Source organism: Dreissena polymorpha, chromosome 1 (genome assembly GCF_020536995.1).
Source record: "Dreissena polymorpha isolate Duluth1 chromosome 1, UMN_Dpol_1.0, whole genome shotgun sequence".
NCBI lineage: Eukaryota > Metazoa > Mollusca > Bivalvia > Myida > Dreissenidae > Dreissena > Dreissena polymorpha.
The window spans coordinates 160,518,909-160,590,997 of NC_068355.1; the positions used below are offsets into that span (position 1 = coordinate 160,518,909).

At 32.7% G+C, this 72,089-nt stretch overlaps 1 protein-coding gene and 4 long non-coding RNA genes across 6 annotated transcripts; 2 read left to right on the forward strand and 3 right to left on the reverse strand.

Annotated features, from left to right (window-relative positions):
- The first annotated feature begins 11,673 nt into the window (after positions 1–11,673).
- On the forward strand, positions 11,674–15,776 carry LOC127858543 (uncharacterized). Its single transcript, XR_008038962.1, has 4 exons — positions 11,674–11,730; positions 12,972–13,051; positions 13,471–13,692; positions 14,127–15,776. It is a non-coding gene; the product is annotated as an uncharacterized LOC127858543 (long non-coding RNA).
- A 1,549-nt stretch (positions 15,777–17,325) lies between these two features.
- On the forward strand, positions 17,326–21,974 carry LOC127858549 (uncharacterized). The gene is made up of 3 exons (XR_008038963.1): positions 17,326–18,547; positions 19,018–19,207; positions 20,026–21,974. It is a non-coding gene; the product is annotated as an uncharacterized LOC127858549 (long non-coding RNA).
- LOC127858538 (uncharacterized) lies at positions 20,490–25,128 on the reverse strand. The gene is made up of 4 exons (XR_008038961.1): positions 25,072–25,128; positions 23,751–23,830; positions 23,110–23,331; positions 20,490–22,675 (listed from the first exon to the last, which is right to left on the reverse strand). It is a non-coding gene; the product is annotated as an uncharacterized LOC127858538 (long non-coding RNA).
- Positions 25,129–33,573: 8,445 nt separating this feature from the next.
- Positions 33,574–35,076, reverse strand: LOC127858595 (uncharacterized). Its single transcript, XR_008038983.1, has 3 exons — positions 35,005–35,076; positions 34,436–34,541; positions 33,574–33,730 (listed from the first exon to the last, which is right to left on the reverse strand). It is a non-coding gene; the product is annotated as an uncharacterized LOC127858595 (long non-coding RNA).
- A 17,396-nt stretch (positions 35,077–52,472) lies between these two features.
- LOC127858343 (uncharacterized) lies at positions 52,473–61,546 on the reverse strand. 2 transcript variants are annotated; one of them, XM_052395402.1, is made up of 6 exons: positions 61,368–61,546; positions 56,907–56,990; positions 56,260–56,382; positions 55,732–55,845; positions 55,003–55,087; positions 52,473–53,234 (listed from the first exon to the last, which is right to left on the reverse strand). In XM_052395402.1, the coding sequence occupies exons 1-6, from the start codon at positions 61,399–61,401 to the stop codon at positions 52,793–52,795; spliced, it is 882 nt and encodes a 293-aa protein (XP_052251362.1). In that variant the 5' UTR covers positions 61,402–61,546; the 3' UTR covers positions 52,473–52,792. The 2 variants fall into 2 exon arrangements, with proteins under 2 accessions (XP_052251362.1, XP_052251370.1); XM_052395410.1 differs by lacking the exon at positions 56,260–56,382.
- Between the last annotated feature and the right edge of the window lie 10,543 nt (positions 61,547–72,089).

Consider the following 72,089-nt stretch of genomic DNA (forward strand, 5'->3'; position numbering starts at 1 on the left):
TATAAAACTATAAACAATATTTTTTTTCAATTTTATTGACCCAATTGTGATGTGATGCACAATCAATGACAAATCACTAATGAATTGCAATGTTTATATTCTGGAAGGGACGAAGGAATATAAACAGATATTTTTACACAGCCGCTAAATGTACAAGACATCCTCGAAATATGTGCATGCTCTCTCACCTAGTGATGTCTCCAGACTTTCATACTACGGTAGTGCTTTATGTTAGCGCTTTTTCATAAAGCATGATTTGCAACAAATGTTGCTAAGATATTTCATTTGTAAACACAACACGGACTTCCTGAAGAAGATGTTTTAAAACAGATTTATTCGTATAAACCTGTGCATTTTCACAAGAAGGCTGCTTTCAACCATATAGCATGCAAAACGACAAAACCCGCGAGAAACACGACGACGTGTAAAAGTTATGTAAAAGTTATAATCGTCATTTCGAGCCTCTTTGTTTCGCTCTGGCGGAAATGGTGTTTTAGTTATTTTTCGGCTTTTTGCACTACAAACCATGTAACACAAAAAAGCAAAATGGTCGTATCATATACACTTCTTTATGAAAGTACGCATTTTATATACGTTTTATCAAGTTGCAATCTCTTGTTACGATGCTGCGACTCTACGTAAATGTGCTACAGTGTAGCGCCACGTTTAGTTCAGTTCCAACTGTTACATTTAGTGCCACAATTGTAGTCGTGGTCTTAATCGTGAATTGTGATGTCAATAGTAGTATCAATTTGCGCTAGTGTAATTGATTTTTCATTAAAGATTGAAAGTGCAAAAGGTCAATTAAACTAACAATATAGGTAAGCAGTAAAAAGTGAACTAAAAGATAATAGTTTAATGTGATGTGCATTTTTCTTTGTCATTCGATTACTAAAATGATAAATATCACTTAAGCGTGTTAATTGCAGTCGTTGCTACGATCCAAGAATATAAGCGTCCAACGAATGTAAGCTCAGAAAGCTTTTTATTTGCATTCGAATGTTTATCCTCGGAAGTTTTATAGGATGCAAAACTTCGCAAACACAATAAAATTGATGTGTTCGTTGCATTTACCGTTACAATTTAGAGTAAGTTTATAATTTAAAAAAGTAACCATTCATAGGATGTGCATCCCGTATCGATTGTGCATCCTGTATTGAAAGATCAGTAACAAAGCATTCAATTTCTTGCGAGTGATATTGTAATCTTTGTAATCTACACACTCCAGACGAGGCTAATGAAAATAACATTTGACTGGCATTCGACATAAATAATTCATCTGCCTATGCAATAACGGTGATTAATAAAGATACTTTTTTATTAAAGGGATCTTTTCACGCTTTGGTAAATTGACAAAATTGAAAAAAGTTGTTTCAGATTCGTAAGTTTTCGTTTTAGTTATGATATTTGTGAGGAAACAGTAATACTGAACATTAACCATGCTCTAATATAGTCATTATATGCATCTTTTGACGATTTTAAAACCTAAAAATTATAAAGCGTTGCAACGCGAAACGATTGAATAATTTGGAGAGTTCTGTTTTTGTCGTTAAATTTTGTGAAACTACGAAGATTGCTTATATAAGGTATAAAATACGTCAGAAATGTGTAGTCGGCGGAATAGCTCAGTAGGCTAAACTGTTTTTACTTCAGGACTCTGGCAGGACTCCAGGGGTCACTGGTTCGAAACCTGCTCCGGGCAATGTTCTTTTCCTGTTTTATTTTTTTTCTTGATTTTTTACTGGAGCTTTTACGATCCAATGTTTACATTTATCAATATAAATCATTTAATGAATAAGTTAAAAAAAATGCCAAAATCTGTGAAAAGGCCCCTTTAAGGCGAGATAATGTAAAGATAACAATTGCCATGTCGCAAAAAGACTTTGAAATATTTATTGGTACTTAGTTATCCTTGACATTTAGTGTTCAAGATATTTCCTACATACTAATATTGATGTTTTTACAATATGCAATAAATGTAATAAAATTCTTCTTCTTCTGTGCCTTTACTGCAATTGAGAAGACTCTTACGGCAATGTCATGAACTTCAATGAATAAAGTAATTACAACAATATTATGGTAATAAATTGACATTTTACGTTTGTATTAAATATATATACGAGGCGCGTCGTGAGAAAACCAGGCCAAATGACATTGATGACGTTATTGGGAAAACCCGCTTTAACCGACGTCATTGTTTTACCCGGTAAATATTTTAGTGTTTGGTTTAAAAATAGTTTTTTTACCGAAGTGTTGTGATTTTCGGAATAACATGATGGATGAAGAAATGTAGGTAAGTATTTGGTTGTTTATCATTGTTGTATTATGAACATTTCTGTTTGAAATATGTTAATTTCTATTGCTTTAATAACATGAACCGTCTGAAGTGAAAGTAAAACTAAATGTTATGCACAGTTTGGCTCAATAGCATTTTATGTAGCTGAAGAAAAAATGACAGCTTCAGACTCGCTCAGAAATCACATTCTTTTAGCACAAAAGGTAATAATGTTTGACAATAAGCATTTAGTAAATAGGAAATAATTATAGGCTTTACAAAAAAAAATAAGTTCGTCGTGTCCAAACGTGTTCTAAACAAAATACATCTGATACATTTGTATTATCATATGTGTCAAAATAATTGCTTCATAAATTGTATTATTCTTATTAAATCGTTTACTTTGCAGTCGTTGTTCAGTTGTTCAACGTATGAAAGATGATTGTAATTTTTCAGGAAAGAGATGTATTTAACGATTGCATCAGGAAAAATAAGGAGGCGAATAAAGGTCCAGACAGATATGTCCATTTCACGTTTGATTTTAGCCAGAACGTGAGTCTACTTCACTATTCCCGCCAGATAGGACCGCTATATTTCCGCACTTAAAGGAAGGTCCAGATCTTTGGCATTCGAGTGGACAGTATTCCCCGCCAGCTGAACTTCCTGATTGACGAGGACTAAACGATTGGCATGGACGGAAAGACTTCACATGGCCCGGACGCTGTCCTTTCAATACTTAATTGGGCCCTGCAGAATAACGAGTCTGATGCTGACACGTGTTCCAATCATGCAGACAATTGCCCCGGTATGTACATTATATATAAGAACGTATGTGTGTGAATGTATAAAGTGTGCATGTTTTTGTGCGCGCGCGGTTGTCTTGCTGTTTCGCTTGCACACGAGTATTTTTAAAGTGAATCATTTAACAGCTTTTTCACTTGTTTCCACATGTATGTTATATAAGCAGTGCAATTATAAAAAATTTCACACAGCGTTTTACATTGCAGGGCAGAAAAAGAACCGATACGTCCTAGGTTATTTCATGTGGCGAGTGATTACCGGTCAACATCGCTTGATTGAGTATCACATGCAAGTTCCTGGTATGTATAAACATAATATTACGGAAAAATTATTTATTGTAGTGTCGAATAACTTTCTTAAAAGGAATTTTTTACCATTTTTCAACTCCATGCCTTTATTATTTTCTGAAGTGGTAATACGCGCCGAAATATTCAAAAACACTTACAATTATGTTCTATCGCACTTTAATAATTAGACGAATGATTTGTTTACATCATTTAACATTTTATTAAGACATTTCAAATGTATCATTATCAGTACAATTATATCACAACATTTTTGTTTCTGTCAAAGGGCATGCAAAGTGTTTGGTGGATTCAGGATTTGCGCACATAAACAACAGATACCGGAACTAACAACTAACGGCGATTGTTGACCAGTCGTCTGTTACCAACACGGCAGTCTCGTACCCGACCTGGACATGGCGGCAATGGAAGCCTATCCTGGAATTGTACTTCAACCCTGTTACAGGAATTATGTAAGTACGTGTAACAGACTTGAATGTTTAAATGTTAAGTAAACTTTAACAATTGATGTCGTTACGGTAACTAACCCAGCACTTTTCGTCGACATTATTTTTTTTACATTATTTTATCATGCTAAATATTTGCATAAATTAATGTATTTGTTAACCCTTTCAGGCAGTACCAATATTTTAGATTTGACAAAAGTAAGCCGGGTATTGTGACTGCACAAATCCAACACGACGGAGAGAGAAACAATTGCAGATCCTGAAAAACCCGACATTTCGGTTCCAGAACGTGGAGCGTCCACACCCAGTTCCCTCTGCTGGATTGAGTGCAGATCGCCGTCAATACTTGCGCCGATCCTTGAGCCGATATGTCCGACCAGCGTCGAAGGATTATTTCTTTGGAAATTGATTCTTGTGAAGAAGACGTGCATATTGTTAATGTATTAAATGAACGTCACGCAACTGTAGGTGCCAGAAACATATATGACTTACTGTCCTGAATATTGTTTACTATTATGATACAAATGTCATAAACTAAAGCATTCGTTGTTTTATAATGTAATAATTATAATATATAATTATATATAAGCCCTTTGAAGAATTATGCACTAAAGGAACAATGAAAGTAAAACAAAACAAACCCTACAATCTGCCCTCGACGTCAAGTGAAAATCGCAAATTTAAGAGTTTTTGAAGATAGCTCTATATTTGGTTTTGTCGTAAAATGAACTTGATATATTTATTTATAATTATGTCGGTAAGATTTTACAAATTATGACTGGTTTCGGATCAATATTGGCCACAGGCCGTCTAAAATCGCGACACGTCACGCTTGTCTCATCGCCGACTTTCTATCTTTGCAAGAAAACAAAATGTAGTTACGAATGATGAAAATATAAAATAAACTTATTTTGATCATATTGTTGAAAGTTGTTACCGATTAAGTGATTAAAAAGTATCAATTAATATTGAAAGAAATGTGATACAAGAAAATTACTCGACGTTATAAATATAACGTCATAACGTAAGCAAATAAAAAAAGAATTATGTGCCGTCATTAAATGCCCATTATTCCGCCGTTTCGCATCGGATACTTAAAACAAACATACCGTTACCATACCGTTACGCTCAGAAAGGACTGCACTTTTAGAAACTATAAAAATCCCAAATTCGAAAATTTTATCATTAAGCCCGGTTTTCTCACTACGCTCCACAATTATATATATATATATATATAGAGAGAGAGAGAGAGAGAGAGAGAGAGAGAGAGAGAGAGAAAGAGAGAGAGAGAGAGAGAGAGAGAGAGAGAGAGAGAGAGAGAGAGAGAGAGAGAGAGAGAGAGAGAGACAGAGACAGAGACAGAGACAGAGACAGACAGACAGAGAGAGAGAGAGCAAGAGAGAGAGAGAGAGAGAGAGAGACAGAGACAGAGACAGAGACAGACAGAGAGAGAGAGAGAGAGAGGGAGATTAAAGAGAGAGAGAGAGAGAGATTTATATATATATATATATATATATATATATATATATATATATATATATATATATATATATAGTTATATAAGTAAAATGTAATAATCCAGATTGTGAATATTATATAATAAAAGTAAAAACACGTGTCTGGGATTTTAAATATATATTGATTTAGCCAACGCGTTTCGCATAGCTCATCAGGGCATAATACAATATATTACAACGTCAAAATGTCATGGAGATAACGTCATATCAATTATGACGTCATAACGTCAATAAATATTAAATGAAATTTAATTTGGGTTTAAATACATGTATAAAATGTTATGTATAATATATGTATATATATTTATATATCCGTAGTCATTTGTCAATGAGATACACATACAATGCGAATGGTTTTTATATGTTATGTAATGTACACGCTTATATCATTTTTAAATATTACAAAAAAAAAAAAAATGTTGACACTGTTGCCACTCATTATTGCTGATTGTTTTTAATTATGAAAGTATGAAACATTATTGCTAAAGTAAACAATCTTCTTTTAAAGTTCATTTAAAGTTCATATATTTATATTCGATGTAAATATCTTAAATTAGCAATATATTCAATAAATACATGTTTAAATACTTTAATAAAATTAATAGAAAATCGACACAATCAACTAAATAAATGCACATTTAAATACGTATTTAATTTTTAAAAAACTCACAGTGTTTAAACGTTTATATGACAAACTTGTATTTTACTGATGGACAACTTGCAAATCTGAAGTATATGGAAGTGATATATAATATAATAAACCTTTGAAATTGATGGTGTGCCCATAACATTTCAGAGTGACCTTATAATGGTATTTTTTTTTTAAGTCCCGAAAGATAAGTATGAACATGTATTTCAAAATATTATTTCCACACATTAATCTATCTAACGTATGCATGATGTTTCTTAAATGTTAAATATGTAACAGGGATACACGACATAGATAGATTGTGAATTAATATTTATAAATATTTGCTTTCGTGATCTTAATTATATAAGGAGTAAAATACAACAAGAAGGCATACGGTCTAAGGTCGCCCAAGATCCCAGTTGCTTAGCTGATTTGATCTCATTCTGTGTTGTCTTATGAACGGTTTAGAACTTGGGCAAGTTATCATAAGAACACATATACTGAGCAGGTTTCATGATGTGTTAAACACTGTTGAAAACAAAAATGTTCGCAAACGCGTAGGTCATTTCATCCAGTGACCTAGATTTTGATTTCTCGGGGCGAAGTTTAATTTAGACCTTACAATACATTGTACATCTATTTTTCACAAGATTGTTCTTAAATTTGACTAAATCACCTAGTTTCGATACCAACGTGACCCAGACTCAGAAACGAGTGATATATAATTGGGGCAAATGTTAGGACCAAGCTGAGGAATGGGCAACACATATGGCCTCTTGAGTGTATACAAAGCTGAATGTTGATGAAACATGAAGGAAGAAGATAAAACAATGTCAGTCCAAATTGAATCCAAAAAGTTCACAATGTGCATGTTGCGCGAAGAAATTAACAGAAAACGTCAAGAAAAGTGTCCAATCCACCAATCCCATTTAAGAGAACTGATGAAATCTTTTGGATGACCTTAAACAAATAAAACAAATAATACAGTTAGTTTCAATATGTTATATGTAAATATGTTATTATGTTAATTAGGCAAACATGAAACCAACTAAAATATTATCCATACGAAGTTTAGGGTCTATACAAACACATTGGAAAGTACGTTAAAACAGAAACAAACTACTTTATGAACCCATTATGCTGTGAATTAAGTGCTTTTAATTTGATGAATAAATTTTAAGTAAAATAATACCAATGGCAATAATACACACAAATAATAAAATCAATAAAATAAACATTCATTTAAAACTCGTCTTGCAAAGCAAGGTTATATACAATCTAACACTTTCGTTTACAGCCTTCACCTTTTCTGTTCAGACCACCAACAGCACTGACGTCTTTAAATTAAGAAATATATAGTGTTTGAAATATAACTTGTGTGAGCAGTAGCATAATACAAAGACAGTACGTAGATAAAAATATGTCACGTAGATTGTTTTCAAGTATGTACTGTTGTTGCCGTCGAATCGCATACGTTTGAGAGAACGTACTCGAATATACGTCTTATCGCATACGTTTGAGAGAACGAACTCGAATATATCAGTTAATACATGCCAATTTGCAGTCTTCTACTTGCCTGACAACATTATTGAAAACTAGTATATACTTGCTTTATTTTCAATGAACTTTAACAAGGCTTCCGTGTTTTCGGTTAGGTGAGTTATCGTGAATAATTTCGATGTACATTAATATATTGATACCATTCAGCGTGGTTTTCACGATTAGGCATGACGATTCAGTTTTTTAACTACCTTTTAAAGATCAGTTAAATTAATAAGTTCATAAACTACCTAAGTATCTGAAATGACATAATTATCTTTAGTCGCATATCTACATAATTTGAATTAATATTTTGCAATTAATTATACGATGTTCAAAACATAATGGTCCGCATAAGACTCCCGGTATGTTAGTACCCGTCTCAAGCACCTAGTACACTCGTCAATGGATGAACGTCCCTTAGGAAATACTTCGTAGGTTATGGTTAAGCGGGAATTGTTATGCGACCCTTGATAAAAGAGCAATACAACTTGTTTTGAGCTCAAAATACAGTGTCCTCCAAGTCAATTGTGTTTACAAACAATCAATTTATTTACATCGCTGTTTACTCAATCATGTCGAGCGATCCCAAGCCGGTTTTCCGATAACACATTTTGATTGGTCGGCACTAGACATTGTGTATCACGTGAAAAGTCGCAATTACAATCAAGGCATAAATGAAATCAAGAAAATGAAACATATATTAAAGCAAGTATGCATGATGCAATTCCATGTAAAACTAAATATTGTACAACACAAATATATCTTACCGAACTAATGTTCTCTTTCTTTGTTTACAAGGATATTGTGTTGTTTGTAGTATGTCATCAATCTATGCGTATTTTACGAAACAATCCGAGGAACATCGGAGAAAGCGAAATTGTACGGAAATTGCAAAGTTGTAAACATTTCTTCTACTTATGAAACGGGTATATTTTCCATAATTCTTGACAACGTTGCACCTTAGCTGCGTTATTATCATTTTTTATGCAAGAGTAACTGAAATCCGGTAAAAATGAGACCAGTTTATATGCATAATAATTGGATTTGTCACCTTTTACGAGCCTTTAAGATTCTCTCTTATTTGGTTAATGAATGATTGCGTTGTGGTTCAATCTGAAATATGACACAAATGATGTTTAATATAACACTTCAGTACCCGATTGGGTAGAGTAAGTTTATTTTTGTATTACCTACCGACCATTATGTTTGTTGCAATCACTGTCTAGTGATTAAAATACAAAGTAGGATAATAAAGAAATGTTGTTAAAAGATCTGTGCCTTTACATGGAAAACCAGCGAAACCATTTGTTGAGTTTAAATCTCGATATTAGTTAAGCTGTCGTGCACCTGTATAAATGGTAGTTTTAGCTCAGGGATTATTTCTATGTTATAGAACGTCAATTAATGATGTTTTGAATAGATTTACTGAAACCATTCGCAGTGCTGCGGACGCGTTATTTTGTAAAACACGTGTTTATAATACTAACCCTAGTTTCAATGTAAATTAATGTTTAAAGAATGCAGAAAGGTTTGATAGCGAGTGCGATACTGCACGAAATGTGTACCACGACGCTTTACGTATTTTAACTCAAGTAAAACTGATATAAACAGAGAACGCTTATGTACTAGGAAGAGATTTTATAAGGACTTAATCCACAAGAAGAAAGCCTGTTGTTATGGGCAAAAAATGCTGGAGATTTAAATTTAAGAAAACACAAACCAATGCACTTTTGGCGATTTTTCAAATAAAAAATAGCGTCATTAAAAATAAAATATCTTTAAAAGAATTTACAACCTTAGTAGTAATATGTCTGTTTTGTGTAATACTGAAGCAGACGATTTCTGTTTAAATAATGATTTTAATTTTGAAAATTCTGTATTTCCTGAACTTGACGTGCCTATATCTGTTGAAGAATTTAAGTATGCAATAAAACATTTAAAACGAAATAAGTCATCGGGTAGCGATTGTATATTGAATTTTCAGTTCTGTGCGTTAACAAAACAGGTATATGTGCGGTTCGTTCATGCGTGTGGTTGTCACGTGAGTGATGGTCACTCAGGTGGACATAGGCGGGAATTTGCACGGGGTGTTCATTGTTTGGTCAGTTCTACGCTAGACTTCGATCAGTAAACTTGTGTTCGTCTACAAATATTACATCGTGTTGTCGACTTTAGCAGAACACAGGGTGTCCATGCTGCAAGATTTGGAACGCATCATAGAAAAGATAAGTGCTAAAAGAAATGTAAATCTGTTAAATCCCTTATACTGAATCTCGAGCATAATATCGAGTGTTACGAAGTAGTAACAGAGTTGAAACGATGTATATTTCAAGTAACAATTTCAGCACTAGAGAAAGCCGAGCAATTTACAAATAGAAATATTGATGGCACGTGACCGAAAATTCACAGGTCATTAATGGTAGAACACGACAAAAGCTTTCGAACTTACTGGGGAATAAATTGCTATTCTTTGTGGTGTTGTATACATTCTATATGTATATGTGTAAATGTTTTACGAGTCTGATGACGTAATGTTATTTGTAGAAAAATACAAGGTAGAGGCGATGGCATATAAAAAGGCGGAAACATAACGCCACGCGGCGCTCTTGACGGGTCATATCAGAAGCCGGAAGCTTCATCTAACATCACAACACAAGGGGCTGAAACTTAATTACCATTGAGACGCACAGGACTATGTTTCGAATATGGCGAACAGGGTCATCGGAAAGGAGCAGCTGGATGTTCAGCAAACAGCTCGACCAATAAGTTAAGTTAATTATGTATAGAACCCCGTTATCAGAAAATGGGTAGTTTCGTGTTCGTCGTAAAACGTAACGTACAGAAAGTTCCTAAAATTCGAACGTGATCAAAAGGATCCAAGTATAGTTCGCCGGTAAGTTGAAGGAAGGCCCACGCGGTTAAGCAGGAGACTACTGATAGTCAGTACATTTTCAATGTAGTAAATGGCGGTTATAAGTATATTTTTTCCAATGCAAAACGTGTTGTGTTTTGTGCTTAGTTGTGTGAAGACTGACTATTTTCTTGAATGCAGCGATATTTTGTCTTTCATGTTTGTGATGGGTTTAACGGTATTTGTATCGGGCTTTTTTCCCGATAAATGGACAGAAGGGGTTATAACCCCTTTGCATAAAAAAGGTGCAGTTAATGATGTAAATATCTATAGAGGGATTACCTTAGTCAGCTGCTTCGCAAAAAAATTACCACGATTTTAAATCAACGCATTGAAACATTTTGCAATACAAACACTATTATTTCGGATGCGCAGTTCGGATTTAGGAAAGGTTATTCAACTGTTGATGCTATTTTTATACTGATGTCAATTGTTCAAAATTATTTAAATGAAAATAAACGTGTGTATGTTATTAACGTCGATATGTTAAAATGTTTTGATAGTATATACCGCAATGGATTATGGTTAAAAATGTTTAAGTCTGCTATACAAGGAAAATTGCTTAGAATAGTGAAGGCTTTGTATGCAAACGTTAAGTCACGTTCAAGTTATTCAGATTAATATAGTTATGCTGTTGCACTGAGGCAAGGGGGGTAATGTCGCCGATGTTTTCATTTTATTTGTTGAAGACCTTGAACTTTTCCTTCAAGATAACATTAACTCTGGTTTGAATATAGATGATATTGTGTTGATTTTACTATAATTTGCTGATGACATGGCTATTTTAGGCAAGTCACCTGCTTTACAATGTTAATTATATTAAAGTTGTTGACAACTTTAACTGTTTAGGCACTGTGTCGAATTATAATGGAAGTTTCAAACTTAACCAGGAACATATGGTTGGTAAAGCCCTTAAGGCCATGAATACATTATTGTCTAAATCCAATGAATTTGACATAAAACCGAAAATACTTTGCCAGTTGTTTGACTCTTTTGTAGGTTCTATATTAAAGGGGCTTGTTCACACTTAAATTGCATTTTTTTGAAGTTTTTCATTTAATGCTTTAAATTGATAAATTTAAACATCGCAAACAACGTGCTCCAGTATAAAACAAAAATAAAATTAAAATAAGAAAGAAAAAGTAAGCCGCACCAAGGCTCGAACCACTGACCCTTGGATCGGTTTTTTCCCCGACTAAATATAGATTTTAAATATAAATTTAAATATAACACGCATTGTGACAGCAACAACAACAACAACAAATATGGCGGAATCTGTATTGTCAAACACGGAAGAAGAAGGTAAAATATGTTTTTTTATTGTAAAACTCAATAGTGCGTATGATTTTTTTTTATAAAAGTAGATTAAAATAGTATAACTGATCAAATGATTCGTTTTCGTTACATAAGTATATGCATATACATCACAGAACGCGTAAATACTGATTCTCTCGTTTACACTTATGTTACAGATAGAGACTAAAATTAAAAGCCAAGTTGAATACAGAATTAACTTTAGTATTCGCGCAAATAAATTAAATTTATCATTAGCCTTGGAGTACTGAGATCATTTAAACATTACAGTATCTTTTTCTTTCCTCATAACTGACAGTGACAACATTATTTGTTGGCAGGCAATTCAAGATGCTGTGCATTTATTGACATATTCATTATTGTGTGTTATATGACAATGAAATTTATTATTAACTAAAATGCATTTGAATGGTACTGGTAGTTTATTAATTTAAACCAAAACTCATAGTTAACCCTTTAAGCGCTGGAACCGAATTTTGAAGGCCTTTGCAAACAGTTTGGATCTAGATGAGACGCCACAAAACGTGGCGTCTCATCAGGATCCAAACTGTTTGCTATTCTGATAGTATTCTTTGAAACAAATCAAAGAAATGGCTAATTTTAGAAATTCAGCGGATGACATTTTAGCAGATGACAAATTTCCCAGCATGCAAAGGGTTAAAATGTATTTATATCAGTTTCTTCTGCACAGCTTTTTTATAAATAAACTGAATAACCAAAATATTTTTGAAAATAGTAACACAGTTTAGTAATTCATGGCATCAAATGCATGTAGCTGGCGCCAGACAACTCGCCCCAATACCAACTTGCCCCAAAACAAACTCGCATCAAACATATGGTCACTCGCTCCAACCAAGAGACAACTCGCCCCAATTTTTTTCGTGCATCTGATTGTTTCTTTATTTAAAGTATTGTATCTTTATATTCTTTGTTAATTTAGCAAAGCACGTATATATTTTGATAAATGTGTATTTCAACAGTACATTGTATTTTGAATAAATCAAATACAGGTCATCTGAAATGCATGTATCATTATATTTGTAAAAGCCAAGAATATTCTGGATATTCCTCTTTTTTCAATTGTTTTGAATATCCTCAAGATTTGATTTCCTGAATGTTGATGAACACTTATTAGATAATAATACGACATATTTACAACTCACTTTTTTAATAGAGACCATAAATAGTTTTAAAAAGTGGTTTAAATTGTGTATTTACTTTTTCAATAGGATACAACCATAATTAAACCAAGAAGTTTATGAAGAAGGGATCACTGGATTTTGTCACTTTGGTACAAGAAACAGAAAAGGTATACTTATTTAGCTGCATTTTTTCTGTTGATTTCATTTGAGAATATTGAAATAATTTGTAGATAATGTTTTCAGATATTCAGGCAAGTTGAGATTTCATTGAAAAAAATATATGTCATTTCACAATATTCTTGAATGGAAACAGAAAAAAACACAGTTCAACGCACTTATTGTTGATATATAAAACAAAGTCTTTGTATGTAAAACTGTGTTGCTACATGAGCAAACAATTTTAAAAAAGATCCTACACTACACTAGGTGAATATTGAAATTTTACAAAAATAACTGACAGGAATGTTTAAAAAATGTGTCATGAAAAATAAAAAATTCTATATGTACATGTAGCTACATCTTGTGTCAAAATTGTTATCTTTATGTTCAAAACATTTATTGTTAAATGCAGAAATGTCTTTTCAAGGATATCATAGACCACCTTACTTATACGGAAGCATAGGAGCTGTTGAAGGAAATTGCTGCCAGACAGTCAGCAGTTATCACTGACAGCCTGTCCTGGCCCAGCTTGGACCATCCTCAAGCTTACCATGATGGTGTGTTTGCAAGAATTGTCCATTTGGTAGACCATGATGAAGACCAGCTTTGTTGTGGCATGGCCTGACAATACTGTACAAGCCAGAGACCAGTATGTTTACTGTTGTTGAATAAGACCCATTTTTCATGTTTATTTTTCTGTGGGCCTGTTTAACAGAATTAATAATGCACTTTATCTATTTCAAATATGTTATTTTTCTGTGGACTTTTTAACGGAATTATTAATGCATTTTATCTATATCAAATATTTTACTTGTCTGTGGGCCTGTTTAACGGAATTAGTAATGCATTTTATCTTTATCAAATATTGTTGCTTGTAATATTAATATAGAACACGTTAAACTACTCATGTAATTGTCTCAGCTTAAAATCAAAAGTGTAGAAAATTTAACTCATTTACTGTCGAAACAGTGGCCATTATGTTCCTGCATCTTAAAAGTTGGACAATAACAGCTAATATATATAAATATATATAGATATATTTAGCAAGGGGTTTTTAGTTTTTTATGTGTTCATATTTTTCAGAAAAAGGGTTTAGTGGTGACTGATCCTCTCACCCTCCTTATCCAGGAAACATTTCGGAACAACGTGTTGGCACTGAAGATGTGGAGGACACAGATTGATCACAGTACATCCTTTGGATACATGGACACCTTCAACGTGACGACAACAAAACTGTACCTGCCTTTTTTTGAAAGGAAGTAGTTAATAAAATTATTGTTAACAGCTTTTTTAGTCTTGTTGTTTAAGAATGCTTGCAACATTTAAGTCGATAAACGGTTGTTTTAAATTTGAATCTTCAGTAATGCATTCTTTATTAAATGATGTAATCTTATTTCTTTCAATATAGTGTAAATAATAAGAACATAATTATCCTTTGTATACAAAATGAAAACCAAGTTTACTGTTCTATTAATCATTATTTATTTATCTTGTTCTTTTGTCAGAAATATTACAGGGGCATACATACAGTATTCCTTAAATAAAAGGGGCAGTTCTTAGAAAATTAACATGTATTTTAGCAATGCATATTCAAACTTTTTCCACATTTATAACCAGCAACAATATGTAAGTAGTATAATGTAACACAAATTAATACTATAAATTTACTACTGATTTTGCCGTGCCTGTCATCAAACATGTTTGACTGAAAGTTTCTTAAAAGATGTTATGTGGAAGACTAAATCAATCATTTAATAAATATTTGAGCCACGCTCTGGGAAAAGGGGGTTTAATGCATGTACTTAAGGTTGTCCAAGATTAGGCTGTGCAGACTGCACAGGCTAATCAGGGGCAACACTTTCCGCCTTATCTGGATTTTCTCTAAGAGACTCCATTTCAACAAAAAATACAATAAAGCAGCAATTGTCTGCCTGATTGGTATTATCAGCACATGTTAATCTCGTACGACAATTTACGCAGATGAATTAAGCCCCATTTTCCCAGGGCAAGGCTCACCTATTTAGGTTTTAGCTGTCTATATGCTCTTTAACTTTTGAATCATGATGCAGTTTCATATAATAATGTATTATGAGTTGTTTTAAATTGATGCATATTCTTTTGTTCAGTGTTGAACTCAACATGTATTATAATAAGGTGTTCACTTAACATTCTTGCAGTAATGTTTTGCTGTGTAATATACATGTAATAATAAATCAAAATTGAACAACTAGCTTCTTATTTCTTCATGTTATTTATTAAAACATTTTAAACCAAAACAACAAAATCCATCACATAATGAACACAAAACATAATACTTTATATTCATGAAACAAAACTATAATTGATAACATTTTGAATAAATGTTTCCAACTTTCAACATTTGACAGATCAAATTATTTCTGAATTCCACCAATTTTTTATTTATGGATAAACAGCACTTTATCATCTTTATGACAGTTTATGTAAGGCTTTTACAATAAATGGTTGTTTATAGACTGATAAACAATGGAAAACAATACATAATCTATATAAAGCATTGTGCTTTGATGTCATTGTTAATGGAACATAAACAAATGTGGTGTGCAGCACACACTCAACATTGACTATGGTAGCTTATACCTAAAAGAGTCAATAATTCCTGTTCATAGTCTTTACTTGTGACAAAAAATCAGGAAAACGCTGAGCCCAGTGTTTATTTAGCTATTTGCCAAACAAGGTTTTCACAAATTCTTCTGTTTCAGAGTGACCTATATCAAATACTTTGGATCCTCTATTGTAATAACAAAACAATTAATTCACCATGTTTGATCATGGGTTTCCCATAAAAAACTTAACACAAATCATGAAACTTCCGCTTGGGACAAACCAAAACATAATTTTTCGCGACCTTAATGTACAGGTTACACTATACTAAGTTTTACGCCTAGTTACAAATATTAAACATATTTAGATTTACTTCCGCGTCTTCGATTATTTTTTGTAAGATTAAGAGTCTCTGCACATCCTTTGAGAATCCAAACTGGAAGATATGCCCAAAATAACATACCACCAATTGAACGTTATTGTTTATGTTGTAATGACTTGGATTTAGAAGATGAATACCATTTTATAAGTATATGCCGATGTTACACTGATTGAAGGAAACAAATTATAAGCCGTTAATTTTATATAAACCCTTCTGTATATAAATTCCACAAGTTATTTGTTTTGTGTGACAACTCAGTTATTTATAAAGTATGTCAATATATCAAAGAAGCTCTTGTTATAAGAAATGCCATTCTTAATAAAACTCTTAAATAATTTCATTGCCGATTTTATAGTGTGTTAGTATGTGTATTCTAAAGTGTCTGTTTTAAGTTATGTAATGTTATTTTGTAATACCTAGTTACGTGCCAGAAAATAATATGTATAATATAGTATGAAGACGATGTACTTGTGTATAAATCTGAATAAAGTATCTGTCTGTCTGTGTGTCTGTCTGTGTGTCTGTCTGTGTGTCTGTCTGTGTGTCTGTGTGTCTGTCTGTGTGTCTGTGTGTCTGTGTGTCTGTGTGTCTGTGTGTCTGTGTGTCTGTGTGTCTGTGTGTCTGTCTGTGTGTCTGTCTGTGTGTCTGTCTGTGTGTCTGTGTGTCTGTGTGTCTGTGTGTCACAGACACACAGACACACAGACACACAGACAGACACACAGACAGACAGATACTTTATTCAGATTTATACACAAGTACATCGTCTTCATACTATATTATACATATTATTTTCTGGCACGTAACTAGGTATTACAAAATAACATTACATAACTTAAAACAGACACTTTAGAATACACATACTAACACACTATAAAATCGGCAATGAAATTATTTAAGAGTTTTATTAAGAATGGCATTTCTTATAACAAGAGCTTCTTTGATATATTGACATACTTTATAAATAACTGAGTTGTCACACAAAACAAATAACTTGTGGAATTTATATACAGAAGGGTTTATATAAAATTAACGGCTTATAATTTGTTTCCTTCAATCAGTGTAACATCGGCATATACTTATAAAATGGTATTCATCTTCTAAATCCAAGTCATTACAACATAAACAATAACGTTCAATTGGTGGTATGTTATTTTGGGCATATCTTCCAGTTTGGATTCTCAAAGGATGTGCAGAGACTCTTAATCTTACAAAAAATAATCGAAGACGCGGAAGTAAATCTAAATATGTTTAATATTTGTAACTAGGCGTAAAACTTAGTATAGTGTAACCTGTACATTAAGGTCGCGAAAAATTATGTTTTGGTTTGTCCCAAGCGGAAGTCATTCGCTTGTCATTTTTTCATAGAACGTATTTGGAGAAAGAAACAGAAATCCAGTTAGTTTTATACATTAATAGGAATCAGTAAATTATAACTAGCAGAACTAACCCCACCAGCCATATATAGAAACAGAAGGTCGTGAATAACACATATTCAGACGTCATCTTCTACTACTATACAAAAGCTATAAGAATAATGATTGTATTCATAGAATAAAATAAACTGTAACTTGCTTGTTACGAGTAAAAGTTATTAAAAATACCCCGCGTGACAGGAGGTTACATATTCAAAACAGCTTTTAAATTGTTTATACATTATCTTATACAGTACTATTATTCATTTTACCGTACCACTCTTGTTAAAATTGTCAACAAGTCTGCATTTGAACTCTCTAATAAAACTATTGACTAGTACAACGTTTGGTTTTTCAAATACATAACCAAATCCAAAATTATTTAACATATTCTTGACATTTGAGACCCAGTTTGTATAATATTTATTACACTCATTCAAGGCTTGTTTGTGCACAGTGTGCATAATAATATTTTTTTTGTTCAGAACTTTTGACCAATATTTGATAATTTTACCAAACCTATTTACATACAATGGATATCTACCCAATGCTCCATAAACAGCAACACTACATGTTTTTATTTTCACTTGTAGCAAGCGTTTGCAACATTTTAAATGTATTCGTTCTATATCATCGGACATCGTGAAACCCCATACTTCTGGAGTATAATTTAAAGGGGCTTGTTCACACTTTGATAAATTGACAAAATTTAAAAAAATTGTTTCGGATTTGCAAATTTTCATTGTAGTTATGATATTTTCTTTAAAAAAAAATACCAAATTGTTTCCATGCTCTAAAATTTTCATTAAATGCAACTTTTGACGATTTGAAAACCTGAAAATTATAAAGCGTCTCAAACGCGAAATGAGTTATTTTTAGTCAGAAATTGTGAATGGGATCCCAACTAGTATACCAGAATGCAGCATGCCCATGCGCGCTGCGCTTATCCGCTTTGGGTTTACAAACAATGCATCTCATTTCTGTGATCGAAAAAAGAGAAACAAAAGCCGGAGCCAGCGACATCGCTCGAATTTATTCAATCTTGGCGACAAGACTAAGTGTTTGCAGAACCATAGGAGGATCGTTGGAAGAGACGAAGACAGGGTAATGGCTTAAACACACGAAATGTAAGTCATATTTTAGAAGCTACGTTTAGTTTTTGGCAAGTGTTGCCTGTTTACAAAGGAATTTTAGCAAAAGTTTGGATAGGTATTTAGTTTTATTGTCTGCAACGAAACCAGATACGCACTGATAACATAATTTGTTCATTGCGCGTTTTAAAATAAGCCTTTATGTCCCTATGCCAAGATGTTCGTATCAACTTAATGAATTCGTTATAACTTACAAGGAACACTGTCTCCAACACGAGTCAAATGAAGCATGAAATTAATGATAAATGATGAATGATTAATTTATTCGGTATATATTACATTATAAAATATACTGGTATGCAAATGTATGTTATATTATGTAATCAATTATCATGAAATGATAATATGATTACACAGTTTATTCCCTGATTTTAATATCAATTTTGTTGTTTTTTTAAATTGATATGTGATCAATTTTATGCTCTAAAACAAACCTTCTTTTTAAGGTATTTAGGAAGACGTGCATTCCAAACTATTGCAAGTTTGACTGTTCAGCATAATGTTAGATCAACAAACTCTTCACCTATGCACGATCATCAGCCCCAGCCAGGTCCTGGCCTGTCATTTGTGTCACAAGGAAGTACCACACCTGGTCATGTGTCAGATATTTGAGAGATAACTAACATCTTACTTAGAGTATGCAAACAACCCTGTCTTAGCATATTTTAATTGATAAAATAAAATATTTATATTCAATAAGATTCTATGTGCTTCCTAAAGTTCCTTGGTAATATAATTGCTTTTTTTACAAGAAACTTTATATGTTATGAAAACCAGAGGATATCCGATAGCTGGTTTGTTTTCTGAACCGTTCAGATAACTTGCATGTTGATTGGTCATGAAATTATTTCAATGCCATTCTCCTCCAATCTCTAGTAGTACAGTAATTGGCAGTTAGTGACTCAAGTATGATAACTTCATCATATAATAAGCTCATAGTCATACTGGTGAATCAAGAAGCCAAGAAAAGTATTGGTAGGTTAATAAGTTAATACTGGTGAATCAAGTAGCCCAGAAAAGTATTGGTTGGTTCATAAGTTAATACTGGTGAATCAAGAAGCCCAGAAAAGTATTGGTAGGTTCATAAGTTAATACTGGTGAATCAAGTAGCCCAGAAAAGTATTGGTAGGTTCATAAGTTAATACTGGTGAATCAAGTAGCCCAGAAAAGTATTGGTAGGTTCATAAGTTAATACTGGTGAATCAAGTAGCCCAGAAAAGTATTGGTAGGTTTATAAGTTAATACTGGTGAATCAAGTAGCCCAGAAAAGTATTGGTAGGTTCATAAGTTAATACTGGTGAATCAAGTAGCCCAGAAAAGTATTGGTATGTTACCTGATTGGCATGATATGAATAAAATAATGTTTAAAATAGCAAACAACTTTCATACATAGTTTTTATGATAAGTTTTAGTGTACATTTCAAAATTACAAATATGCTTATATGTTATTTCAGAGTAAATTGAAGGCAGCCAACAATTGGACGGTGGTGCCAATCAATGAAAAGAAGGGATACACGTACATGCACTGAGTACACAGAGATCATCAAGGAAAAAAGCCTTCGATCAAAGTTCCTTTTTGATTCAGCTTATCCAAAGCTGATTGCCTCTACAATTGCCCCTTATATATCCACCTGCGGCTAATGAGGAGCTGCAATATCCAATAGGTCAAGGGCAAGCAACCCGGAAACAATATGAAGATTTACTCATACAAATTGGTACATGGTGTATGTAACTATGTTGTTTTAACTAACTTCAACATACCATTATTATGAATTAAAAAAATGACAAAGCTGAAATCAATGATAACCGACTATGGGTAGGAACATGTTGTGTGAATTTGGCAGCATGGTTTTATAGGACGTATACCTTTGAGTATGAAAGTGCATGTGTGACCCTGGCTGTGTTTTCAGTCAGTAGATGACTTTAGTGTTTGAAATGATGCTTGAATTTATTTGTGTAATATGAAGGCGTGACCAAATGTGTGGCATTATGGTCGACTGTCCTGTCATCATCATGGTGATAAAATGTGATTTTAATAAGTGAACTGCTTATAAACATAGGGCAGAAATATCATTGATAAAATACTGATGAACATAGCATACAAGTGCCCTTAAATGCCATGAGAATATGTAGTTGAGTTTTAAGTGTGTAAGGTATTGTGAATTTTGTTAATTGTTTTGTTATAAAAATATAGGATCCAAAGTATACAATCATAGATTACTCTGAAAAAGAAGAATAAGTCTGGCAAATAACTACATAAATAATGGGCCAAGTTCCAGATTTTTTTTTTCATAAGTCAAGACTATTAACAGGAATTGTTGACTCTTATAGGTGTTATGTTTCATGATTTGTGTTAAGTTTTTTATGGGAAACCCATGATCAAACATGGTGAATTAATTGTTTTGTTATTACAATAGAGGATCCAAAGTATTTGATATAGGTCACTCTGAAACAGAAGAATTTGTGAAAACCTTGTTTGGCAAATAGCTAAATAAACACTGGGCTCAGCGTTTTCCTGATTTTTTGTCACAAGTAAAGACTATGAACAGGAATTATTGACTCTTTTAGGTATAAGCTACCATAGTCAATGTTGAGTGTGTGCTGCACACCACATTTGTTTATGTTCCATTAACAATGACATCAAAGCACAATGCTTTATATAGATTATGTATTGTTTTCCATTGTTTATCAGTCTATAAACAACCATTTATTGTAAAAGCCTTACATAAACTGTCATAAAGATGATAAAGTGCTGTTTATCCATAAATAAAAAATTGGTGGAATTCAGAAATAATTTGATCTGTCAAATGTTGAAAGTTGGAAACATTTATTCAAAATGTTATCAATTATAGTTTTGTTTCATGAATATAAAGTATTATGTTTTGTGTTCATTATGTGATGGATTTTGTTGTTTTGGTTTAAAATGTTTTAATAAATAACATGAAGAAATAAGAAGCTAGTTGTTCAATTTTGATTTATTATTACATGTATATTACACAGCAAAACATTACTGCAAGAATGTTAAGTGAACACCTTATTATAATACATGTTGAGTTCAACACTGAACAAAAGAATATGCATCAATTTAAAACAACTCATAATACATTATTATATGAAACTGCATCATGATTCAAAAGTTAAAGAGCATATAGACAGCTAAAACCTAAATAGGTGAGCCTTGCCCTGGGAAAATGGGGCTTAATTCATCTGCGTAAATTGTCGTACGAGATTAACATGTGCTGATAATACCAATCAGGCAGACAATTGCTGCTTTATTGTATTTTTTGTTGAAATGGAGTCTCTTAGAGAAAATCCAGATAAGGCGGAAAGTGTTGCCCCTGATTAGCCTGTGCAGTCTGCACAGCCTAATCTTGGACAACCTTAAGTACATGCATTAAACCCCCTTTTCCCAGAGCGTGGCTCAAATATTTATTAAATGATTGATTTAGTCTTCCACATAACATCTTTTAAGAAACTTTCAGTCAAACATGTTTGATGACAGGCACGGCAAAATCAGTAGTAAATTTATAGTATTAATTTGTGTTACATTATACTACTTACATATTGTTGCTGGTTATAAATGTGGAAAAAGTTTGAATATGCATTGCTAAAATACATGTTAATTTTCTAAGAACTGCCCCTTTTATTTAAGGAATACTGTATGTATGCCCCTGTAATATTTCTGACAAAAGAACAAGATAAATAAATAATGATTAATAGAACAGTAAACTTGGTTTTCATTTTGTATACAAAGGATAATTATGTTCTTATTATTTACACTATATTGAAAGAAATAAGATTACATCATTTAATAAAGAATGCATTACTGAAGATTCAAATTTAAAACAACCGTTTATCGACTTAAATGTTGCAAGCATTCTTAAACAACAAGACTAAAAAAGCTGTTAACAATAATTTTATTAACTACTTCCTTTCAAAAAAAGGCAGGTACAGTTTTGTTGTCGTCACGTTGAAGGTGTCCATGTATCCAAAGGATGTACTGTGATCAATCTGTGTCCTCCACATCTTCAGTGCCAACACGTTGTTCCGAAATGTTTCCTGGATAAGGAGGGTGAGAGGATCAGTCACCACTAAACCCTTTTTCTGAAAAATATGAACACATAAAAAACTAAAAACCCCTTGCTAAATATATCTATATATATTTATATATATTAGCTGTTATTGTCCAACTTTTAAGATGCAGGAACATAATGGCCACTGTTTCGACAGTAAATGAGTTAAATTTTCTACACTTTTGATTTTAAGCTGAGACAATTACATGAGTAGTTTAACGTGTTCTATATTAATATTACAAGCAACAATATTTGATAAAGATAAAATGCATTACTAATTCCGTTAAACAGGCCCACAGACAAGTAAAATATTTGATATAGATAAAATGCATTAATAATTCCGTTAAAAAGTCCACAGAAAAATAACATATTTGAAATAGATAAAGTGCATTATTAATTCTGTTAAACAGGCCCACAGAAAAATAAACATGAAAAATGGGTCTTATTCAACAACAGTAAACATACTGGTCTCTGGCTTGTACAGTATTGTCAGGCCATGCCACAACAAAGCTGGTCTTCATCATGGTCTACCAAATGGACAATTCTTGCAAACACACCATCATGGTAAGCTTGAGGATGGTCCAAGCTGGGCCAGGACAGGCTGTCAGTGATAACTGCTGACTGTCTGGCAGCAATTTCCTTCAACAGCTCCTATGCTTCCGTATAAGTAAGGTGGTCTATGATATCCTTGAAAAGACATTTCTGCATTTAACAATAAATGTTTTGAACATAAAGATAAAAATTTTGACACAAGATGTAGCTACATGTACATATAGAATTTTTTATTTTTCATGACACATTTTTTAAACATTCCTGTCAGTTATTTTTGTAAAATTTCAATATTCACCTAGTGTAGTGTAGGATCTTTTTTAAAATTGTTTGCTCATGTAGCAACACAGTTTTACATACAAAGACTTTGTTTTATATATCAACAATAAGTGCGTTGAACTGTGTTTTTTTCTGTTTCCATTCAAGAATATTGTGAAATGACATATATTTTTTTCAATGAAATCTCAACTTGCCTGAATATCTGAAAACATTATCTACAAATTATTTCAATATTCTCAAATGAAATCAACAGAAAAAATGCAGCTAAATAAGTATACCTTTTCTGTTTCTTGTACCAAAGTGACAAAATCCAGTGATCCCTTCTTCATAAACTTCTTGGTTTAATTATGGTTGTATCCTATTGAAAAAGTAAATACACAATTTAAACCACTTTTTAAAACTATTTATGGTCTCTATTAAAAAAGTGAGTTGTAAATATGTCGTATTATTATCTAATAAGTGTTCATCAACATTCAGGAAATCAAATCTTGAGGATATTCAAAACAATTGAAAAAAGAGGAATATCCAGAATATTCTTGGCTTTTACAAATATAATGATACATGCATTTCAGATGACCTGTATTTGATTTATTCAAAATACAATGTACTGTTGAAATACACATTTATCAAAATATATACGTGCTTTGCTAAATTAACAAAGAATATAAAGATAAAATACTTTAAATAAAGAAACAATCAGATGCACGAAAAAAATTGGGGCGAGTTGTCTCTTGGTTGGAGCGAGTGACCATATGTTTGATGCGAGTTTGTTTTGGGGCAAGTTGGTATTGGGGCGAGTTGTCTGGCGCCAGCTACATGCATTTGATGCCATGAATTACTAAACTGTGTTACTATTTTCAAAAATATTTTGGTTATTCAGTTTATTTATAAAAAAGCTGTGCAGAAGAAACTGATATAAATACATTTTAACCCTTTGCATGCTGGGAAATTTGTCATCTGCTAAAATGTCATCCGCTGAATTTCTAAAATTAGCCATTTCTTTGATTTGTTTCAAAGAATACTATCAGAATAGCAAACAGTTTGGATCCTGATGAGACGCCACGTTTTGTGGCGTCTCATCTAGATCCAAACTGTTTGCAAAGGCCTTCAAAATTCGGTTCCAGCGCTTAAAGGGTTAACTATGAGTTTTGGTTTAAATTAATAAACTACCAGTACCATTCAAATGCATTTTAGTTAATAATAAATTTCATTGTCATATAACACACAATAATGAATATGTCAATAAATGCACAGCATCTTGAATTGCCTGCCAACAAATAATGTTGTCACTGTCAGTTATGAGGAAAGAAAAAGATACTGTAATGTTTAAATGATCTCAGTACTCCAAGGCTAATGATAAATTTAATTTATTTGCGCGAATACTAAAGTTAATTCTGTATTCAACTTGGCTTTTAATTTTAGTCTCTATCTGTAACATAAGTGTAAACGAGAGAATCAGTATTTACGCGTTCTGTGATGTATATGCATATACTTATGTAACGAAAACGAATCATTTGATCAGTTATACTATTTTAATCTACTTTTATAAAAAAAAATCATACGCACTATTGAGTTTTACAATAAAAAAACATATTTTACCTTCTTCTTCCGTGTTTGACAATACAGATTCCGCCATATTTGTTGTTGTTGTTGTTGCTGTCACAATGCGTGTTATATTTAAATTTATATTTAAAATCTATATTTAGTCGGGGAAAAAACCGATCCAAGGGTCAGTGGTTCGAGCCTTGGTGCGGCTTACTTTTTCTTTCTTATTTTAATTTTATTTTTGTTTTATACTGGAGCACGTTGTTTGCGATGTTTAAATTTATCAATTTAAAGCATTAAATGAAAAACTTCAAAAAAATGCAATTTAAGTGTGAACAAGCCCCTTTAATATAGAACCTACAAAAGAGTCAAACAACTGGCAAAGTATTTTCGGTTTTATGTCAAATTCATTGGATTTAGACAATAATGTATTCATGGCCTTAAGGGCTTTACCAACCATATGTTCCTGGTTAAGTTTGAAACTTCCATTATAATTCGACACAGTGCCTAAACAGTTAAAGTTGTCAACAACTTTAATATAATTAACATTGTAAAGCAGGTGACTTGCCTAAAATAGCCATGTCATCAGCAAATTATAGTAAAATCAACACAATATCATCTATATTCAAACCAGAGTTAATGTTATCTTGAAGGAAAAGTTCAAGGTCTTCAACAAATAAAATGAAAACATCGGCGACATTACCCCCCTTGCCTCAGTGCAACAGCATAACTATATTAATCTGAATAACTTGAACGTGACTTAACGTTTGCATACAAAGCCTTCACTATTCTAAGCAATTTTCCTTGTATAGCAGACTTAAACATTTTTAACCATAATCCATTGCGGTATATACTATCAAAACATTTTAACATATCGACGTTAATAACATACACACGTTTATTTTCATTTAAATAATTTTGAACAATTGACATCAGTATAAAAATAGCATCAACAGTTGAATAACCTTTCCTAAATCCGAACTGCGCATCCGAAATAATAGTGTTTGTATTGCAAAATGTTTCAATGCGTTGATTTAAAATCGTGGTAATTTTTTTGCGAAGCAGCTGACTAAGGTAATCCCTCTATAGATATTTACATCATTAACTGCACCTTTTTTATGCAAAGGGGTTATAACCCCTTCTGTCCATTTATCGGGAAAAAAGCCCGATACAAATACCGTTTAACCCATCACAAACATGAAAGACAAAATATCGCTGCATTCAAGAAAATAGTCAGTCTTCACACAACTAAGCACAAAACACAACACGTTTTGCATTGGAAAAAATATACTTATAACCGCCATTTACTACATTGAAAATGTACTGACTATCAGTAGTCTCCTGCTTAACCGCGTGGGCCTTCCTTCAACTTACCGGCGAACTATACTTGGATCCTTTTGATCACGTTCGAATTTTAGGAACTTTCTGTACGTTACGTTTTACGACGAACACGAAACTACCCATTTTCTGATAACGGGGTTCTATACATAATTAACTTAACTTATTGGTCGAGCTGTTTGCTGAACATCCAGCTGCTCCTTTCCGATGACCCTGTTCGCCATATTCGAAACATAGTCCTGTGCGTCTCAATGGTAATTAAGTTTCAGCCCCTTGTGTTGTGATGTTAGATGAAGCTTCCGGCTTCTGATATGACCCGTCAAGAGCGCCGCGTGGCGTTATGTTTCCGCCTTTTTATATGCCATCGCCTCTACCTTGTATTTTTCTACAAATAACATTACGTCATCAGACTCGTAAAACATTTACACATATACATATAGAATGTATACAACACCACAAAGAATAGCAATTTATTCCCCAGTAAGTTCGAAAGCTTTTGTCGTGTTCTACCATTAATGACCTGTGAATTTTCGGTCACGTGCCATCAATATTTCTATTTGTAAATTGCTCGGCTTTCTCTAGTGCTGAAATTGTTACTTGAAATATACATCGTTTCAACTCTGTTACTACTTCGTAACACTCGATATTATGCTCGAGATTCAGTATAAGGGATTTAACAGATTTACATTTCTTTTAGCACTTATCTTTTCTATGATGCGTTCCAAATCTTGCAGCATGGACACCCTGTGTTCTGCTAAAGTCGACAACACGATGTAATATTTGTAGACGAACACAAGTTTACTGATCGAAGTCTAGCGTAGAACTGACCAAACAATGAACACCCCGTGCAAATTCCCGCCTATGTCCACCTGAGTGACCATCACTCACGTGACAACCACACGCATGAACGAACCGCACATATACCTGTTTTGTTAACGCACAGAACTGAAAATTCAATATACAATCGCTACCCGATGACTTATTTCGTTTTAAATGTTTTATTGCATACTTAAATTCTTCAACAGATATAGGCACGTCAAGTTCAGGAAATACAGAATTTTCAAAATTAAAATCATTATTTAAACAGAAATCGTCTGCTTCAGTATTACACAAAACAGACATATTACTACTAAGGTTGTAAATTCTTTTAAAGATATTTTATTTTTAATGACGCTATTTTTTATTTGAAAAATCGCCAAAAGTGCATTGGTTTGTGTTTTCTTAAATTTAAATCTCCAGCATTTTTTGCCCATAACAACAGGCTTTCTTCTTGTGGATTAAGTCCTTATAAAATCTCTTCCTAGTACATAAGCGTTCTCTGTTTATATCAGTTTTACTTGAGTTAAAATACGTAAAGCGTCGTGGTACACATTTCGTGCAGTATCGCACTCGCTATCAAACCTTTCTGCATTCTTTAAACATTAATTTACATTGAAACTAGGGTTAGTATTATAAACACGTGTTTTACAAAATAACGCGTCCGCAGCACTGCGAATGGTTTCAGTAAATCTATTCAAAACATCATTAATTGACGTTCTATAACATAGAAATAATCCCTGAGCTAAAACTACCATTTATACAGGTGCACGACAGCTTAACTAATATCGAGATTTAAACTCAACAAATGGTTTCGCTGGTTTTCCATGTAAAGGCACAGATCTTTTAACAACATTTCTTTATTATCCTACTTTGTATTTTAATCACTAGACAGTGATTGCAACAAACATAATGGTCGGTAGGTAATACAAAAATAAACTTACTCTACCCAATCGGGTACTGAAGTGTTATATTAAACATCATTTGTGTCATATTTCAGATTGAACCACAACGCAATCATTCATTAACCAAATAAGAGAGAATCTTAAAGGCTCGTAAAAGGTGACAAATCCAATTATTATGCATATAAACTGGTCTCATTTTTACCGGATTTCAGTTACTCTTGCATAAAAAATGATAATAACGCAGCTAAGGTGCAACGTTGTCAAGAATTATGGAAAATATACCCGTTTCATAAGTAGAAGAAATGTTTACAACTTTGCAATTTCCGTACAATTTCGCTTTCTCCGATGTTCCTCGGATTGTTTCGTAAAATACGCATAGATTGATGACATACTACAAACAACACAATATCCTTGTAAACAAAGAAAGAGAACATTAGTTCGGTAAGATATATTTGTGTTGTACAATATTTAGTTTTACATATGTTTTTGGGGTAAAGATCCAAACGCAATTATCATCGATTACACGTTTTGTTGAATAAAGCTTGAACACACTTGAAACCAATTTAATAGTTGTTATTAATTTACTACATCTTAAAATATTTTTAAAAGCCAAATTATGGACATCATAACATCACTTCACTACATCATTAATTAAGAAGATTCAATAATTCAATAAAATGTAAATACACTGCAAAATGAATAAAATATATGGTATGCACTGATGCAGTTACAGTACTGATTTACATTAGCATCTTTCTAATGACGATTTGCTATATTGCAGCATCAACTACACGGACATATATAATAATATTCTCTACGGAATGCACTCAGTACATTATTTCCTAATGCTGTATATTCAAATGAATTGCAGATTGAATAAATAAGCACATTCATTTTCCACATGCTTGTCCTTTCTGTAGTATCACCATATTCTAGTTTGAATATTGACATTGCAACTTTCATAAAATTAAGATGACAGAATGCGAAACAGGATCTGAAGAAAAACTAGGATCACGAAAACGTATTGAAATAAGGTACAAAGAATGCTGCAGAGCTTCATGTTTGAAAATGGTTCATGGCAAATGACAAATGCGTTAAATGGTATATGCACATTATTTTAACAATGCTGTAATGACAGGTCAACAGGAACTTTTTTATCATGACGATACCTTTTTGGAAAAAATACAGTTATTTAACACCAATTGCTTTATTCAAATCATATTTTCTGCATAGTATCTTCTGTAAATGCCTAACTTGTTGAGTGCTCTTCTAGAGTATCAATATTTTCCTTTACGCATCAGCGTTTAACCTCTGCAATAAACAGTTGAGAATAGTTATGTACATAAGAAACGATCTTTCTTAGTGGCAAAATACCAAAATCAGCAAATAATTGCAAAAGCCACAAAACGAAAGTTAGCAGCGCAGTGTAGGGATACATCGATTTTATTTGTTAATCGGCCAATGTTGTAAATCTGAAAGTGGGAGTAAACCGGCTGACGAGGCAAATAGGTTAATGGAATAATTTGGTAATTCGGTCGATGATTAAAATCGTTTGATGAGCCATATCGGTTAAATGAGAAAGATATCAGTGAACTTGAAAATTCAATGGAGCGTTATCAGTTAATGGAGGTATATTGAATAATGGGGATAAATGGTTTAAAAAAGTAAATTGATCAATGGCGTAAATCAATGACGAAAATTTCCTTCCGAGAGCTCGATCCTTATTGTTGAATGGATTTACTTACAATTTTTTAAACATTTTGTCTTATACATTTTAATCCTGTATCATCGAACATTATATCAATTGACAATACACATAAACACTAACCACATCATTACGTAGTGCGTTCGTCAGGATACTGATTTACAAACAAATTATACACACATACATATTATTTGGATAAGGTATCCGATTCACACACCACTTCTCCACAAATGTAGACAAATGAATCAAAGTCAAACATTGTTTACGTTGATTATGATTGCCAGGTTTATGTATTATTGACTGATTTAAAACTCACGCAAATTTGAAACGGTACATGTTTGAATAGATTTTTCAATCGGCCCCACCAACCGGGTAAAAATGCGCCGTATAAACGCGTAGCGTGGACAACACTTGCATTAAAAGTATAAATAAACTGAAACACCATAAACAATATCTGGTGAGCCTGCCAGCCATCGCTACCCAGTCTAACCTTTGTTTAAGGCAATCGAAAATTTACCTTGAAAACAAAGGCCCATCTTTTTACAGAAAATATTAAACATACAAATGATACTTCTTGGTGTTACCAAATTAATAAAGGAAAACATAGTTTATATCAGGTGAATGTTTACACTATAATGTATAATAACTTTCTTAATAACTGCCCATATTATGGTGTTTGTGTTATTAGTTGTATACAAAACTAAGGCATATACAAACAACACGCTACAGAACAAACCATTATGAAGACTTTTCTTAAGAGCTTTGAAAATACGATTCTTAAAATATTCTATGCTCAATATGGTCACTAGAACCACATTAAACGTTACTTGTTTTTTTTTAAATAAACCTTATGTTTTACATCATATTGAACATTATTTTTCTAAAATGAAATACGACATAACAGCACTCACGTTTTTGTAGCAGGAATGATTATTTTTACATTACGAAGTCTATTTTTGCAATTAAGTATCCAGTCTAATTGTACTCTTTTTAAATGTCATCTTGTAACCAATATTTTTTGCCTACTTACTTTGTTGACCATTTATTCCTCATTGACTGCATGGTGTTTAAGTTGTATACATGGAGGCCCATATATATTTCTGTTTATGTAGAGTCTAGCGTATTAAACAATGTATTTTTGTCACTTTGTTTTTCAAGTTAAGGCAAGACCTGTATGGTGTAAGGGGCTTTTTCTCACGAACACTAAAAGCAGCTCCTGCCCACGTTAAAGACGAAAAGTAAGTAAGACATATTTTATGTTATTGTTTCATATTTTAATTTTAGTCAGTACTATAGTTCTGAAAAGTCAGTTAAAAACATTCTGGTATATTAGTGTATTTTCTAATATTTAGTAAGTTCTATTAACCCATTAGTCAGTTAAAAACATTTAATATGTGTGTGTGTTCTTTTATTTATTATTTGAGTTGTACTTTCAAATAAACTGCGTGTAATTGATTTGTATAATGCTGTATTATATGACTAGTTTTGTTTAACCCGGGTTTACAGGTAGTAACAGAAAACAAACCAATAAGCCTGTTGCACTTACATGTACTCAGAAGTAAATAAGAACCTGGTGTGAACCGAACAAATTACAGAATGCTGCCACAAACAGGGCCCCAATAATACAATGAATATTTATGTAATTAGTTCGTTGCATTATAAGATGACCTATTTGCTAATATATCCACCGTTTTTCGAAATATTTGTAAGTTTAAAATGCCAAAACTGTTATAAAACATTTTTATTTTCATACTATTTATAAAATATATGAAAGGAGTGGTCTGCTTTACTGTTAAAGTGATTTTAGAAAAACATGGTAACTTGGTATCTCATGATTTTGTATAATTTTACATGCTAAAAAAGCAAATCCAGTATGAGTTGTATGGAAATGTTTAGCAAGAATTGTAAAAATCAACAACTTAATACATTCGATGAAATACTCGCATGTTTCTTAATAAATTATTTGGTAAGGGAATGACAAATGACAAGCTCAAAGAAAATGTCATGCTGTTGGAAAAGCAAGTTGAACAAAACCGTGAACAAGACATGCACACTACTATAAGCCTTCAAGAACATGTCGAGAGTTACTCTGGACTACTCAATACTGTAGAACAATAGTGTCAAAGGATTAATGTTCCTAGTATTCAGTATACCAGAAGAATTAAAAAAAGTTAAAAATTAATATAAAAATAAACTACAAAAAAGCAAGTAGTAGCACAATCAAACAAGAAAACTTAAGTGTTAAATCTTCATGCCGGCGACAGTGATATTTCGCACATACTGGGCTAGGTCAAGGACGGGTTTACAAGGCCGACCATTGTCAACTTTGTGTTGAGGCATACACGGAATATTGTTATTTCCAATAGAAAGCAGTTTAAAAGGTTTACATGAATGATAATCTAATAAAATCAAAAGGTATTGATAACAATTAAAAGGACATTGCCTGAAAATGAAGCCGTTTTATCGTGGGTGTAGTCAGGCTAATTGCCTAAAAAGAGTACAAGCAAAGGATGGAAGCAGACCTGCCGACGCTCATTAACGACCGTTTAAGCATGAAATAGATACTGATTTACTTTCATTGAACAATATCCCGAGAACGCTAACGATTCCTCGTGTTTTTGAACCTTCATCAACACAGTGTTTTCTTAACACTTGTATGTATATTGTTTTCTGGAAACAATTTGGATTTGAAATCCATAGCGTGTTTGGTACCACTGTGTGTACGATTTGTTGTTTTGCATTCGGAACGATGTTTATTTTGCATATCCAACCTGTTGATTAACATTATGATTTGCTACAATCACGTCCGTGTATTAACACGGTGTCAGTAATTCATTAAATAATAAGGCACATAGACGATCATATGTTATAAACGTGATATATACCACGTTGTTAAGTCAATCGTGTATATTTATTGCTTAAAAAAGATTTAAACTTTATTGTGTATCAAATTAAATATTACTGTTTAACGATTGAATAGGCATGCATCATCATTACACATGCTACTAAAAGATATATTGTGTTATAAGAGGTTATGTATCTTGTATTTGTGTATTCTGCTACTTATTTAGATAAATTGTAACAGTATATATAGTTGTTTTCAATAATATATAAATTAATAATGTATAGGCAATTGTATACTTCTGACAACAACACATGTTCAACCATTAAACATACACCAAACTGCATAAAACATTTAAACATAAAACACAACATTTAATTTAGCGGTATATGTGCGTTGGGACGACGGTATAATTATCATGATCAAAACAGACCCACGTGCATACATTAATAGTTGCATTGTAGAATAAGCGGTATCTTTTACTTTGGAATCTGTATTACGGTATGTGTATCATTGATCGAGACAGACCCAAGGGCATATAACAAGTACAAGGTGTTAACAGTGTTCATGTGTCGAAAAATAAATAATTATCTACATGTTATTGTCTTTGATAATAATAATTCTATTAATTCTTGCCGTGTACTTGAAGCTATTTATAATTTTGTTTTTGACGATGGTATGGGTAGTATTAATTAAAATTGACTTACACATTTTCAACATGTATTGCTGTTTGTTTTGTGTTATAAAAAACAATTTTGTAAATATGTATTTATTGTGGAGATAATATTTACTGTGTAAAGCGCTATTCATATTATTGCACAAACATTATTAATACATCATGTTGATATATTGAAACTAACTCGCGTACATGCCAAGCACTGTTGTTTTTTTAATTGGAAACGTAAGCCATTCATATAAATAGGTAAACGACAATGCGAAAATGTTCAGTGGAAATTCTTTATTAAGAAAAAGCCTTGAATACAAAAAAATATGTGTACTATAACTATAGCTTTTTCATATTTTCTTCTGTGAAGGCTTATATTGTTGACTGCTCATCCCCCATATCCTTCGTATTTACAGGCCCCTTTATAAGCCAGCCTTACACCTCTGCAAATAAACGGTTAAGATTTATATAAGTGTGGAAGACAAAACTGACATTTACTTCATAACGACCTTAATAGAACAAAACCAACAAAGCATTTCAAAAACAACACACTTACACAAAATAGACGTTATTACATACACTAAGCGATTATGCTTGTTTTGGGGGAGGGACTAATTGATAAGTTATGTTAGTCGGTAAATGTGGGTAATCTGTAAAAAGGGGAAATCAATGAGGCAAAGCTGTTACTGACATGGGGGTAAATGGGGTGATTGTGAATATCGTTAAATGGGGCTTGTTCGGTGAATTTGTGGAAAAGGTTGATGGAATAAATCGATTTTGTGGGGGTACATCGGTTAATGGAAGAACTATATCAGTTGACAGGGATACATAAATAACGGAGCTTAATAGGTTAAATGGAGTTAAATATGTTGATGGTAAAATTCGAAAAAAATGTTCATCACTTTAAAATGTTAAACTCGATTAATTATTTATATAGGATTTAGAGCTCTAGGCTCTAGAGCTCTAAAGTTGCATGCATTTTATTATTTATATTTATTTTTATGATTTTATAGCATGTATTATATTATAATGTTGTTAATAATACTGATTTACTTACCAATTACACATGCATAATTTAATTTACAGACATTGCAAACACTGTTACGTTGTTTATGATCGGCGGATGTATATTGACTTAAAACACTCACGCGCATCGGAGAGCGCACATGTTCCCGTATGTTTTGCCATCAACCCCACACACCGGGTTATACTCCGTCGTACACACGCATGGCCTTCTATCATAGCCGATAACACCTGAATCATAACACCTGAATCAATAGTATATAACAGCTGAAACTCATCGCACAGTATCATGGGAGAAATTCCTAGAAAAACACTCCCGTCTTTGTTTAAGGCAAGTGGCCATTGTCATATAATATGCAGACTTAAATATTTATTAATATAGAAACACATATAATACCATCGCACTGATAAGTACACAATCATGTTAAAGAACTAAAGATATACATTTCAGTGTTTTGTCAGCAGATTTATCATATGCGAAATTGTTCCTTAAAGACACAGCTAGGTACATTACCAATAATGATTTTCTAACGGGCATTATGTGAACGATTCCTAAATGAGTCTATATTCATCATGCAAACAATCAGCACATCAAAATATAAAAAAATTCGTTTATAATAAACTCAGTGTTTGTTTCTGAAAAGCAAGACAGCATACAAGCCACACTCTTAAGTACTCAGAAGTAAATACGCACCTGGTGTGAACAAACACAACAGCATGGTTGCCAAAAACAGCGTCCCAATCCTACAATTTACATGAATTTAATTAGTTTTTATTATTATATGGTGTCCTACGTTTGAAATCCATATAGAAGTTTTCATATTTGCAAGTTTTTGAAATGCCAAAAACGTAGAAACAGTTTCTGTTTTATTTAAGGAGATTTATGTTAATTTGCTATAGTGATCTTTAACAAAACATAGTAATCATGGTATTTCATGATTTGATAAAGTGTCCTATGTACACTGATCGAGTCCATAATGCATAGTATTGAAGTGTTAATATAGAAAATAAATAATGACATTAAATATGATAATCGCATCATTATCAAGACATGTGAACCAGAGTCATTTAGATGAAGCAAATATTATTATTTATCAACATATATTTCAAAATAACACTTACATTCTCGCAATAGTCTTGTATTTGCAACAATTCCTATGAACTGCACGTCACACATCGTGTTGTTTAAATACTGGACGGTAAACCGGACCAAAGTTAAAGTACAATCGCGACTAGAGCAATCAAATAGGATGTGCAAAAACCACGATTAACTGTTTCAAATTTGATTTTAATAAAAACGTGAGATTAAGAAAAGATTGTGATATATTTTGGGAGACATATCGATGAGCAGGATGTGCATAAGAAAGCGCGTAGCAACATGCATCAACCGCAGTGTGGATAGCGTGTCAGCATTAACACGAATCGTTTGAATACTATTAGCATAAATTCAATGTGTGCAAGTAATTTATGAGTTTAATAACACCATATTGCTAATTCGGTGTTCTATTCTGTTCTTACATTGTATCTTCGTAACTCAACAGAAGTATAGAAACGTCATTAAATAGTCAGGTATTTAAACAAACACAACTATAACTTTTTACCTTCTTTGAATCAATTGTATTTTCCCCATTTACAACAATTTATTATTTTAAGAAAACCTTTTCATGAGTCAATTTCAGTCATGTACTTTCTCGACGTACGTCCGTTATGTAAATTATATTTTCACAACTATGCCACTATGTACTTCCATGAACGTAACTAAAAGCAACCAGTGTTGGTTATTTAAGCATGCAAAAAATCTACATTTAAAATAGCACGCCGAAATACAGTTTGCACCAGGCGGATCCTGATACAAATTACTGCGCAAATTTATGCATGTTATAATCTGACATTAACTTGTTATTTACGTTGTTTGCTTATTAATGTATAGTTAAGACGCAGATCCGTTTTTTTTAAATAAGACGAATCACACGTGTTGCTTAATGTACTAAATTTATCTGAACGAAAAGCACTTTTGGTTGTTTTTGTCTGCTAGTTATGTCACTTGATATACACACTCATGACAAATTATATGTTGTACAAGGCGAATTTATATACAATTTACAGCTGACACCTATGAATGCTACTAACTGGCTGAAATTTGCAAGTCTATCTTTATGAACGTGTCTGATCTGCCTAGTCAATCATACAACTTCTCATTTAATGATGCCTGTGTTCCTTCCAAAATGTGTCAATTTATACAATGTTTATAGAATTGCTATATTTATGTGACGAAAATGCATCTTGACAGAATGCAGACACGGGTTGAAAAAAAAATTTACGGCTTAACTAATTGCGGCAAAAAAGAAAATTATTGAAAACAAATAACCCGACACTTTGATTGAAAATTCAATGCTATTGACACGGCATATTTGCTTTTTATCAAAGCTAATTTAGCCACCAACCGTAAGTGAACACCGATTTCAAGAATTTGGGTTATAACGAATATTTCTAGATATACCCTTCCAACTTAATCACCGTAAACTTACATATCCTCATTTTATGTATGAAAAGTAAATAACCTTAAACAAATGTGCAATGAGTATTTGATAGTTTTTGTTATCGCAATATTAGACATCTGCTCAAACAATGGGAATCGATTAAACGATAGCGATTACTAAAACTTATATTAACTTACAAGTGTACTTATAGTACTTAATCATCGTATACTAATCTCGGCTAATTTTAAGTATGCAAAGTAAATTATCAGTTATAAAATATAAAATAATCGCTGTTTTAATTAAGTACCTCGTGTGTTTGTTTGTTTTTATTATCGGGGTGTTTCAACTTATATAAAAAAAAACGTGAATTGACCGATGGTTAGCAAATACTACAAAAATACTTAAAAAATAATAACTTACATGGTCAACTAGTTATGCTGCGTAGAGTCAACGTTTGTTCTAGGGGTTAAATAATACCCAACTCGTGCTAGGAGAATGTCAAGCTCGTGTAGTGAGTATTTAAATTATCATTAATCATCAACAAAAACTTCCGAAAACATAGCTCTCTATGTATTTAATATATCCATACTGCGTCAAATGTTAATATTGTGTTTGATGATTATGGTTATTCTGCTTTAGGGATGCGCATTATGAGTATGAATGGTACTTAAACTGAAACAAAACGTCTTCGGGCGGAGGATCAGCCATTACCGGACGTAAAGACGCAAATTCATGTCTTTGTAGGGCGGCCTAATAATTATTAAGCGTGTTATTGACCTTTGAGGTACGGGTATGAGGTAGGAAACGGGTGATGTAGGCGAATTGCCGTCGGCAAATAGACGGAATACGTGGAAAATTCATTAAATGTGAATAATGAATGACAGAGTTGCCGTCCTGACCAGCCTTAGGGAGCAAAATTTTACCGTTTACCAATCGTTAAGGAGACAGCGGTTACACGCATCAATCCGTATACTGATGATGACTAAACTTACTTGAAAATGTGTATTCGCGAAATATTATTTAAGAAATAGAAAACCTCACTATGGGCCCTATGGCAGATTAGTGACCAGCCAGGCAGCCCCAAATAGTATATGGACCGAAGACGAAAGCTTTTTAATTTTGATAGATTAAACACGGCGGTTAGCGGTGTTTTATTTCATATAACTTTTTTAAGAATTCCAACTAGTACATAAAAGACAGGTTTTTATGCTGCTTATGGTAATGTGAAATACACCAGAATTTACTTTATTTAATAAGCGTGTGTTCTTATTTAAACATTTCATTTTTACTGCATACGTTGTACACGATTACTGGCCGATTATGTTTCACGCAACGTAAAATTGTGTCACCCATTTCAGACGTGCTCAAGGATTTATTCTTATACCTTAAGATATACACACAAACTGCAAGAAAAACTGTCTTTTATGCACTATAGATTTTTGCAAATGTATTCCAATAACTTGAGATATTTGCAAAAATAAAGTTCTTAACGGTGTGATTACATTCTGTCCTGCCCGCGTGTAAACCCCTGAAAACCCCGTTGATTCTGTACCTTGATATACCTTGTATCAAATACGGTACAAACATTTTTCTTTCACTTATTTTTCATACATATTCGCATTTTGACTTAAGACTTGAAGCCATTCTAGTTTGCATGAAAATGCACTACATCGTCTTGTTGAATTATTTCGCGCATCTCTTGCCAATTATGTTACAGCTACATGTATCAAGTAGCCCCGAATAACAATTATTGCCAATTGCATCACAAACAACTAATTACACACTATAAATGATTAAATAAAGGCTGGTTGTGCCTTGAAACTAATAATACATTTAAAGAAATTGCATCGGATTAAGATATGTCGCTTTAAAAAAAACACTTATGTGTAAATATATCAATTAAAATCAGGAATCAGAAGAAAAATTAAAAGAAAATTTAATCATGATGATGGTAGTGTTTTCTTGATTTACCCCTTAAGAATTTTCCCACACATAAGCAAATTTCGCACACATAATGGTCGGACGCACAATTTGAACCGGGTTGTTAAATACAGCAACACAATCTTGAATAAGTCTACCTATATTTTTGATGCGCAAACTTGCGTTTCAAATAATGACAAAAGAAGTAACAATCCTTATTTCGAGTCGTTGATACAAACCCGTATGTACGTCTAAGGTTTATATCATCAACGCTGAGAGTAAAAATTAAAATTAATCCATTTAGGTTGACTGGTTTATTTAATGTGTATATGTATTGTCGAAATTGTTAAAAATCAAAATTGGTCATGAGTATTGTAGGTGAAATCCAAAGAGATCTAACAATACGAAAGTCCATATACTTACAAGTAAATACATTCCGGAAAAAAAGTCATGCTATAACATCAAGTGACAGTAGGCTACCAAGGCAAGTAAATCCTAAAATTCACTCACAGTTAGTTTCTAGGTAAGACAGCATGATATGCATTTGATTTAATTTTTTTCCAGTTCGACACCTTGTTAAAATGCGCGGTTGCGCTCCTGAATATTAAAACGAGCAGTTTTGTTTTTTAATTAATTTTATGTTTTTTTCTGGTGTAGGAACCCACATTAAACGATGCAATTGAAATAAATTTAGAATTATATTTCACCATTTCCACGTTCAAAAAGATGAAACCTTACCAACCCCATGTCCTAGTGCTAAAGCGTCCGAGCGGCACGGATGAAGGATTCGATTGAGATCTTTCACAGAATGAAGTCAAATGATCGCATGAACAATTTTAAATCAAAATCTTTACTCGTAGCTGAGAAATTGAATGTTGAAAAGTGTTGCGTTAGAAAATTCTCGAATTATAATACGCTTTTTGGATTGAACATTATATTCTTTTTTATTACAATGGTATAATTTCTGAATTTTTGCAAAAAAATGTATTAATGCATTTATAAATATTCATTAACACACTTTAAATTGACTTAAGCATACTCATTTCCGGTAAAGTGTATTTGTCAAGAGGCGAAAAACACGTCAAAACACTTACGTGTGTATATGCTGGGAAACTAAAAAAGTTTCATGTTAAAAAAAGTATTGTGTGCATTTTCAAGTGTATTACATGCAAATTAAACGCAGAAACATGCGATGCAAATACTTCTTCAATTTATGTGCATAAAATTCACATTGTTTGCAAGTAAATACTCAAGTTATACAATCACTATTATGTGAAAAATAATACCCTTGTATTTACATTTTTATTTGAAATGTGACACTCAAATGGCATTTGCACTACCATGATGATATATATTTGTGCAAATATGCGTTTTCATGACCTTTTATTCCTTGTACGAATCATTTGTTCTGCTTAGAGAAAAGTGTATATTTCACTTCTGTTTTTGGTCTGGTCATTATCCATACAATTTAATTGAAAGATCAATATCCAAACACCAGAGTGCATTCTGCTCCTTTTTAATTCCACCTCGATATCCTTCTGAACCGGTACACGCATAAATGTGTTTATATGTTAATTGATGGTAAATATTATAGAATTGTATATGACCATAGGCAAATTTGCAGACTTGACAAATAACTCCGAACTGTTATTCTAGAGTTTCCTCTTACTGGTATATAATTTTATTAATTTAAACTGACTTGCTCTTTAGCACATGTTAATTAGATACAGTAATAAACTGACTTAATTCCATTTGTAGGTTTTTTGTCCTTATTTATTTATTATCCAAAGTTTAACATGATTGATCAATGATTTCAGAAACAAGATTAGTGCGTCATAACATAAAATGAAGATATTTCCTAAAAATAATGGCAGTTATAAAATAACTTTATTATGTGACTTGAATCTGAGACGATATGGTGATTTATTGAAACTATTCTTAAATAATGTGATCCACAATTGTATAATTACATAGTCAAATGCACTAGTGGTGTCATATTGCAATATAACGACTAAAATTTACCAAGACAATGTGAATGCTATGTTAGTTTGTAATTGTTAAAGACCGTTTTGCTTTGGAAATTAAAAAGGCAACACAGTAACTATAATTAGGTTAATTAAGTTACAGTTATTTACTATTGAGTTGGTTGGATGCGCCTGCAGATATGGCATGTTTTATGCAGACGGCAGTATCAAACAAATGAGTTACACATTGCTGTACATTGTAGTATATAATATACATAAAACAGAATAATCAGTTAGTAAATGAATTGAATATAAAATAGGATGTGCTTATATATTGGATATGGTGTCAATCTTGCAATATGAAAGTCCTGGCTTGATTTCCACTTGCACTGAGTGAAATCTTCTTTAATATCTATTTAATCAAATATAAGTCCGAATAAGCCTTATTGATTCATCGACCAAATGCCAAATAAGATTGGTGCGAAATGATCGTGCATTACTCTGACGACACCAAGTATTGGACCTCCCCATGAGATAGGCTTGAGTATTCAAGAAGACTCAGACTTTCAGAGCCATCTATCTAAAATACAGTGGTTTAAATTAGTAAATATTTGTAATATTTTTATTTTTTAATTTAAATGTGGTGAAAATAAACACTCTGCAAAATTATTTCTTTTACCTATTTACAAGTTCCATTTCAATATTGGTGGTTAGATATTTATGATTAGGTATTTTTAAATTCAATTTTTACAAACAATTCAAATACCAGTTCAATGGCTTAACACAAAGTTAAATATAGCTCTATTCCACTTTAGAACCATACCACATGTAGTATTTTTTTCAAATTTGCCTCAATACAATTATTGTCTACTGTGTTTTTGAGCTTCCTTATGAGCTTAATATTTCTATCAGATGTTTATGCCAATTTGAATGCGGTGCTCATTGGTTCGGTCAAACCAGTTCAAACTTTCGAGAATTGTACCAGAGATTGATATAGCAATTACTCATCTGCCGATCGAGAGCGCTATCTTTCCACTGTTTGCACGACCTCTAACCCTTACCCTAACCCTCTAATCTCCCTATGCGCATTACAATACCAGGCGTCGCTCGTTGTCGATGTCCGCTTCCCGTTTTGTACCGCCGAACAACGACACACCGAAAAAAGAAATCGAACAAGCAAGATCGACATTTACCGTTGCGCTCAAATAATATCCATTTTGTAGGCTAAAAGAGAAAACCTATAGCTTGATACAATAATTTTATTTTTTGTCTTTGTAAAGGCTTCGACATTTAAAGTTTTATTGTATTTCCGATTTTTTTATTTGATTATTTTGAGAAAGTTCGCGCTAATCATACCGCCATTGCTATGGATTGTATTTCATACAGAATTATTATTGCTTTTACTATTATTATTATTATTATTATTATTATTATTATTATTATTATTATTATTATTATCATTATTATTATTATTATTAGTAGTAGTAGTAGTAGTAGTAGTAGTAGTAGTAGTAGTATTAATATTATTATAATTGTTATTATCTTATTATTATTATTATTATTATTATTATTATTATTATTATTATTATTATTATTATTATTATTATTATTATTATCATCATTATTATTATTAGTAGTAGTAGTAGTAGTATTAGTATTATTAATATTATTATAAATGTTATTATCATATTTATTATTATTATTATTATTATTATTATTATTATTATTATTATTATTATTATATTATTATAGTATATATTTTTTAAAGGGATTTATTAATTGAAATCCTATCAAGTATTATCAGATAAAGAGCCACGAGTTGTTGTTCATTTGAAAGCATATCCGATGCCACTAAGGTCGGCGAACAACGGACGTGCTCCTATATTGCAAACAAGCTGACAAAATCAAATGTTACCCTCTATCTAACTAGATTTAGTAAATACATGCATTATGGTCAACCTTGTTGATCATGTACAATCATTAGCACATTTCAGTAGTTTATACAATTATAGTTGTAGACAAAATATTAAATAAACGTGCTAACTATAAATGTTGCTGGTATAAAGAATGTAAATTTTAGAAACTGTTGTTGAAATAAAAATGTAAATGTATTTTTCTTAAATCAGCTTACAAACCATTGTTTAGCAAAACAAATACAACGTGTTATCAATTGAATAGCCATAAATCTTTATTACATATTTTATTAATATTTATTTTTTGTCATCAGCGGTTATTCCTCATTTGGTTGTGTATTCAGCTATTTATGGAAATATAACGCACAACTGAGACCAATATAATTTATAATTGTGATTTACAGAAAGTTTTGCATTTTATATAGTTTTGACAATTATGTATACAAATAATAATTTGTAGGAGATTTTTATATTGCTTACGTCTACGATCCCCTTATAGTAAAATAATTACACTTGTTCATCAATTGAACAAGCGTTAAGCTTTGTAGCACATTAAATGATTAGTTCAAATGTATTTTACTCTGCGACGGCGGTATTTGTATCATTGATCGGAAAAGAGCTAAGTGCATACGTGTACATGTGTTTGTCTTTGTTGTTGATGCACTGTAAAATGCATTATGAAATACATGGGGTATTTTCAGGGACAATTATAATTATACTAACACTTGCGGTTTACTTTAAGCGAGTTACTGTCTGTTTTTGACGATGTTTTATATGATATTGATTAACATGAAGCAAAATGGGTACAACAATTATTTATTTTTTAATGTGCTGTTAAACAAATTAATAAATATGTGTTTCTAGTAGGGATGCTTTTAACTATGTAATGTCCTATCAATATTATTTCACGATAAATTTTCGAAATATTTATAAGGAAACTACTGACTCACGTTGAACATATAAAACAATTAAGCATATGCATACCATGCACTGCTGTTTTGTATTTATTAATGTATCGTATTATACCCATGGAAATTTTAGAGTTTTAGTGATAATGGTTTATTACTTCTTTAACAAAAGATGCGAAGAGCTAAATTGAAAAGCAGATTTTAACCATTCGAAATTGTAATATATCAGACTCGAACGGAATATATAAATATATACATTTTACATACATATATATATAAGGCTTGATCATGCTTGTCGTTATTTTATAGAGGGGTAAATAAACGACAAGGCTGAAGAGCTTACAGGTTCCTCTTTGGTAGAAGATCATTTTAAATAACAGTTATTTAACACAATATACATGCTGTATTGTAATCATAGTCTCTTCATAGTTTATTCTGCCTCACTTGTTGACTGATAATGCTTTTCCGTATTAACAAGGCCCTTTACGCCTCAGCCTTACATGTCTGCAAATAACAAGTTTAGATGAAGATATCAAGAGCTGGGAAAGAGAAAATAACTTTAACTAAATAATAAACGACATTTCTTACGGGCAAAAGAAGAAAAACAACAAGGCATTTAACAAAAAACTAGCATTAACAAAACAGAATTCATAAAAAAAACACTTAGCAATGCTTTTTTTATTGTGGGGGGGGGGGAGAAATCAATTAGTTGTGCTAGTCGTTCAATGTGTTAAATCTGAAAATGGGGTAAATCGAAATTGCAAAGCGTTTACTGACACGAATCTATTAGTTAGGTAAATAGGTTGAATGATGAAATCGTCAAATGGGGGGGGGGGGGGGTAATTTGATCAATTTGGTAAATCAGTCGATCGGGTAAGTCGTTTCATTAGGGGTCAAATCGGTTAATGGAGGAGATAGATCAGATGACATGTATAAATAGGTTCATGGAGCTCAATATGCTAAAGGAAGGTCAATATTTTGATTGCGTAAATCGAAAAAGGGTTTCATCGATTTTAGATAAAACTCGATTTATCATGTAAATAGACATACGAGCACTTATTACGTTAATGTGGATGCATTGTTTTAAACGTATTTAAATTTATTATAAATAATAGCCATCTCATTGCAAATAAATTCAATAGACAATTAAAGGAAACATTTAAAACATTATATGATATTAATTATAAGCTTTCGTATGCATTAATTATTTGTAAAATGGTTCACTACATGCCACACAGACGTTGCATATCTAACACTGTTTACGTTGTTTATAATAAGAAGATGTATATATTATTGACTTATTAGCAACTAACGCGCATCGGAGTGCGCACATGTTCCCGTAGGTTTTGCCATCAACCCCACACACCGGATTATAGTCCATCGTACACGTGCAATGACCTTCATGGGCGCCGATAAAACCTGAATAAATGTTATATAACAAATAACACACCATAAACAATATCAGGGGAGAACTTTCTGGCAACATATTTCATTCTGTTTTTAAGGCACGTGACGATTTGCCTATACAATGCAGGAATATATATATATATATATATATATATATGACAATTTTAAAATGGCAAACGATTCGTTCTAGTGTTATCGCATTTATTTAGGAACACATATTTTGCCGTCGCACTAATTAGTACACAATTATGTGAAAAGATCTAAAGAAATACATGTTAATATTGTGTTGTATGTATTTTAGTTATATGCAATACTTATAGACACACCTCATTACATAACAAATAATATTAAGACTTTTCTCACGAGCTTTGTTTGCACCGCAAAGTTATCTACACGAGTCTATATTTAAAATGGGTACTAGCAAAACATTTAATATAACTTGTTTTCTTTTGTTATATACTGAGTGTTTTACACAATATTGGTCAACGTTTAATGCAAGACAAAATTAAAGCCAAATGCGTATGTACACAGAAATGACTACGTACCGGGCGTGAACAAAAAACAACAGCATGGTTGCCACAAACAGCATCCGCATCCTTAAATACACACTAGTTTAATTAGCTTTTGTATTACCTACTTTTGAAATCAATCGTTAGTTTATCATATTTATCAATTTTCAAAATGCCAAAATGGTAGAAACAGCTTTGTTTTCATACATTGTTTTATATTTAATGAGATTTATGTTTTGCTGCTATAGTGATCAAATACAAAACATAGTAAACTTGGTATTTCATGATGTGGTTAAATGTTACATGCCAACTTATCAAATCAATTTTGAACAATAGTGAAATTTAAACAAGACGACTTAAAACAAATAATGGAATTGAATTAAATAATGGCATCCTTATCAATAAATGTTAACCAAATGCATTTAAGTAACGCAATTATAAATATTCATCAAATAATATATAAACCAAAATCAGTTACATTTTCGCAAACAATCGTGTCTTTGTAACAATGCCTTTGAACAAAAACCATGATGTTTAAATACTGGATGGTAAACCGGATCTAGGCTAAACTACGTTTGCGATTTAAAAAAAAACAGGATGTGCAAAAGACACGATTTAACTGTTTCAAAAGTTAAAGTCACACAAAATATTGACATTTAAAACATGTTTATTCATTTGAGAGACATCTCGATGAGAAAAATGTGAGAGCGCGTAGCAACGCGCAACACCCACCGTGTGTTTAGCTTGACAGCTTAAACAAGAAACGTTAAAATCCCATGAACATAAAGCCAAAACTTCTGTATTTGTGCAAGTTATTTATGAGTTTGATGGCACCAGGCAGGTTGTTCTCATTCATAGCAAATACTATCCCTAAGCGAAAACAGCCTTGCTGTCACCTAAATCTGCAACTGAGTGCCATCTTAGTTATGTTTAAATTAATTATATAAACCAATTGCATGCATCAGTTTTAATAACTGAATGTGTTTAGTGTGACACTTATAACAAAACAGGTATATCTTTTCGAGGCGGCACCTTTAAAATATGCATTTTTATTGATATAATTTTATATTAACATTTTAAGAAAACCTTTTAAACGCCAATATCAGTCATGTACAATTTCGACGAAGGTAAGATGTGTAAATAAGATGTAAATACGATTTTCACAACTATACCATTATTTACTACAATAAACGTAAATAAAAGTAACCAGTATTGGTTCTTTAAAATGCAGGGAATGTCACAAATTGTTCAATAGCGCTACCAAATACATTGTGTACCAGGCAGATCCTGACAAAAAATAACTGCGCACACGGATGACTTAAACTTAACTTTTATTTTCGTTGTTTGTTTGTTAATTTATATTTTAGACACAGCTCCGTTTTGTAAATTAGTTAAATCACATGTATGGCTTGATGCACTACATTGAGCTGAACAAAAAGCAAACACTATTGGATGTTGGTGTATGCATGGTAGATAGAACTTTCTATCTAGATAGATAGAAGTTTCTAAACTTGATAGAAACAATCATTACAAATTATATGTTGTACAAAGCGTTTTGGACAAAAATAACATCGAAACCGATGAATGCTACTGACTGGCATTAAAGTTAAAGTTAATATTTATGTACGTGTCTGATCTGCCTAGTCAAACATACTACTTTTTATTGAATGATGACCGTGTTCCCTCAAAATTGTGTTTATAAATATATAAAAATGCCATGTTTCTGTGAAGAAAAAGTATCTTGACAGAATGCAGACAATGGAAGAAAACAAGATTCCGGCTAAACAAATTGGGAAAAAAGCACACCAAATAATTGAACACAAAACACCGGACGTTCTGATGTAACACTCACCAAACATTTTCATGCATTCATACTGCGTACCTTGTAACACGGCATATGTGCTGTTGTTCAATCCAAAATAGAGATTTGCAAAGTAAAATGATCCCACAATCATAAGTAAAACACCACTTTCAAGTAAATAAATGTGTTAATAAAGAACACTGCATGATTTAAACTGCCAACTGAATTACGAAGATAACCGTATACTTACCTTTCATCATTTTATGTTTGAACATTTATTAACCTTAAACAAACTTAAAATTATCATTTGATTGTATTTATTTTCGGGACAATCGATCGAAAAATGAGGAACGAGAAATTGGTAGCTACAACTGAAACTTATATTAACTTAAAATTTACTTGGTTGTGTTTTTCCCAGGCCATTTTAGCGTGGCGAAAAGTCACGCCGCCCTCCCGGATCGCCACGCTGCCCTTTTCAAATGCAAATTTTGGCACGCGCCATTTTTGCATAGGCAAATTTCGCCACGCGCCCTTATCGATAACATCTTTATTGCCTTACGATCTAACTTGGTCCGCAAAATCAGCATACTTGATTGTCTGTGACGCTCCGACTGTGCTTGAAGTTGGTAGTATGTAACCTAATCATCGTATTCTGACATTTTGATAATTTTACGAATGAATGATAAATAATAAGTAATTCAATATAAAAATGATCGCTGTTTAAATTAAGTAGCTATTGGGCTGTTTCAGCTTAGATCGAAAAAGGTTAATATACCGATTTGTTGCGAATACTAAACAGAATAATACCTTAAATTGTCTTCAACCTCTGTTCCGCAGAACAAACGTCCTAACGATTAAATAAAACTTGTGTAAGGGGAATTGCAAGCTCGTGTAGTGAGTATTTATCAATAATCATAAACGAGGCATTGCGAACAGTTATATCTCCTTTTGATGGTGTGCTGTAATTATGATTTACAAACAAAGCCTCTAAATGGTTTTATAAATTCTATTTTATTTTTCTACTGAATTAAATGCAACAATAATATAATTTTTATTTACAAAAACGAGCCTAAATTATTCCTTAAAAAATAGTCGCATGTGTGTATATGTGCATTATTTCACTCATCTTAAATACTCATAAAGTGAAAGGCATGTACGGATGTGTGACCCGTATGTTGCGAGCCAATTTAATAAAATAACATATTCAATCACTGTTTGAATTGCTTATACAATCAATGAGCATGCCTGTGGTCTAATTAACAGGAAATGAAACAAAGTACCTTATGGCGAGAACATCGATTTGACATTTCCTCCTCGAGCTACGGAAATATTGATATTAAACTTGTCCATCGTACGATATACATGTACACTATCCTAACTTATCCGAAATTTAAACACATATTTGTCACATTACATAATGATAAAAGATGTATTTGTAATTTTCAAAATTACTTATTTACACATAATTCTGTAAATGGACTTCTCTTATTTTATTACGTTAACACTTATTTTATTACATTATTATTTTAACACAACATAAAAAAATAAAACACTATTGATAATCGTTACGTTACAATGGCTAATATACCCAAATGTTAAATGTGTATAAGTAGTGTGTTTTATGATTATTGTAAGTCTGCTTAAGAGGGATTGTTATCATGAATTTGTACATACATAGTTTCATGTAAAACGTCCCGGTGACCCCGAGTGTTGACATATTGACCTCAAAATCCATAGGCGTCCCTCTCTCCTCTCGGGTAACTGGTCACATAAATATGCATTACTGAAGGTCAATGCGTTCTTCGGGTATCTCTAGGAAGCAAATACTCTACGGACAGACACACCTACCACCGAACGCACCGGAGCCAAGTAATGTGTCGGTCAATGGCAACTAACCGTTAGCCCTTTTTCGGAACACAACTTTTGCTTCGGTACAAACACGAATTTGTATGAACCACTCGTTACACATTACTATTTGCATACTAACTAGATTTGCTATGTCATTTGAGTTTGCTTGATACATTACATTGTCAATTAGATCATTGCATGCATCTTATGTCAATTATGAAGCAGGTATCAAAAACAAGTTATTCTTACCAATTGCCTTTCCGTGTTAACAATAAAAACAGAATTGTTTTTATGTGATTCATGTATACAATAAGACACAACGACTCGAAAGCTAATTCGCTAGACATTAAATGTAATACATACTGGATGATCCTGGTGTTGTCTAAAAAAACTATTACTTCAATCACTTATTGATATGCATTCGGTTAAGTGTTTATACAGTTTGTCAAATAATAGTGTAGTCTGTTGTTATTATCTAATATAAACGGACGACTGATATCCCAGTGATCGGGGGGCAAATGTCAAAGTCGATTGAATATGTATATAGTAATCAGACTATAAACACATGCATTTGCATATAATGTACTTTCGTGCTTTGAAAATACCTTATGTTTCGTTATTTACACCATTTTGTCGTTTTAAAATCTTTATAGAATGTGTCGTAGCTTTGACTGACAGATAGAGATCTACTGTTTATTTTCTTAAATCCAATGCACAATTGAATATATTGCATTTGATCAATGTTTTTGTAAATTAATTAATGTAAAGAAAACATACTGACTGACTTTAAAACCAATGCTAATTAAATATAAAACTTTATCATAGTGTACATGAAAACATCTTCACACTTTATTATGCAACGTACATTGATCTATCACTTGTGTATTTAATTCAATTTTGATGTGTTGGACCACTAAACACAAATCTCTATAACTGCATTGTTTTTGTTTTCTGGAAGGGATATATGATTTAGATCGTATTGTATTGACATAGCAAATTATTGTCCATAACATTATCATTACATATGCCTATTTTCTCACATAGTTAGGTCCACTCACTGATGTTCCCAATATGGTTGTGGTTTCTTTAAACCTTATTGCATAAAACAACACAATACTCAAATAATGTCGCTAAACTGTGATTTGATTTTGACAGCATTAGCAAAGACACATACATCGCGGAGCAACACACATCACCTGAAGAAAATGTTTCGCGGACTTGAAGGTAACCAACACGATAGCAAGCCAAAACGACGAAAATAACTAGCGAAATAGAAGAGGACGGCGGCAACAGTCATAATTGTCGTCTCTGCTCTCTTTGTTTCGCTCTGGCGAGGATATTGTTTTAGCTTTGTATTGTTCATGTGTGCGACCCTCTACATATCATCTTACACAAATGATTTAAATGGTCAATCAACTACAATTCTATTCTGTATTGCTGCTTTATCATTCCTTTATGGTAGGTTTCCTACGTAACAATATCGTATGTATGCGCCTGGTGTAGGCTGCAATAATTGTCAGCTCTGCTGTCTTTGGATTATTTCTCAGAAATGAAAGGTTATGGGATAAGGATATTTGGCATACTTGTTTATGAAGTTTTGACTAACATGCTACAGACATTATTGTGTGGAATTATGTTGCTTTAATGAGTAACTTTGATGAAAAACATTGAACTAATGACACTTTTTAGGAGAAACGGCTTAGTGATTTCACCATTTTCTGTGAACAACAGCTTACCTGGATTTATGGCTAATCCATGTACTGTTATACAGTACAATAAAGACCAATTAATTGATTATTGACATATACCTAGAAGGTTTATAATACCAAGTAAAGAAACTCTAGCTCCTTTGGAAAAAAAACACAATCTTTTCAAATACAGAGGTTTGAATGTGCTGAATGGAAAGTATGTAGAAATTCATTCATCCTCTACGTTGTTGGAATATATAAATCACCATATTCAGATAAACATCCTGTGACGCAGGCTATGTGCATAACAGAATTCACGGAGTTTCTTGAACAAATATCAACCAGAGCCGAGTGTCGGAGGATCCTGTTAGGTGACTTTAACATCCATATCGACAATTATTCAGATTGCTACAGCAAACAATGTATGCATTGTTTGATTTTTTTTACTTGTTCAACATGTCAAAGCACTTACTCATTCTGTAGGCCATATTCATGATTTGTTCATCACAAAAATTTAAGACAAACAGGTTAAAGTCTCAGAACCGGTATCAGACTATTCCATATCTGATCATTGCTTTGTCAGCTGCAATATTGAACAATGTCGTCCTCCCCTTACCAGAAAAGAAATTAAATCACGCAATTGGAAATCTTTGTCAAGAGACATCTTACAAGCAGATTTTCAAGATTTAAAAACAATTGTTGAAAGCTCATCTGATGTTAACAACCGTGTGTGTGAATTCACCAAAGGCATTACAGAAATTGTTCAGAAGCATGCACCTCTTAAAGAAAGAACCATTCTATGTAGACCAAGTGTACTTTGGTATTCTGGGTATCTTAAACAGCTGAAGCAGTATAAACGATCAAGAGAAAACAAAATGCGGAACAAATCTGACCTGTCTAGAAAAGTCTACAAAGGTTTGGCAAACATTTATAAAGCGGAACTTTCCAGCGTCAAGGATGAATACTCCGAAGACAAAATTGGGAACGCAGAAGGGAATAAAAGAAAGTTACACACTATAACATCAGAGTTACTCGGTAGATCGAAGGAAAACCCACTCCCATACTCCCATTCCATACAAGTGAAGTATCTTTAGCTAATGACTTCATGCGATACTTTTCAGATAAGATAATCAAAATAAGAAATGAACCGGACAATTTGCCAATTGAAACAACATGCAACAGTAATTTGTTTTGCTCAAGTCGACCTGTGATCAGAAATCCACTTACTGTTTTTAAACCACTCTCACAAAGAGATATTTTTAAAATTGTAAATGCATCCAAACCTACAACAGATGAACTTGATGCAACTCAGCTGTGAGACTAAAAGAACATTCGTACGGTTTCAAATTTGACATTTCTTTCAAACATTCCAGACAAAGCTGCATTAAACCAAATAAATGATCATATTGAGGTTTATAATCTCCTTGCACCTTACTAACGGGCCCATAGAAGACATCACGGAGTCGAAACGGCAATGCTAAGAATGTATCATGACCTTCTAGAAAATATTGATGAAGGTAATGTCACCATCGTGGTCATGCTTGACTTGAATGCAGCGTTCGACACCATTGATATCCCAATACTTATTCGTATTCTTCAAGACGAGTTTATAGTATGATTCGTTAAAGAATGTTTCAAGACGAGTTTGATATTCATGGCATTCCCTTAAAATGGATAAACTCATATCTCACCAACAGAACAATGAAAGTGTTTACACCCACAACTCTATATTAATCTATATTCGTTAAATTCAAAAATATTAAATATTTATCAATTCATAATACCAATGTTTATAAGCATATTAAAAATGAATCAAAAAATATTAACAAGAAATGTTATTGGTGGGTCACTAGTTCCTCTGGAACAATTCAAATGCAGTACGCCCGTACGGGTTACCATAGTAACTAGAATGCTCAATAACTATAACTCCGTGAACAAAAACAAACAAAAAATGAAAATGCCAGCTGCTATGTCACCAACTGTGACATGATTCAACAATTCATTTAAATGCCATCTTAACAGTTTAAACACCAGATTAAGACACTTATTTTATTCTGCGTTCCATTTTGAGCACATTGTCAAATTTTTTGCGGAAGGCATCTGTTATCATGTTCGGGCATTTAAATAAGAAAGCTTTTTCTAATAAATCCATTTTTTCAGAATTTAGAGCGGGTTTTGGAGTTTCACCAGCTTTGACTGTCTTTTTCCCAGTCCTGGTACAGGTAACTAGCTCGTTTTTTGAAAACACTTGCAACGATAACCTTCTTATAATCAAATTAGCGTCTCTTTCAGTACTACAGGACAAATGGGCAACTAAGGCCAGTAAGCTATATAATTGCTTATCTGGGTCTTCTTCCTGCGTGGAATCTACTCCAGCATACAAAACTGAAGTATTTGCTCTTTGCTCCTCTAAATATTTAACTTTTTTCTTCAATTTCTTTGTCTCTTTCTCCAGATCAGCTATCCTCTTTTCTAATGTTCTGTAACTGGAAGAAAAACATTACTTAACAAGAGCTCCGCGGTCGAAGACTAATTCCCCCCCCCCCAAACTGGGCCTTGACACAATGACCCTGACCTTTGACCTAGTGTCCCAAATTTCAATATTGGTCATCTACTGTCCTACTGTCCAATAGTCATGGCCGATGCACATGGGAAGTATCAAGCCAATTCGTCAATTCGTTGACGAGTTATTGATCGGAAACGAACTGGTCAACCGACAGAACGACCGACATTCAGCTAAACAATATACCCCCTCTTCTTCGAAGGGGGGCATAATTAAGTAAAATTAAATGGATTTCAGTCTCTTAAAAACCATTGTAAAATCTGATAAATCCATATCCACAACCATTTTTGAGAAAGGAAAACGGTTAGAATGCAGTCTTTATGTCTATACAAAAATGACCAAAAATTAAACTTCTTTTTCTATTCTATGTATAACATACAATGTAAATATGTGCATGGGCAAGAACAAAAAGTTATATCATATAGCAGTAATAATGTCAAACATATAATAAATGATATGCTAGTATATACAGTTGTTTTTTTGTTTTGGTGGCCTTTGGTATAGGTTGTTATTTTTGAATGTAATAATCAATACTATAGATGGGTTGTGTAAAGTGGGGTAGAAAACAACTGGACTGGATTATGAAAGTTTGTGTTTGTGTTTCCATTTTTGTTAAAAAATATGAAGTGTATCGTTGTTGAGGGTTATTTCTTTTTCAATTTGGATCTTTAGTTTTAAATAATTTATAAAACAGTTAAAAGTAGGTGTTTGTTTTTTTTGTATTTAATGCTGAATATGAAAAATTTCATTAATATAATATTGTAGTTTACAGTGTTATTCTTTTCTGTTATTTTAAAAATATTTACACCGAAGCTGATATTAAAGAGAGACAGTTTCACTTTTAATTGTTGTTTCTCTAGAAATGTTGTCAATTGGTTCCATAGCGTTTGAATATGTTTGCACGCCCAGAATAGGTGTTCTATTGTTTCAATGTGTACGCGGCATATATATTTCATACATTAGTGTTGGACATGTTGCATTTAAAAAGATATTTATTTGTAGCTATGATTCTATGGACATAATTTATATTGAAAATTTCTCAGTGTTCTATCTACAGTTGTTTTATATGGCATGATAAATATTTGTTACCAATTAAATTCTTGTTCTCTTAGAAGAATTTGCCATTTATTTTGAATTTTGGTGGTGATTTCTACAGGGTTTTTAATTTGTAGTGTGTAAAATATTTTGTTCGTTTTGTTTTGTAAGTAGGTTTTCTACGAATGATGTTTGAGTACATGGTGTGTTATTTGTAATGATTATAGATTAAATATGCACGGGTGTGCTTTTCATTGATGTGTTAATTGATGTGTAATGATGAGGAAATTGCTTGAAGGTATTCCGTATATGTAACATATATTATCAAAATAATAGAAGTCTTTAATTATTTAATCGTACAATTGGTCGACATATATAATGTTTTGTTCAAACCAATCTTTACAGAAAAAACGTCTTATTGTTTGCAGTAATGACTTTATTGGTCCATCAAATAATTTTACTGTTGGTTTGGGTTTCTAGATTATGAGTAACATTACTCCATGCCGATAGAACACTAAATAGAAATATGTTTTTGTTTGCAATTTCATGTTAAATATTATTGCTGATGTTACATTCAAAAAGAAAGGAGTCACCATATTTGTTTGGAATTTTCTGGTAGAAAAATGTCCATTTACTCGTATAGGTAAACTCCTTACCTTGATGGAATGTCGAAGGATGATGTGTTTGTTTGTTGGCCTGAGATTGATAAATCTTCTGCTGACTTGTCTACAGGTTTTTCATCTATCAAATAAGATTGTAAGGAATGTGTTACAATTCACAAATAAAGTTTTAATTTTTAAATATTTTTTTTACCAATCAGTATTCAGTTCAACTTCAAACCAAAGTTTAATCCCATAACAGTGAACTCTACTGTTCTCAGTCATCAGTGTAGATAGTGTGATGAATATTTGATAATGGTAAATACTGAAAAGTCTTGGTTAAAAAATCATTAATTTTCAGATATTTTACCTTTTCTTAGATTATAAATGAAAACAAAAAATGTTTAAAATATGGCATTATTCTGTCAAAACGGTTGACATTTTATGATTTAATACAGGAGTCCAACAAAAGTTGAATAGCTAGTTTAAACACATTTAATTGCTCTTTTTTTCATGTGAACAGAAATTATAAACATGACAGTTAAAATAATTGCGAATGGTTTACACCACAAGTTATAAAACATAAAGAAACGGTTCTTCCCAACGATAGTTTGGAGTTTCACTAATGGAAAACTGAATATTCAAATATTTATATAAAAAAAGACAACAATTAAATCGTGACACAGATGGTTCTTTAAATGCTCCACCTTATGATCCGACTACAAGGTAAAGGAAAGAACCACATAATTAATGCACTTCTATTAATTAAAACAAAAAAAAACATACTACTGGGTTTCTGGTTTGCAGCGTTGTCAATCTCTTCGGGGGCATCTGATAGGATCATGCTCCTCTGTACAGGCAACTTGTCACGAGGCTCTGTAGGTGTTTGATCACTTTGCTCTGAAATCATTTAGATAACAAATGTAGTCACAACTTAACTTAAATGATCCAGCTGGACGTTATTACAAATATACATGTATACATAATGTTGGCTATTAATTTGGTCTGACACTGTCATATTCTTTTGTATTTAGTCAATTGAGTAAACTTATTATCAAAGTATTCTAACAAATTAAAACACATTTGATCACAACATTAGTATTTTCAAATTGATAATGCCTCAATACAGCAACCTAGTAAATATACTGGTGATGGATAACACAATTTGACATTCAGCACTAAAACACATATACGAAGGCAATATTTTCAAGACACAGTTGCAGTGTTTAATGCTTTGAACGTATAAAACACTGGACTTTTTTTAAATAGTTTCTCGGGGATTAAACAAATTGATGTATAATACAGCCAACATACTACGGATTTTCTGCTTCGCAGCATTGTTCATCAGGTCAATCTCTTTGGAGGCATCTGATGGGATCAGGCTCCTCTTTAAAGGCAATTTATCACGAGGCTCTGTAGGTGTTTGATCGATTTGTTCTAAAATCTTTTATATAATGCGGTGAAAACTAAACTTGAGAACTGTGTCATGCGATCATGAACACATTTTCAGTCATCAAATTTCACATTTGGAAATACTGGCTAGTCTGATTAGTTACTCATACCAACAATCAGCTAATGTTATCACATGTTTGTTCACCTGATTTTTTTTTAAATAAACTCACTCACGCCTGGCTAGTGTCTGATTGTGGGATAACTGTAAACATTGTGTCCATGTTTCATTTATATCAGTTCAAAATTGTCTTATATTTATAGGCAGTGTTGATACATCATAAATGTGATTTATTTCTAGGCAGTATCATTTTTGATTCACCTCTAAATTCTTGCAAATCCTCTTTTCACTTCCAACTGATCAAAAAATACTTAAAATAACACTAACTCAATGGAGGCAAATGGAGTTTCTTAAGTCTCATTCAATTGTCCAACTCACATTCATTAATATTAAGGCCTGTAATGTTGAACTGCCTGTCTGTCACTGAACATGCCTTGAAAATAATACCTACCTTGAGTTTTTGTTCTATCTTTAGTTGCCTCGAAAGAATGCTTAGGCGGTAGCTGTGCTTGCTTTAAGAGAAACTTCCTGTCAGCTGTAATCAACAGTATATAAAAATATATATCATTATAGCACTAGAAATCATATTGCTGAAGTGTGTTGATTTATGAAAACTACTTTCAAAACCATGCTGAAGGTCGAATGTAAATTTTATGCTAAAAATATACAGTTGTGAAAGTAATTAAGCTTCTTTCAATTAACTTGTAACTTATAAAATTCAAAATAATAAATATTTTACTTTAAATCATAAAATGGCAAACAACAAGCATTATTATTTAAAAACAGTAACTGTTAACATACGTTGTCCAAAAATATGGATGTCCGAACCTGTACTATTTACAACAGATTGTTTAACAACGATCAGAAAGACCCCTTAAATTTAACATTTATTTATTTCAATAATTTGTGCTTTTATCAATACACATCCATTATAAACAGTAAGTAAAATAGTATTATATAGTAAAGTAGAACAATTGTAGACCTTGGTTCTATACCTGTTCTATATGTGTTCTTATTCCCCATTAGAACTTTTGTAGAACTTACTAATTTGAAATTGAAGTCAAATTATCATTGTCTGAATTAGCTTATTTTAAATGTGTAGAACAATTGTAGGCCTTGGTTCTAGACCTGTTTTATATGACTGTGTTTTTATTCCCCATTAGAACTTGTGTAGAACTTACTGGTTCTTAAAGAGTTCTAAATGTGTTCTAGAACTACATTTTAGAACATTTTTTAAACATTCTTGAACTTATTTTGTCCTTGAAATGTTCTAAAAATGTTCTTGAATATTACTGAAACAGTTTCATAACTAAGCCATGTTCCACAAATGTTCTGGATTTATTCTAGAAAACTGTTTTAAAAGAATTCCAGAACATACGTTCTAGAACGCGAATATGGAACGTTCTAGAACTTTTCTTGATGTTCTAGAACAGTGACAGAACCGTTCTTATTTCTAGAACAAATTTTCGCAGGGGTTGGGACCACCAAATTAATATTCAATCTATATATTAACTTTTGCGAGACATAGTTCATAACACTTAACCTTTGTAAACTCTTGCTGCGGAAATAGAGTAGTCCCATAAAATGTACTAAATATAATGAAATATGTGTGTTAGTAACCTTTAAATTCAAAACGATGTAAATACAATTAGTTGACTACAATAAATCATGAAACAATCTGAAATAAATAACTTCGAAAAATAAACACCATGAGCTGTATTATAGCATACTGTCTATCCCCGTTGCTAGTTAAACAGTGGGAGTGAATAACGCATGTAAACATGTCGAACGTCTGTCGATATTAGTATACTGATCTATAAATAGACACAATGATAGGTAACAACCGTAACATGAGAAATGAGTGATTTACAGTAAACGTGGAGTGCATTCAATAGTGCATTTAGTGCATTTTTAATAGTGCATTTAGTGCATTTTTAATAGTGCATTTAGCGCATTTTAAACACCGTGTTATATATTATTTTGGTCACTTTCGCATTACTATGCATGTGCTTATTGCTTATATATTGTCAGTTTTGTATATATAACGCTGAACTGGAATTGTTCATGTTATATGAATAAACTGTCTGTTCTGTGACGCGGGTTCAATTCACCTTATGAGTAAATAATTATTGCGCCGCAATACGTTATGATTGTAGCCACAACAATGTTATACATGTATGTACTTCTGTTTGCCAAGGTGATGTCTGTTCTGGTAAATATTCACTACAAGTGTCAACATTTTTCGTGTGCTGCTAATCCGCAAATTCACAATCGCTCGCTCATCATGCTAGTTCTTAACGAAAAATCCTCATGACTGAGATATCCGTCGTACAACGATAGTAAAAACTATATTAAAGTTACATTTATATTCAAAATCAACGCAATATATTATGTAAAATAAAGTTAACCCGTAAAAAAATCAGTGTTTCTTATAGCAATAGCCAAAATTTCAACGCTATATGTGGTTTGATGACATAGATTTAACCACAGGTGGTTAGCGTTTGGCTATGATATATATTAGTGAAAACATCATTTTGAATGATAAATAATCATATTATTACGAAAAATTAACTTTTCTGAAAAAAAAATATTTCACTATCAAATATATATATAACAAGGTATGCAACTCAAAATCACCCCAAAACGGGGTGCATCGCCTTGAACAGCCATATCTTCATCAATTGTGCAGCGATTTTCACGATCTCGGTCTTATTCAACGCAGAAATGAATTTCCTTTCTGGAAATGTATATGTCTTGCAATATTTTTACAAATGCTGGGTCAACTTTTAAGAAATAACGCGATACACAACTCGCATGACCCAGGTGACAGTGATCATGCTGTCTTTAAGACTGAAATCTTCACGGAGTAAAGGGCAACTTCCCTACAAAGTTCATGTAGTTCGATACCATAATTCAATAAAACCTATGAAAAAACATTAGTACCGTTCTTGTCGTTACATTCTGCATTAAGACTCACTGTCCAGCGCCTTTTGAAACCTTTGTTTACATACATTTCAACTAACTGACATTTTAAACATACGAGTGATTTCATTGGTCCAATGCGGAGGTGTGTCTTTACAACTGGAGATTTCATTCATAAAGAATGCATGATCACTGTCAACTGGGTCATGCGTGTTGTGTATCGCGTTATTTCTTAAAAGTTGACCCAGCATTTGTAAAAATATTGCAAGACATATACATTTCTAGAAAGGAAATTCATTTCTGCGTTGAATAAGACCGAGATCGTGAAAATCGCTGCACAATTGATGAAGATATGGCTGTTCAAAGCGATGTATCCCGTTTTGAGATGATTTTGAGTTGCATACCTTGTTATATATATATTTGATAGTGAAATATTTTTTTTCAGAAAATTTAATTTTTCGTAATAATATGATTATTTATCATTCAAAATGATGTTTTCACTAATTAATATCATAGCCACACGCTAACCACATGTGGATTTAACAAGATAAAAATGCTCGTTTTTATTTGTGTGTGGAAGAATATATTCCGTTTCAATTTCCCGCAACGATATCTATTCATACGACACACGAACATGAACTTAATACATGAACATGTGTTGAATATATTGTCCCGCAGAAAGAGCATTTTGTCTCTTTTTAAATATGTTACCAGATCACATCTAGCGTTAAAATTGTGGTGTTTGCTGTAAGGATTTTTGATTTATTATGTGATAACTTTATTATTCGAAAGATTGTACAAATTATTCGTTGATGTCGATGGTTTGTGGGCGTTTAATTCAAAGGCACAGTATTTGAACATATACAAACAATGACATCAAAACGTAACAACGTAATAAGTCTAGCAACCAATACATAAAAACCAATACTTTAACATATTTAACAACACATCCATGTACAAACAAACGATAGTACAAAAATCATTAATGCCAAATTATAAAGTGTGACTAGCTGATACAATCAATATGTGTATAATATATTTATATCGTAAGATATTTCCCATCTTTCACATCGGACAAACATCATCCGGTTGCTCAACAGCTAAATTAATGTATATTTATAAGCTACTGATAGTGTGCGATTGATTCTGTAATCACATCAGGAAAAGCCAGTAATAGAACGCAAGCCACTTCGCGGCTTCACATATATGTTATCGCTCCTGTTCCACCGATGTACCATAGTCCTAATAAGGAACATCCTTAGTAACGCTGAAATTAAAACGCGTTCAATTATTCAACACCGTTGTTGGTCTTATCCGAAAATCTAATATATAATGGACTTAATAGTTCTCCTGATCACAGCCCTACACATGGCACACTTTCTGAGCGCCTTAGAACAGACTTCACACGTCGCCATGTGACCACATGGTAGAAACACGACACAGGCATCTCTATCCATACATATTTTACACATTATCTCTGAACGCAGTTTCTCATTTTCTGCTGCCACCTTTTCAGTATCTATTTTTCTGGAATATACATCATTTGTTCGAGTGATTTCGTCATCACTTGAGCGCCTTGTAATATTTTCTCCTTTGTGTCTGATATCTGCATCTTCCCTGTTCACCAAGTCTTGTGGCCCACCACTGGCCGATCGATCTATATCACTCGAAGCACCTGACGTATCTTCAGTGTTTCGATCGTGTGCAATATCGTTGTTTAAGCTTAAGTTTGTTTGATGAATAGGAAGATTATTCGTGGGTCCACCATTCACAAAAACACACGCTGGTGACATAGTTTTGTGAATCGCCCGAATATTATCTCCCCAGTCTTTAGGTCTATATGTCGCATGGCAACAGAAACAGACAACATCCGATCCTTGACCGTTGTAAAAGAACCCGTCCTGAGCTAAGCGAATAAAGCTTACGCTTGGCTCAGACGGGAACCGTTCGAACGACTTCAGCCGTTCCCACTCAATATGCATATACTTACGTTCTGTGTTGTGTGTATTATCTTGAGTATCCATGCGAGATTCACAACCATGTACACTCGTATATTTGCGGTAGACTGCCCTCAGCTATTCCTTTTTGAACGGGTGATCGCGTGGGTAAGTTAACGTTTATTTTATAGCACACGTTTCATAAGCATTGCGAAATATGTGATCATGTTAATGGAACGTGATATAAATCTATGACGTGAACGTATTTGATTCGTTCTGAATTTTATTAAGATATTTAAAAACTATTCAACCAACTTAAAAACATATTTATTGAGTAACATTAGCTTTGTCATTTGTTTACAGCGACGGAATTGTTCTTAACAATACTAACATTAAAAATATAGTTGAAAATAATGTTTGTATTGTATTATTGTTCAATTATAATATTTTATAACAGTCAGCTAAAATATCATTGTGTAATAATGTTTAAATTGATTGGTCGTTCGTTTCTATTTATAACTACGAATTTGCAATAGTTTACATGTTCTACTTATGATAAAAGCTATAAATAGCAACGCCAGATTCGTCGGATTAAGCTATAAATAGCAACACGACGGGTTTGTTTTTAATTATGATTACGTCTCCCGCGGAACTTTGTTAATGATAAAGGTCATTAATGAACACAGTTCCGCACACGATGGCATTATTACTTAAACGGCAACGTAATATCTTACGATGCTGACAAATGAAACCAGAACCGTGCATTGAATCATATACCCATACGTGTATAATCATGGGAGTCCATCCATCTATATTTAACTAGTTACCATTATGTTAAATGCTGGTCGTTTAAAAATACGATAACGAAAGAGTAGCTCTTGATTGCATTTAGAGAACAACTCTACGATAACGCACCAGGCATATCATGTTTACGTTTTACTTAAGATGTATTGCTATTTAATGAGAACGTTGCACTTATTTGTGCAAGTACAACAGTCGGTGTAGCTTTGATTTGTTTTCGATGAAAAAAAACAACAACCTAGGGTGCTTATTTAAGTGCACTTTGCAGTTGCTCCGGACCAAGAATGCAAGTTTTAAACGTATAATAACTCCGCTAGCTGTTTAATGGCATCCGACTTTGCATTCTCGGTAGTTTTCGTTGATGCATACTTGAAGTGTATTTACTTACAAACTCAAGTCATAACTGTTTTTAATGATGAACATATAACCCAAAATAGAATTTTCATACTGTATCGAGTTTGCATCATGCATCGAAAGTTCAGTAATTAATAAGATATAAACTTCATTTGCGATTGACATTGTAATATTTCTTATTTGCTTTCATTACACTCGAGGCTGATATAAAGTGTACTTGATTGGTATGTGACATATACGATTTAGTTGTGTATGCTATAACGCTTAAAAAACAAAATTTATTACAGAGCATATTAAATACTAAGCAATATGTGAACACTTGCCATGTCGCAAGTAGAACATGAAAGTGAAGGGAATCACGACATGCTGCACTGCTTACAAATGTAACGGGTGATGCCACTTATGTTCATTGAGACGAGGCGTGGTTCAGTGAAGACTATGCATCGTGTATGCAAAGCTCAGTCGAATCGGAAAATGATATAAAGGAATGGCGAATAAAGAGTAAACTATGTTCCGACAAAGCATAGCTCAGTCGAATCGGAAAATTATATAAAGGAATGGCGAATAAAGAGTAAACTATGTTCCGACAAAGCATAGCTCAGTCGAATCGGAAAATTATATAATGGCATGGCGAATAAAGAGTAAACTATGTTCCGACAAAGCATAGGTCAGTCGAATCGGAAAATTATATAATGGCATGGCGAATAAAGAGTAAACTATGTTCCGACAAAGCATAGGTCAGTCGAATCGGAAAATTATATAATGGCATGGCGAATAAAGAGTAAACTATGTTCCGACAAAGCATAGGTCAGTCGAATCGGAAAATTATATAAAGGAATGGCGAATAAAGAGTAAACTATGTTCCGACAAAGCATAGCTCAGTCGAATCGGAAAATGATATAATGGCATGGCGAATAAAGAGTAAACTATGTTCCGACAAAGCATAGGTCAGTCGAATCGGAAAATTATATAAAGGAATGGCGAATAAAGAGTAAACTATGTTCCGACAAAGCATAGGTCAGTCGAATCGGAAAATTATATAATGGCATGGCGAATAAAGAGTAAACTATGTTCCGACAAAGCATAGGTCAGTCGAATCGGAAAATTATATAATGGCATGGCGAATAAAGAGTAAACTATGTTCCGACAAAGCATAGGTCAGTCGAATCGGAAAATTATATAAAGGAATGGCGAATAAAGAGTAAACTATGTTCCGACAAAGCATAGGTCAGTCGAATCGGAAAATTATATAAAGGAATGGCGAATAAAGAGTAAACTATGTTCCGACAAAGCATAGGTCAGTCGAATCGGAAAATTATATAATGGCATGGCGAATAAAGAGTTAACTATGTTCCGACAAAGCATAGGTCAGTCGAATCGGAAAATTATATAAAGGAATGGCGAATAAAGAGTAAACTATGTTCCGACAAAGCATAGGTCAGTCGAATCGGAAAATTATATAATGGCATGGCGAATAAAGAGTTAACTATGTTCCGACAAAGCATAGGTCAGTCGAATCGGAAAATTATATAAAGGAATGGCGAATAAAGAGTAAACTATGTTCCGACAAAGCATAGGTCAGTCGAATCGGAAAATTATATAAAGGAATGGCGAATGAAGAGTTAACTATGTTCCGACAAAGCATAGCTCAGTCGAATCGGAAAATTATATAAAGGAATGGCGAATAAAGAGTAAACTATGTTCCGACAAAGCATAGCTCAGTCGAATCGGAAAATTATATAAAGGAATGGCGAATAAAGAGTAAACTATGTTCCGACAAAGCATAGCTCAGTCGAATCGGAAAATTATATAAAGGAATGGCGAATGAAGAGTTAACTATGTTCCGACAAAGCATAGCTCAGTCGAATCGGAAAATTATATAAAGGAATGGCGAATAAAGAGTAAACTATGTTCCGACAAAGCATAGCTCAGTCGAATCGGAAAATTATATAAAGGAATGGCGAATAAAGAGTAAACTATGTTCCGACAAAGCATAGCTCAGTCGAATCGGAAAATTATATAAAGGAATGGCGAATAAAGAGTAAACTATGTTCCGACAAAGCATAGCTCAGTCGAATCGGAAAATTATATAAAGGAATGGCGAATAAAAAGTAAACTATGTTCCGACAAAGCATAGCTCAGTCGAATCGGAAAATTATATAAAGGAATGGCGAATAAAAAGTAAACTATGTTCCGACAAAGCATAGCTCAGTCGAATCGGAAAATTATATAAAGGAATGGCGAATAAAGAGTAAACTATGTTCCGACAAAGCATAGCTCAGTCGAATCGGAAAATGATATAATGGAATGGCGAATGAAGAGTTAACTATGTTCCGACAAAGCATAGCTCAGTCGAATCGGAAAATTATATAAAGGAATGGCGAATAAAGAGTAAACTATGTTCCGACAAAGCATAGCTCAGTCGAATCGGAAAATGATATAATGGAATGGCGAATGAAGAGTAAACTATGTTCCGACAAAGCATAGCTCAGTCGAATCGGAAAATTATATAAAGGAATGGCGAATAAAAAGTAAACTATGTTCCGACAAAGCATAGCTCAGTCGAATCGGAAAATTATATAAAGGAATGGCGAATAAAGAGTAAACTATGTTCCGACAAAGCATAGCTCAGTCGAATCGGAAAATTATATAAAGGAATGGCGAATAAAAAGTAAACTATGTTCCGACAAAGCATAGCTCAGTCGAATCGGAAAATTATATAAAGGAATGGCGAATAAAGAGTAAACTATGTTCCGACAAAGCATAGCTCAGTCGAATCGGAAAATTATATAAAGGAATGGCGAATAAAGAGTAAACTATGTTCCGACAAAGCATAGCTCAGTCGAATCGGAAAATTATATAAAGGAATGGCGAATAAAGAGTAAACTATGTTCCGACAAAGCATAGCTCAGTCGAATCGGAAAATGATATAATGGAATGGCGAATGAAGAGTTAACTATGTTCCGACAAAGCATAGCTCAGTCGAATCGGAAAATGATATAATGGAATGGCGAATGAAGAGTAAACTATGTTCCGACAAAGCATAGCTCAGTCGAATCGGAAAATGATATAATGGCATGGCGAATAAAGAGTAATCTATGTTTCGACAAAGCATAGCTCAGTCGAATCGGAAAATGATATTATGGAATGGCGAATAAAGAGAATACTATGTTCCGACCAAGCATAGCTCAGTCGAATCGGTAAATGATATTATGGAATAGAAAATGAAGAGTAAACTTTGCTGCGACAATGTTCATTTACATGGTCTTCAATCTCGAAAACAAATATGAGATTCCAACTACAACATTGGTCTCCTATTACAATAACAGGTTGCTGACCGTGTGAACGGATACTCAAGCCCGCACCAGCCATAATTAGTTATTAAATATTTCTAATGACATGCAATAACATAAAAAACGAAAACATTATTTTAATCATTAAATCATTTTTCATTAAACGCACGGATATTTTTAATGTGACCATATGTGTATTTCCTCAATAGAAATAACACATACTTTAATGTCGTACGTTTTCAGCTGGGGTAATCAACTAAGTTAGAAACGTAGCATACAGATATTGGCAGGTCCTGTTGCGTTCTTAAATTCGTTGACAAATTGAGCTTTTAGATCAAGGAAATGAGTTTGCTATTGTGTTCATATGCCGGATTGTAATTCTGGTAATATGATTTAATTCATAACACATATTTATTTATTTATTTATTTATTTATTTATTATTTATTTATTTATTTATTTATTTATTTATTTATTTATTGTTTATTTATGTATTTATTTATTTATTTATTTATTTATTTATTTATTTATTTATTTATTTATTTATTTATTTATTCATGTATTTATTTGTTGTATCAAACCAGATGTGTTTCAGTTATACTATTTACAATCGCAACATGATAAAACTACGTGGCGTGTATATGATTATAAACAAAATAAATCTATCTAATAAAACATAGTTCACATGCGCATGCTTGTAACAGTAAAAGTCCAACTTCCAATACACGTCCCAAAAACAAATGTTGAAGAAATGTTTGTAATAGACATTAACTATGGACCACAATATCAACGTCATTTGTTTTATTGTGAAGCCGTTTGCAATTCGTTTAGCTACGTTCGCTGTTCTGCTGCGTTTATCGGGAATAAAAAGGGAGATAAGCGAAGCATTTACTGAATTGAGATGTCCTACACGTTGTCTCCCATTCCCTTTATCATTTTCCACGACAAAGTTTTGTTATTTCCACGACATACTATCTGGAATTTAATTTATATATTAACTATTGGTCGTTACCTTTAAAATCTAATTATCAAATTTATGTTACGACCATTTTAGTACAATGTTCTTACTATTATTATTGCTACAGATCTAACAGGTTTTACAGTACTGACTAGATCTGTGCGATGCGAAAAGTCAGAAACTATATAAATAGTGGCTATTTAAATTATGGAAGAAAGACTTACCATAACTGAGTTGGAATCCATTAATTTTACCATATTAAATACCTAGCAGAAACAAGAAACTTGGTCGATGAATGAACATTTACATTTTCTTAGCTTATCGCAAAGGGAGCATTAGTTAAATTTTAGCCCAATCAAATGTGTAACAGCAAATAATGCAGACACAAACATAGTTGATTTTTTTAAATAAAACAGACAATCTCGTCAGAAGCATATTTTTCATCATCAGCAACAGCAGCACCATCTTCAGCACCAAAACCATTTCAACTATCTTCTTTGCGTTTAATTTTGTTTGCTTATGCTTAGCGAATACAAATACAAAAGCGATATTGATCAATGATCAGTTTTATTGATAAAAAGCAAGAACATATTTGAAACCAAATTAATCATTGTAATTAATTTGACTATATCTTTAACTATGTATGCAAAGAAGACAAATAATGAATATTATAATAGAATTTCACTGCATAATCATAAAACAAGATTCACAAAATGGTTTAAAGCTGAAATATCAAGAGCAAATATAACTAGCAAATTTTTAATTACAGTACTGTCGTAAAATCATCTTTATAATGAAGATAGAAACCGCAGATTCGTACACAAACAAATATATAGTATTGCACTCAACCAAAACAAGGACCCAGTAAATTGATTTCGAATTGTATATGTTAAAATTGGGGTAGCCTGAGTACATACGGACATCCATTGTCAACATACCAGTTCCTTCTTTATTGTCATTAATTATTTTGGTGTGTTAATTGGCATTGCACTATGCATACAGGTTAAATGACACAAGTTCAGGTTCTGCATTATTCTGTAATGTTCCTATCCCGGAAAAAACAGATCTGGTAAAACAAACACAAAACTAGGAGCACAAGAACATAGTTATTATTCATTAGAATTAACATGAGGTTCTAAGCATTATAATGAAAATGAGAAAATGTCTCATATATGTAGGATAAATTACATAAATTATATAATTATATATTTTTCACAAAGACAATAAGCTTTCAATAATGGTATACGTGTTTCAATTATTAGACTACATTTTTACATTATGTATTAACCTCATCCATGTGACATTCTCACTAAAACATGTTGTATTTCATTCCTTATTTAATTTTATATTTCTTCGAAATGATGTATGTTTTGAATTTAATTGAAACGCATGCTACTATTGCATATTTATGTTTATGACGATGAGCTATATATATGCTTAAGTCGAAATAAACTATTCTGTTCTGTTCTATAATGAGCTTCATATTTATACATAAATAATCAAATGTTAAAACACGAAGCTAATGGCATTAGCATGTTGTTTCCGTCCATGTATTGTTCATACCTATACATGTAAGATATGAGCCACATTAATGGCAAAAAGAACAGTATAAAACAACGAAAAGGTTAACGTACAAGTCAAAGATATATCTTTTGTCGACGACAGCAAGTCGATGACATGCTCGTCTTCATTGTATCCCAACAAGTCGCGTGGATGAAATTACTGAAGCGACTGCGATCTATATTGAAACAATATTTGCAGTATGATAATTTGCCACGAGGGTGACATAGAAGTATAATATTTGGAGACTATATAAGCACTAAATTGTCTTGTCATTTTACACGCTGTTAACATGATTACAATGTTTACCGACGCATCACGGTGAAACTTTATATTATTGTGAAGTTAATATATGTTTTTTTACTGAAAAACAGCAACAAATCATTGTATATGTGTATCTTTTATATCCATACACCTTATGATTGTAACATCCTGATTATAACACACATATACGCAAAAGTGACACTCTTTATGTAATCTGACAAACGTTCTTGTTTGTTTTCATATTGATTACCCATAACGTTTGATACAAAAAATCACTGTATGTAACCGAAATGCCGTTATTAATAGAGGTTATCATTTTGTGATTGAAAGTGTGCATATATTCATTGGACATTACTATTAAGTTGAATATCGAATAATATATAATTATGCGAGAGTCAGTGTTCGTGATTAGTAGTACATAAATATTTACAAGCCACATTGAACGAGTCGAAGAAGTTCGGTTGTACAATTAAATGCTAACCATCATAACACTGGTCCATGTCTTCAATTATGTTCACGTCGCCATGCCCGTTTAACGTCTTGCTCTTATTAGCGAGACGGGTCCATGCAGGCTGCACCATGCTGCGAGGGTTGTCTTACATCGCTCATGGATCAAACATCATTCAGATTTTATATTGAAGTCGAGATTGGTATCTTTCAACGAATAATGTACGCCTACCCAGCATGATAGTTAGACGTTGTATTGTGATGATTGTTAACGGTTTTGTAATACAATGACAGTTGCGATGGTATTTGACTTGATGTTTTGTATGAACATTTAACCTTGCCTGAATCAGCTATTCAGGTTCATATTGTTCATAGAACTTAAACTGGTCTATCGAACCAAGCAATGAAACGTGTGCGTATGTACGTATTTAAGTGATGTACAACAGTCCCTGGTCACATGAGGTAAACATGTTTACTTGCCCGTCTTTTACTATAATAGCATTCAAATCCTTTAATAATGATTTGACTAATAGTTAAGTACGAGTTCTATTTTAAAAGACATTTAGTTTCGTCTGTAAAGGAATATGTTTACAAGCCGTCAATTGTCTTGTTGCACTCGATGATGTTAACCGGATTCCGTCATCGTTTTCATTCTAAATCGACATGTACCTACCTTATAAAGATAAATCGCAGTAACAAGTGCGTGTAGTGAACAAAATGGGGATATTTCCTAAGTTTTGCAGTGTCAGGAAATTGTACGAAATTATTTAGTAAAGGCACGCAGAAAAACACACTTTCTGCATCATATAGTGCATTATCACACACTAATACTCGTTGTTATTTAATGTGAATGCGCCCAAGAATCGTATCCTAGGCGAAAACTGCTTTAATATGTATCCCTTTCCGAAAAAACTTACACCGTTTGTGTCTACAATTGAACAGAATCACCCATTTTAACAATAGTTTCCACATGGAATCGTCAACTAAAGCATATAAACGTGCGAAAAGGTCAGTTTCTGGTCAGTTCTGGTTCTTCATAGTTTTGACTGCGCATAAGTATGGTTTTCTCCAGTCTCCCTAAAGTAATAATTTGTTTGTAATGCGATACTTTTCGGATTTGTGTTATGTACCAGTTCTGTTAAGTTCAACGGGAATCGTTACCATCATTCACCGTCGAGGCTGGAAATGTTCCGCTCTAACATTAAAGTGATCAAATGGTTTATAATGCCAGGACCCAATGCACCAGAATATTGTTCGTTTGACTGTTCAAGAAATGTGTGACATAACTGAGTCATTATTGTTGTTTATTGTCAAAAGAATTATTTCGTTACAAAAAAGGTATATAATTTAAGATGGTATAACTTCCCGTAACACCGTACTGCTGCTGTGTATTTACATAAATTTTAATGAGTAAAATAGTAGTTCCGGCCATTTCACGTGTGAATTATATATTCAAACTTTTTTCTTTTTAGGTCAAATGAATTGAAAGCTAGTATATATATATATATATATATATATATATATATATATATATATATATATATATATATACTTCCCTAATACAACTATGGTTTCATGTTTGTAAATAAGTGTTTATGTATGTAACATTGTCCATTCTGTGTATGTAAAAATTATTCCCACGTCGAGATGTGTTGCGGTGTATGTGCGAGATATATAACTGTGAATGAACCATCCTTTTTGGGGGATGGGGATTTCATAGTACGTATGCCTCGTTCTGCACCGTAGCTATGCGCACACGCCGAAGTCTCAAATGGGAATATGTAAGTCTGTTTGTATGTCTGTGTATCTGGTTGTTCACACACCTTTCTCCCTATATATATATATATATATATATATATATATATATATATATATATATATATGACGATTGAAATTACGTTTACATGGTTTATTGAATAATATGTTTTCTACAGTTCGATGTTGAACAAACAGCGAAATTAAATGTGAGTCCAATAGTTGAATAGATATTCAGTCAGTGTATGTTCTTTAACATCAACGTTTGCAGTGTCTTGTTAACATCGATATTTCTGTGTACTTCGCGTTCTTGTTTAAATGAATATATGCCATTTTGTATAACTTTACATGAGCATTGACCTTGTATAACAAGTTTGATACACGATTCAATATAACGAGGGAAATAACTAAAAATGAACAGGTTAACACAATGATTTGGCGATCTGAAAGAGTGCATATTTTCAATATCTTTGTTGGACATTTTGATATAAATCGTTCGTTATGTACACAAATTTTGAACTATTACAATCACGTCCGTCCATGTCCGTTGTTTCTGTATAAATACTCAAGTTGTTAAAAAAAAGCTCTGCGAAATGTGAGTGTCCGAAAACATAACAGTTTACTGTAGTAACAGTGATGTGAATGTTCTACATTTCTTATCACTACTGTATGACAACATGATTTCCAAAGCCGAATATGTCCCAAGTGTTTATGCACGCATTCTGCAGGTTAGATCAAGTGAGCAATGGATCATTTTTACAGGCGTCTAGACTTTGACAGATGCGGTCATGTCAGAAAAGCAAACGAAACTTGAAGTCACTGCAGAGTTCATCTGTAACCTTACACCAGATATTGTCAGCGTATTTGCACAGATAACCACTTTCTTATTCAAACCACAATCTATTTTATTTTTACAAGAGCATTTTATTCCACCGTCATAAGTATATACAATGTAAACAGAGGTATCGGCAGAAGTTGACACAAATTCTCTGCACAAGTATCTATGCCAATATTTACCATCCGTGACTTTTTAAAAGACATTCATTTTCAAACACGATTAATTTCCGATTCTCAACAGAAGCCGGTCTAAAGAGTCTCTCAGTCAACGTTGAAGACCAACTTAATGTGTATTCTTGCAGTCGGTGGTATTTGCGATGAGTTTCGTGCACTTGGAACAAGTATGAAGTCGACATTAGAACACATACGGATCACCGCGACACAGGTGCTTGTTTATCTTTACATACACAGATAGCTGCAAATTAGTTTGATTTCGTGACTTCGTTTCCTAATTGAAATTCCAGTTCATTTCAATTGCTCAAATACAAACAACCACTTGCTTTTCTGT

Excerpts from the sequence above, each read along its gene's own strand:
- LOC127858343 (XM_052395402.1), bottom strand. The coding sequence starts at position 61,401 with ATGGATACTCAAGATAATACACACAACACAGAAC. Across the intron at positions 55,088-55,731 it reads TGCAAACCAGAAACCCAGTA|ATGAAAAACCTGTAGACAAG; the intron begins GTATGTTTTTTT and ends CTTATTTGATAG. Across the intron at positions 53,235-55,002 it reads TCCTTCGACATTCCATCAAG|TTACAGAACATTAGAAAAGA; the intron begins GTAAGGAGTTTA and ends TTTTTCTTCCAG.